The sequence below is a fragment of the Haliotis rufescens genome, unplaced genomic scaffold, assembly GCF_023055435.1.
Source record: "Haliotis rufescens isolate VD_foot unplaced genomic scaffold, xgHalRufe1.0.p SCAF_18, whole genome shotgun sequence".
NCBI lineage: Eukaryota > Metazoa > Mollusca > Gastropoda > Lepetellida > Haliotidae > Haliotis > Haliotis rufescens.
Genome location: NW_025963868.1, coordinates 20,663,030 through 20,735,118, shown reverse-complemented (window position 1 = coordinate 20,735,118; position 72,089 = coordinate 20,663,030). Strand labels below are relative to the sequence as shown.

The following is a 72,089-nucleotide window of genomic DNA, read 5'->3' as shown; positions in this document are numbered from 1 at the left end:
ATTCATTTCAATTTGCTGTACAATGAATTCTCACACAACCCAAGGTGTTCATTTGAGGAAACTTTCCGTTTCGGGGCTCCGTGACTTCTTCAAAGTCGTAATGTGACAACGACGTCCACATCAAGGCCCAAGCTTACGCAGCTTGCAAGCAAACTTATCGCCTGGAGCAAGCTCTTGTACTTACGACAGGTGACATACTTGGGTTAATGTTTAGCTTCAAGGGTAATTTGATTATATTGCATTGCTGTGCATGATGAAAAATATGATTAATATCTTCCTGTAAATAAATATTTTCCCTCAACACAACACGTTGTTAGTTGTTTAAACGTTTCATATATTTTGAAAACCGATATTGCGACGATATTGTATAATTCTTACATACAAAGAGGTACTTTTTGGTAGTGTTTAAAAAGACGTCACATTGCAAAATACACTTGAAATGTAATACAAAACAATATCTTGTGTCTGTAATCTAAACAAACTACGATGCAGGGTCGGACCCAGGACTTTAAAAAAAAAAGGGGGGGGGGGGGGACCATTTCTACCTTCGGGCGGGGGACTCCATTATTTACAGACCGCTGTCATATACCTGGAATATTGCTGAATGCGACGTTAAACAACACACACACAAACAGACAAACAAACAAACAAATACAGTTGGGCAGCACAATAATAGGCATAAGTCCGGATAAGCACACACATGAAGGCACGTCTCTGTTTAGGTGCTATAATAAACCCGACGTTACCCCCGTTTTACCTCAACTCACTCCCGCATACAAATGAAATCACGACAGTACTCACTTCGGCTTCCCGAGATATGCACTTCCAAAATGTACATCACGTGCTGGGAACAGTTGTGTTGTCCTGACAGGCCGCAACAGCATTATTTTATGAGAGCTTCAAATAGTTTCAATTATTTGACAGGCACTTCGTTCAAGTTGACGGATGATAAAGTGGACACAACGTTAAGGACTACTCGGTATCGATTTCGGACACAATTCATGGATAACAACTTCTTATTTTACTATAATAGCATAGGATCGTAAAAGTCTGTCAACGTGCGCTGCACGATTAGCAACCCATTTCTACATCTCCTGCAAGCTTCACAATTAGCAACCCATTTCTACATCTCCTGCAAGCTGCACAATTCAACACAACACATTTTTAATCTTTATACCTCCAATCTCTTGCTTAATGACTTACCGACCTGTGAAGATCCGTGTTCAGTTAGGTCTTCAGCAACCTATACCCGTTGTAGAAGGCGACTATGCTTGAGGTACGAGGTGACTAACGGGATCATGTGGTCAGGCTCGCTGACTCGGTTGATGCATGTCATCCTAACCTTATTTGTTAGATCGATGCTCATGATGTCAATCACTGGATTATCTGGTTCAAACTAGATTATTTACAGACCGCCGAGTATTGTAGAAATCATTCTAGACTTGAGTTGGACTCCCTTTTCAATGTATTCTCTTGGGCCGGGGAGACAGCCTACAGTAGGCACATCCAAGAGCAACACGGTGCTCATATCGTCAGTATCACGAGGGGTGCATTATAAGTTGTGGCAGTATCACGAGGGGTGCATTATAAGTTGTGGCAGTATCACCAGGGGTGCATTATAAGTTGTGGCAGTATCATGAGGTGTGAATTACAAATTGTGGCAGTATCACGAGGGGTGCATTATACGTTGTGGCAGTATCACGAGGGGTGCATTATAAGTTGTGGCAGTATCACGAGGGGTGCATTATAAGTTGTGGCAGTATCACGAGGGGTGCCAGTATCACGAGGGGTGCATTATAAGTTGTGGCAGTATCACGAGGGGTGCATTATAAGTTGTGGCAGTATCACGAGGGGTGCATTATAAGTTGTGGCAGTATCACGAGGGGTGCATTATAAGTTGTGGCAGTGTCATGAGGTGTGAATTACAAATTGTGGCAGTATCACGAGGGGTGCATTATAAGTTGTGGCAGTATCACGAGGGGTGCATTATAAGTTGTGGCAGTATCATGAGGTGTGAATTACAAATTGTGGCAGTATCACGAGGGGTGCATTATAAGTTGTGGCAGTATCACGAGGGGTGCATATTCAGTTGTGGCAGTATCACGAGGGGTGCATTACAAATTGTGGCAGTATCACGAGGGGTGCATTATAAGTGGTGGCAGTTTCACGAGGTGTGCATTATAAGTCGTGGCAGTATCACGAGGGGTGCATTATAAGTTGTGGCAGTATCACGAGGGGTGCATTAGAAGTTGTGGCAGTATCACGAGGGGTGCATTACATCAGTCATTGACATCATGAGTATCGATACACGCAATTGGGATACGATCACATGAATCAACCAAGTCAGCGAGCCTGACCACCCGATCCCGTTTGTCGCCTCTTAGTAGAGTCTTACGACAAGCATAGTCGCCTGTTATGGCAAGCATGGGTTACTGAAGATATACTAGTATTCTGTGCAAAGACCCTGAAACCTCGGTAATACTATCGCCTAAGGGGCGATGGGATAGCCTAGTGGTTAAAGCGTTCGCTCCTCAAGGCGACGTCACTTCTGAAGCTTGGGTGATGCATGGGTCCAAGGTATTGGTCATAATAGAATGGAGATATGAATAATACCCAGTATAATCGAGAATGATGTCGGCAACCTCCACTCACTTACATCATCCTGTTATCCTGTCTTGCCTCTTGAATGTCTTAGAACTAGTTTAAGGGTGGTGGTCTTAAAGCGTTCGCTTGTCGCGCCGATTTCCCACATGGGTACAATGTGTGAAGCCCATTTCTGGTGTCCCCCGCCGTGATATTGCTGGAATATTGCTGGAAATGTGGCGTAATACCATACTCACTCACTCACTCACCCACTCGCACCCACTTAGTCATGTCCTTGACCTTTGATTAATCTTGGCCAAATCATTCACCTGTCCTTGACCTTTGATAATATTGGCCAATAACTTTCAGTCTCCTTGACCATTGATTATTTTGGTTTAAACCTTTTATGTGTCCTTGACCTTTGATTAATCTTGGCCAAAACCTTTCATGTGGTCCTGACCTTTGATTAATCTTGGTAAAACCATTTCATGTGTCCTTGACCTTTGATGGATCTTGGCCAAAACCCTTCAATCCCCTTGACCTTTGATTAACCTTGGCCAAAACCTTTCATGTGGTCCTGATCTTTCATTAATCTTGACCAAAACATTTCATATGTCCTTGACCTTTGTTTAATCTTGGCCAAAGCCTTTCACGTTTCCTTGACCTTTCATTAATCTTGGCCAAAACCTTTCATGTGTCCTTGACCTTTGTTTAATCTTGACCAAAACCTTTCACGTTTCCTTGACCTTTTATTAATCTTGGCCAAAACCTTTCATATGCCCTTGACCTTTGTTTAATCTTGGCCAAAACATTTCACGTTTCCTTGACCTTTTATTAATCTTGGCCAAAAACTTTCACGTTTCCTTGACCTTTCATTAATCTTGGCCAAAACCTTTCATGTGTCCTTGACCTTTGATGGATCTTGGCCAAAACCTTTCATATGTCCTTGACCTTTGTTTAATCTTGGCCAAAACCTTTCATATGTCCTTGACCTTTCATTAATCTTGGACAAAACTTTTCACGTTTCCTTGACCTTTTAATAATCTTGGACAAAACCTTTCATGTGTCCTTGACCTTTGTTTAATCTTGGCCAAAGCCTTTCACGTTTCCTTGACCTTTCATTAATCTTGGCCAAAACCTTTCATGTGTCCTTGATCTTTGTTTAATCTTGGCCAAAACCTTTCACGTTTCCTTGACCTTTCATTAATCTTGGCCAAAACCTTTCATTTGTCCTTGAAGTTTGTTTAATCTTGGCCAAAGCCTTTCACGTTTCCTTGACCTTTCATTAATCTTGGCCAAAACCTTTCATGTGTCCTTGACCTTTGTGTAATCTTGACCAAAACCTTTCACGTTTCCTTGACCTTTTATTAATCTTGGCCAAAACCTTTCATATGTCCTTGACCTTTGTTTAATCTTGGCCAAAACCTTTCACGTTTCCTTCACCTTTTATTAATCGTGGCCAAAAGATTTCCATAGCTGGGATATCAAACTTTGGTTTATGCATTAACCAGTAAGCTACTCTGTCTCAAGATTATTATTATCAGTCGGACACCTCCCATCTGCTGAATGTCAACCACTATGCTCCCACCTTTATTGTGTGTTGTAAGGGTGCTAAATATATACATGCATATTACATTGTTGAAATTTGCTCATCTCTTTGTCAGTTGACATCAATGCTGATAGTAACTTTTGTTAACATTTGTCAGTGTTGACATTAAATATCCTTGACTAGAATTGAAGGTAGGGTAAGGCAGTGTCCACTGCCATAGCACCATCTGTAGGCCACCTGAACCAAAGGTTAAAGTGAGCTTTGTCTGTCCATAGTGGATTCTTTGGTCGGTTTGTTGCTTCACACCTTACTTGGCAATATTCCAGCTATATGACGGCAGTCTTTAAATAATCATGTCTGGACCAGATAATTAAGTGATCACTATCATCAGTATCGATCCAGCTATTTGGATGACATGCATCAACCATGTCGGCAAGCCTGATCAACCAATCCTGTAAGCCGCCTGTTACGACAAGCAAAGTCGTCTTTTTTTTAGTTGTCTTGAGTCTGGGATAATTAATCCAGTGACTGACAAACCAAGAAAAACAATCAGGCGAATCAGGGATTCCAACCAATGAACAACAGATCCTTGCATGATAAAGGGGCAGAACTCTGCATGGTGAGTTGTGTCACATGAAACCACTGGGCCCTGGGCCCATAGAAGAGAAAATACAAAAAAAACCTAAATGATCCATTTATGACAAATCATCAACATGACATCATAAGTATAATTGTATAAAAACCTTTACTTACATAATAGATACATTTGTTTCCAAACTCAAGTGCATAATCTGCTTATTTCGGGGTTATTTATCATGAACAATATACATATGACACATATACACAATAACAACAGTGACTGTAACAAGAAACATCATAAACCCACAACTGACGTCCCAGTTTACAATCTCGCAAAATAAAAAACACCAAATGTGAATAAGGCTGCACTATCTTTTACTTGCTTTATGGATTTCCAAGTGGAAAATAGCCACTGTTACATACCAGGTGATACATTTACATCAAAAAATAGATTTTATAGTTTTTTCAACCCCAAGTAGGCAGGTATAAAACAAAGCTTATTTACCTTTCGGCACACATATCTTGATGCAAAACTTAATAGTAGGTCCTTGAGTAGGTTATGAAACATATGTTTGGTGCAATATGCTATCAGCTTATCTGCAGCATAAAAAAGTCAATTTCAGAAGAAATGGTAATCAATTTATACAAAATTTGTAGTCGGTGGATCCGTGAAGCAAGTGAAAAAAATGTGTGGCCTTACTACATTCTCCTTGAAGTTACTGTGAATGGCTTTATGCTGCTTTTAGCAATATTCCAGTTGATCACAGAGGTGAAAAGCTGAAACAGGCTTCACACATTGTACATATGTAGGGAATCAAACCCAGGGAAATGCTTTGTCCACTAGGCTTCCCCCATTTGCGAAATGAAAACATGTCAACTCACTTAATAAACAATATAAAAACTTATTTAAATAACACTGATATGTTGTCACAAACAGTACATGTGTCATGTCTGGTAACAAAGCTTAAAAAGTATTTCATCTGCCAAGCATACTATGTCAGGGATTGTCAGAAAAATTAACAGTGAATCTCTACTGTCCTTAATGTATAATCATGACTTTTAGTGAGCAAACATGATTTGACGCAATTTTTTAAACATCAGAAATGGAATTCTGACTTTCAATTTCCTTCAAAATATATAAACAATGTTGTTCAACCTAAAACTCTAAAAGTTATTCTTATACCAGAATGGTGAATTGTGTCTTTAAACAGACAAAACACCCACAGTATTAAGCATGTAGATTGGAGGTCATAATCTGCTTTTATATATTTGAATCTATTGGCTGACTGTGAACTTTTGAGACAGCCCCTTACAAGATTACAGGGAGACAATGTGTCAAATGAGGACAATGATACTTGGCTACAATGGGTTATTTACAAGATCTACATTCACTATACAGGGACTGGAAGGATACATCACATGATCACATATCTTTGTAAAACATTGTCAAATAAAACACCTGAGTCGGGGAATAAAGTGAAATTATTTGTTATTATCAATATTAACAATACTCTAATGTAGCACATTTTCCTGAGGCATGGGAGTTAACTGACCATACACCATCCTTGCCAAGCTAGGCTCGAATTATGGAGTTATAACTTGGCTGGACTAACAAGTCTTTATATGCATAGTACATTCAAAATCATGCCACGAAATCTATGTCCCGTTCCTAAACAACATGGCGACTGCCATGAAGATTTCAGTAAACTGCAGGATTTGCTAAGCATGTGTACCGTCAATTGAGAGTTGAAAAAATTGCCAAATCTTTTCATGTTTTTAATCAAGGTACTAAAAGTGGTTTCATGCCCTTCACAAGATAAGACCCATTTTATCACCAAAAAGATCTTGCTTAACAATCAAATCGTCTTGACTGGGTGTTGCCATTTTGTTTGAAACAAATGCAAGTGATATGAGAGGTGGAATCTGATTGGCCAATAGGAGGAACATAGAAAGGACATAATTTGTAATAACCACTAGTGGATCTACAATAGAACCATGAAATTCCAGCCTAGTTCAGCAAGGGTGGAAACTGGATTTCCAGTCAGTTAACACCCAAACCTCAGGAAGATGAATGTAGCATGGTAGCATCAAACACAGGAAACATCAAAACCTTGTGAGTGATCACCTCCGAGTTGAATCAGGGGATAGTTCCTCCTCCATTATAGAGGATATTATATATTGTCACAAGTACCCTGGACCCATCCAGCATGGTGGTGGTCCTCTGCAGCCAGTTTCTGTGGCATAAATTGTGTTTCAGGTACCCTGCATCGAGCATATATGGATATATAAGTGGGTAGGTTTTTCTTAAATGTTCTTTAACACAGATGGTTAGTTTAGAACTAGCTGCAATGACAGCAACAAAATTGTGCATAGGAAACATTGGTTTCCCAACACCTATCAGTTATGATAAAAACATTTTGGTCCCAAGTGAAACAATGGGTAGGTCAAGTTACCTGAAACAAATATTTTGGGGCCACATGGCCAGACAGCCTTGAAATAATTTTTTCTAAATTGTTTAGTTCCATCTTAAAGCAAAACATATTTAACAAAATAGATGATGCAAAAATAACGTGTGGTTGAAAATGTTCAATTGAAAAGCAAATAGCAATTCCTTTGTTATCTTAATATATGCAAAGAAAATAATTGTAAACGACTGATTCGGGCAATCCTTGATCACCCAGTTACACATGGAGTATTACACAGACGTTAGAGAAAGCAAGAGCACCAGAGGTACAGAAGGTCACCTTTAGTAAATGACATGAAACTTGGCAAAGATGTGCCTCACCACCTAAATGGAACAGTTTATGATTCTGTGTTACCGGTAGATACTTGAGGATTACACATCCTGACAGAGGGTGGTCGAAATGACTGTGAAAATATAACTGATGTTTCTTTACGTCTTGTTCAGATGTAAAAATTCAAGAATTTTTCATTCACATTTTCTTTGCATCAATCAAACATATATTCATAATTTAAACAATAATACATTTTGAGTGAGTATAGTCTTACGCCATTTTTATCCATGTTCCACAAATATCATGCTTGGGGGAAGACACCAGAAATGGGCTTCACATATGTTTTTTTGTTTTATCATGATTTGAGTCTGGTTTAACATCACATTTAACAGTATACCATGCTGTGTCTGATGTGGAGTGAGTGAGTAAGTTGGTTTTATCCCTGCTTTGAACAACTTGTACTTGTGTATCAACTTGATTTGGGAGGAAAGCCCAAAGTGATGCAGATCTTAAATGTTTACTACTTTGATGATACCCATGAGCACAGGTATGGTGCTGACAAACAGAAAAACATAACGGGCTAACCAGGACTATCACAGGTTCCTAGTACACCAAAGGGAGGCAACTCTGTACGGCTTATTCCAGCACCTTAGATGGCTGGGTTGCCTTATGCCATGTTGCATGATGCTGAATCTCATTTCAAACCTACCTATCTGTCCATGATGTTTTCCGCAAAAAGTGGAATAAGCCCACTCGGTGCAGAAATGTACCCATCTTGCAGAAAATCCATTCTTGTGCAGAATTCTGCATTTTTTCTCCAGCAAAATACCTTAAATACACTCCAGAATGTAGTCAAAATGCGGGTCAAAAGCTGGTTTTAAAGTGTAAGGGTTGTATAGGTGTACTGAAATAAAGTCATTCGTATAGCCAGTTCCAAATTTCACTAACTTAAAAATGTGACACAATGCCTACAATATTTGACATGGGTAGTCAAAAGTTCATTCAGTAACACAGCTTGTGAGTGGTGAAACTACAAAATACAACCAATCAAAACACATTAGTTATACCCAAAGTAACAGTGACAACAGTCACTCAATTTGAAAGTGGAAAACTTGATCTGGCAACAGATGTTTTATGTGTATTACGGATATTAATTTTATTATATTTTTTATGTTCAACATTTTGTTCGTTCGTTTGTTGTTTAACGCCGCACTCAGCAATATTCCAGCTATATGACAGCGGTCTGTAAATAATCGAGCCTGGACCAGACAATCCAGTGACTGAAATCATGAGCATCGATCCACGCAATTGGGATACAATGACATGCATCAACCAAGTCAGCAAGCCTGACCACCCAATCCTGTTTGTCGCCTCTTACTACAAGCATAGTTGCTAAAAACCTATTCTACAGAAACTTTTATTAATTTTAATCACCTAAGAAGTGTGCATGAAAAACTTTTTTGTTAAAATTACAGTAACCAGGGGGGCTTTGGACATTTCAGAATCTTCAGCCTGACTATAAGTTTGCTAGCCATGGTCCAGTGGGTTATTTCGCATACTGTGTGCTAACAAACAACATACTGGATGAATACAAATGTTTATATTTGGTCGTCATGCTATTTTAGTTGGAACACATAGCCAGAAACGCTAATATGACTATGACTCTGAGTGTTCAGAAAATGAGAGTTCAGAGTATGAGAAAAACATTTCTGTACCAGCAATGTTAACATCTGGACCTCTCTAATTATGGAACACAGGCCTCATAGTTACTGGAAGACTGACCTTGATTGTATAAAAATAATGTAGTAGAAAACACAAGACGTCATCCTGAACACTGAATAGGATTGAATACACAACACTGTTTTATCATTCATAGAAAGTGGATTTGCTGTGTAGTAGTGGCGCGTGTCTATGTTTAGCCAAGCTTTGTTTGTTTGTTGTTTACTTCTGCACTCAGCAATATGCCAGCTTAATGACAGCGGTCGGTAAACAACAATGACTGGACAAGACAATCAAGTGGTCGACATCATGAGCATCGATCCACGCAATTTGGATACGATGACAAGTATCAACCAAGTCAGCGAGCCTGACCACACGATCCCGTTAGTCACCTTTTACAAGCATTGTCGTCTTTAACGGCAAACATGGGTTGCTGAAGACCTATTATAACCCAGATCTTCACGGGTATCATTCATAAAAAAAGTTGATTTGCTGTGTAGTAGTGACAAGTGTCAAGCAATGAAATGAGGCCATAAAAAACTCTTGGAAGACTAATGTTCCCTACTCCTTAAATTTTGCTCGAAACCTACTGTTACCATGGTTACCTGATGTTAAGATGAATAGAGTAGATACTATGGCAAATATTACATTTGACATTTTGCCAATGCAATCTGTGGGCTCACTGGTCTAATCATTGATCATGGCTTCCTTCTGGTTGAAACAGGCCACTGTTTGATTTGTTAGCTGAAACAAACGACTACACAGCAAATTGGCTGATAATTGCAAAACTGGGTAAGAAATTAATTTTTATTTCCATTAGGTACAAAGTTGCCGTCTGCCTAATGGTAAAAGTTGCAGCCCTTAAGGAAATATCACAAGTCCTGCCTGAATTTTATTAGTCACAGACCAGCGGACTAATGTTAATTTCGAACCCTGCAGGAATGTAGTAAGTATAGATGTTAATATATAACTTGACCAACTAGGTGAACGAAATAAGCAGTGCCATCTACACTATGATTCTATAATCATACGTGTTAGTGAACTTTTCAAACAAGCTCTCTATAACGTGTACCTAACACATGCTCAAGACAACAACACCAATATAAAAGTAAAAACAAACTGTAATTCAACATAAAACAGCAACACTGACCGAACGTTTGGCAAACATGGTTATTTGATCCATAAATCCTGAATTAAAAAAATGAAACATAATGATCAAGGTCGAATGAAGTGACCTGGGCACACAGATGCTGTGAACAGTAGGTCAGTTATTACAGATTGATGTGATGTTTGACAAACTTTGAAACATAATCAGGAAGAATCTGAGATTTGTATCCATGATCATAGGATTCTGGCACAGCTAAGGGAGGCAACTCTTCACAGAGAATTACGACCAGGCCACTGAAACAAGATGATGTGAATAATGATTCAAAAATCAAGCCGGTCTGAATGATGAGGGGGAAAATGAACTGTCTATTTGGTTTACGATTAATGAATGCATGGAAACTGGGGTGAATTTGTGATAGAAAGTGTTTTAAAGTCCAACCCTGATATTGTGTAGTACAAATTTTTTGTGTACAAATAACTTTTCTGCATCACCTATTGACTGAAAAAATAGTTTGTCAAGTTCTCTTATCCTTGATAATTGATAACAAGGAATCTGTTTCCACTCCATCTTGCTACAGAAATGCAGTTTCATACATTTCCCCCTTCATCCTAAATACCCAAACATCCCCATCTGTATCAACTTGCGAGTGCCAGGAGAGTCAACATCTATATTACGTGGCCTAGATACTACATTTGTCCAGTCCTTTAGCTACCAACCATTTAATATTCTGAGGTGGGGGAGGGGGTGCCCCGTCAACATCTTTCAAAGAGACATTTGGTAAATAGGTAAATGGTTTGTTAACTCTGGACATACCAACTTCTGCATCATTCCTTATTTGTTTACTGATGGAGCTAATGAGTGATGAGTGAGTATAATTTTACGCTGATTTTAGCAATATTCCAGCAATGTCAAGGTGGTGGACACCGGACTTGGGCTTCACATATTGTACCCATGCGGGCAATGGAACCCAGACCTTCAGCGTGAAGAACCAACACTTTAACCTGTAGGCTACCTCACCGCCCGATGGAGCTTGTGAAGACTGCCATATTAGCACTGGGCTGCAACAAGGAGTGAGTCTTGCTCTGTATCATCAGCCAGTGGATGTTGGAAAGTGAATGTGGATGATGGTTCTACTTCATCATATTCATCATACTCAAAAGACTGTGAAAATACAAAACGAAAAACCAAAGAAAATTGGTCTTCTCTGACAAGGATGCATCTGGGATTTCAACTAAGTGCCTCAAGCAGGGAAACTGGGAGACAATTGTTTTATATTAAAAATTGAAATATTTATGGAACAAAAAGTTCTTATTTTAGAGGTATTTTAACATTGTATTTTTTCATTAACTTAATGCAAAACCATTAAAGTCTCTTCATTTTGATTGCTTATGGTACCAGTAAATATATTAGTCACTTCTACAAAGCTATAACATCAATCATAACTTAGTGAGTGCGTGAGTGAGTTTGGTTTAGCGCCACTTTTAACAGTATTCCAGTCATATCACTGCGTGTCAGCTTAATGTGGGAGGAAAGCCCGAAGTGATGCAGGTCTCAGACATTTACCACTTCAGTGAAACCCACGAGCACGGGTATGGTGCTGACAAACCTAGAAACATAATCGGGGCGAACAAGGATTCGAACCCACAATCATAGGTTTCTGGCATACCCAAGGGACGCAACTCTGCACAGCGAATTGCGGCGCCTTAGACGACTGGGCGACCAGTGCCCCCCAATCATAACTTAAATAAAATGAATTCGGAAATTCTCAACTCCAATTTGGGAATTTGGATTGATATTTGCTGCAGACTTTGGTCAAATATCAGCCTCTGGGCAGGTGAAATAAATCCCTGTCAAGAAAAACGTAATTTATATTATAAATGTGTATGACATAACAATACGTGTTTCACAATGATGTCTACACTCTCGTACAACACACACTATTTCCAGTGATTTCACATCAGCAAATTAACAGTTGAGCATGGAAAGTGCTGAGTGTACATCAATTAGAGCTGAGTTATATCCTTTGCATTATTTCAAGTTATTACAAACACGGCGTAGACATAAAAGGTTAAACATATAAAACTGAAAAGAAGTTAAAGAACACACAATCTTGACTCGAGTAAGTCTGTAGCCATATGACGAGATCAGGTGTTCTTTAACTTCATTTGAGAAGTAGATATGATATTATTCCATTAAAATAAAGTCTGCTAAATAGATCAATAGTGTTTGTTTCTATAATAAAACAAATCAATGTAACATGGTGCTGGAAAAATCAGGGGCTAATTTGAGTAAGTTGGATATTACAGTGATTGAGCCCTCCCTGTATGTCCCAGTACTCATGGTACTGTTGTAGCCAAGTGTCATGGACATTTACCACTATGCTGAAACCACACAATCATGCTGACAAACATGGGATATTAATTCAGACATATGGGCCAGCAGATCCTGGTAGCAAAGGGACACAACTCCACACAGCAAATGGCAGGGCTCTACAACACTGTGCGTCTCCAAGCCACTCTTTCCCAGCCTCCCTAATTGTGATGAACTTTGGCAGTAAACAACAAGCTGACTTACTGCAACAATTTTAGGTAAAGATCATTGCAGCATTGAGGCAATCAGGAATATCTGGGATAAATGGCAACTTAAAATAAGTAATTTTATTAATAAAAAGTAGTAATTAATATTAGCACACCAGACTTCAATTGTTTTGATAAAAACAAAGCATTTTTATATTAAAAAAATACGATCACCCAAACTGCCCAACACTGTTTCCATGACAAGCTAAACATATTTGGTTGATAATTAATAGGTTATGTTGGTTTTGTTGACAAAATTCATAATAAATCATATAATTCACTTATATAATACTGACAGAATGAATTGAAAATTTAGGAATAGCAACAAAATAAAATTCATTGACATCTCTGCTACTGTTATTGTAATCATGAAATGAAGCAGTCACACCTCTTCCCAAGCTGGTTGTCTCCCCTTCATCTCACAAAGATCATCCAGCTCCTCACAGCGATAGCCAATTCGCGGAGCCCTCTATCATGTCTATACTGTCGCTGCCACCAGTAAAAGCTCCCTACTGTGTTACGTGGCCACAACCATGCTTGGAGTTGACCTCACAACTGACTGACCGTTATGTTTACAAACAAGTGATGACAGTCGTGACGCCGAATACTCTTACCACAACTACATTATTTTCTTTGTATCTCAATTTGAATTTCTTTTTAATTTCAACCATCATGCAGTTGGTGTAGGTAGAATGTAAGGGGGGAGTGGGGACATTTTCCCTTTGTCTTCAATCTCGAACAATTCTTATCAAACAAACAAAAGGTGAATTCATCTGTAAAATCTGGTCAGTCGGAAACCTTTTCAAATTCAAAATGATGGCATTCCCAAAGACATTACAACATATATATGTGACTACATTTGGGTTTGGCAAATTTCACGATTCTTGTAAAGGCCACGCCCACACTGGTGGCAGCGATGTTACCGAGTGTGTAACAAAGGTGTCACGGGCTGGGGAGGAGCTTGAAAGATTATGATCAAAGGGAGACAACCCTGTTTCTAAGCGGCTAGTCAGAGTCAGTACTTCCAGACATTCCAACAGGGGTCAAAGGTAATCACTGTGACCTTGATGACGAAATGTAGCACACTACACTTGACGTCCATGAAACTTAATGACATCACAGCCTGATACATGATGTGACGCCCTCTGTTCATATGAGATTTCCTTTATGACTGAGTGTTGATAATGAGTCATGGAAAAGACTGAACTTGGGTTTTTGATCGGAAATATATATGCAATTTTACATGTAGGCCTACAGTTGAATTAGTTTTAATGATTGATACAGACACACCACTCTGTCTCCCTTGGGATTCTCAGTGAATGTTATGTGCATCCATCCAAACAATTTCTGGAGAAAATATTTGGTTTATGGTAAAACCCTGTTGACACATGTAGGATATAAAAAGGGAAAAATGGGAATCGCTCAAATTCTCATGCCAACATTCTCTTGTGGTCCCATTAAGTGACGTAAGGACTGGTCATTTATTACAGAGGGGTGGTCAGAGATTTGTGCACTGAAACTAATGCCCCTCCCCTGATGCTTGTCATATTTTAGGATGCCCCTCCCCTGATGCTTGTCATATTTTTGGATGCCCCTCCCCTGATGCTTGTCATATTTTAGGATGCCCCTCCCCTGATGCTTGTCATATTTTAGGATGCCCCTCCCCTGATGCTTGTCATATTTTTGGATGCCCCTCCCCTGATGCTTGTCATATTTTAGGATGCCCCTCCCCTGATGCTTGTCATATTTTAGGATGCCCCTCCCCTGATGCTTGTCATATTTTAGGATGCCCCTCCCCTGATGCTTGTCATATTTTTGGATGCCCCTCCCCTGATGCTTGTCATATTTTTGGATGCCCCTCCCCTGATGCTTGTCATATTTTTGGATGCCCCTCCCCATGTCCTTGGTCTTGTTTTTCACGACCCTCCCAGAAACGACAAAATGCAAAAGCACAAGACTGTACAAAACTATTGGTCACCCTCAAGATTTCCTCTGACCCCATCCCCAGTAATGAATAACCGATCCCTAACAAGATTTGAAAATATACTCAACAACAAAAGTTTCTGTAATTATGTTAATTCATACATAACTGATAACGTATAATCACTCTGATCATACCGATTAATCTTCCACCAGGTACACAGCATTTGTTTGACAGTTGCTCGACACAACACTCAACAATATTCCAGCTCTATGACAGCTGCCTGTAAACAATTGGACCAGACAATCCAGTGATTGATATTGCAAGCAACGATCAACGTCATTGGGGTACGATGACACGCAATCAACCAAGTGAGCGAGCCTGACCACAAGATCCCTTTGGTCGCCTCCTGCGTTCCCATGTGTGTGTACACAACAATATTAACACTTCAAGACAGAGCAGTGTAGCCTGAGGCTGTGTAGAGGGGTAAAATATTGAAGCACACATCCCATTCACGTCCTTAACAGTGGCACATGTCTAATTGTCTAATTGACTCAGTATCTTTCCCACATATGGAGGTAAGAACATAAAAACCAGTGGACATACAGATTTACACAAACAATGCACACCATAATAATTCCATAAACACAAAAACATAAGGGACTCAATAACACAAACACGAGATAACAATACAAAATCAGAAACATCATGCAGCAAACTGATGCAACACAAACCTTGTCCATTCTATCAGTAGCCACTCAGAAGGGCCGTAGTCTGTTAGTGTTTCTTTCTTTCTCTGTTTGTTGTTGAACGTCGCACTAGGCAATATTCCAGCCATATGACAGTGGTCTGTAAATAATCACATCTGGACCAGATATCTCGTGATTGACATCAGGAGCATTGATCTACGCAACTGGGATACTATGGCAGGCATCAACCAAGTCAGTGAGTCTGACCACACGATCCCATTAGTCGCCTCTTACGGCAAGCATACGTTATTGAAGACCTATTCTAACCCGGATTTTAGTCAGTTAGTGGGAAACAATAATAGGAAAAAATTGCTCAGTTAGCCAATAAAATGCCAATCAAATGCCAACCAAATACCACAGAATCCATATACTTATAATGACCATGGCCACACTATTTATAAAAGCTTGTGTAAAGAACACACAAATCACTTTTAACAATATTCCAGCAATACCATGTAGATTGCTGCACACATTGTACCTATTTGGGGCAATGAAACTCGGCCTTCAGCATGACAAATGAAAAAGCTATCCAATGCCCTGGAAACACTTGATGTCTTTGAAGAAAGAGTTTACTATTGTTGATTTTAATATCACAGTATGAGCATAACAGCCTTTAAAATTCCCACTAGCCCATGACTACTCCACTGTGCGGAGGACAAGTAAGAAGCCAGTGCTGGTTGTCCTCACTGACCAGTTCCCAATGCTTTAATTTGGCTACAAATTGAAACTGAACAGAACTGACAGCAAATGTAAAGAAACGCTAGAAAGCATTTGTGTCATGTTCAAGCAGGACTAGTTACAGACTCTGAGGACTAGTGAAATAAGGTTAACACTAGTCCTCTTGACTACTCTAAAAAAGACATATTTCTGAGGCCATAAGAACCTGATGACAGTAACTTTTATTGTTGAGTATACATGTGCTGCAGCCCACATGGGCACCAGTGTGTCTAAGGGTGCAGATAAAATAGGGTCAAATTCACTGACAACAGCTCACAGATCATGTAAAAAAACTTGCTGTAGCCAGCTCTATATGCAATGACTGACAACCGATTCCTTGTACGGTGACACATCAAAGTGATAAATACTAAAAACATATCCGTCCTGGCATCCTTCACATTCACACAGCCAACCTTGACCTTGACCTCTGACATGTCACACATTGTAATGCATGGGCACTTCTGGGGTCACAGGGTCATAGTGCAGAGGGCACAGCCACACCAGAGGGTGACCTGAAACATTAACAAAACGCCCTTGTAATCATGGTAATGTTAAAACAATGGGAAAATTGGAGAATTTCTACTAGCCCACAGGCATTTTTACTAGCCCCTGGCTAGCAGGTTAGTCTTAATTTCTAACCCCGAATAGTGTGATAACACTTAATCATACCTCCATGTCAGAATGATGAGATCGGATTGGTCAATGTGATCTTGATAATATACTATCCTGCCTTGAATACCCACGGAAAACTATCAATACCTCAATACCTAATGTGAATGAAAACAGGTGAGTAAAAACTCAATGGCCCAAAAAGTTACCCTGCTATGCTTCTTCTGAATACTTCCCAAGACTTTGAACGAAAAATTAGAAACTTGTTAAACATGTTAAAGTGATCCTCTGAATGTCATTCAAAGAGTTACCTCCCTTACACAGACAAATTCTTGAAGAAAAAGGACATTTAAAAAAGGGATTTGAAACAAGTCGTAGATTTTGTAATGGAAATGAGGACAAACAACTGCAAAACAAAGCGATAGTTCTCATAATTACAAATAATTTTCATAAGTCAGGAATCAGTTATTGTTAATTTTACTATGATATTTAAAACATGATAAACAAAATGTTCACAGTGAACGTGCAGCTGTTCAAGACAAACTCTAAAACTCAGTCATAGTGATTATTTTCGTAGCAAATACTGATTGAAATACTGATACAAGGCCTACCTCTACCAAACTCTGTATAGCATTGTAGCAGTCCCAGCGTATTCAGGACAAGCATATAGTGGTCCCTACCTCTACCAAACTCTGTATAGCATGGTAGCAGTCCCAGCATATTCAGGACGAGTGTATAGTGCTGCCTACCTCTACCAAACACTGTATAGCAATGAGCAGTCCCAGCGTATTCAGGACAAGCATATAGTGCTGCCTACCTCTACCAAACACTGTATAGCATTGTAGCAGTTCCAGCGTATTCAGGACGAGTGTATAGTGCTGCCTACCTCTACCAAACACTGTATAGCATGGTAGCAGTCCCAGTGTATTCAGGACAAGCATATAGTGCTGCCTACCTCTACCAAACACTGTATAGCATAGTAGCAGTCCCAGCGTATTCAGGACGAGTGTATAGTGCTGCCTACCTCTACCAAACACTGTATAGCATAGTAGCAGTCCCAGCGTATTCAGGACGAGTGTATAGTGCTGCCTACCTCTACCAAACACTGTATAGCATAGTAGCAGTCCCAGCATATTCAGGACGAGTGTATAGTGCTGCCTACCTCTACCAAACACTGTATAGCAATGAGCAGTCCCAGCGTATTCAGGACAAGCATATAGTGCTGCCTACCTCTACCAAACACTGTATAGCATTGTAGCAGTTCCAGCGTATTCAGGACGAGTGTATAGTGCTGCCTACCTCTACCAAACACTGTATAGCATGGTAGCAGTCCCAGTGTATTCAGGACAAGCATATAGTGCTGCCTACCTCTACCAAACACTGTATAGCATAGTAGCAGTCCCAGCGTATTCAGGACGAGTGTATAGTGCTGCCTACCTCTACCAAACACTGTATAGCATAGTAGCAGTCCCAGCGTATTCAGGACGAGTGTATAGTGCTGCCTACCTCTACCAAACACTGTATAGCATAGTAGCAGTCCCAGCGTATTCAGGACGAGTGTATAGTGCTGCCTACCTCTACCAAACACTTCTTGGAACAAAGCCATCGTTGATTTCTTCTGACGACGTGGCCCCTCTCGCTTCACATGCTCTACAGCAGTTTCGTCATTCAAAATTGACGATATCTTCAAGGAAACGAACACACATTATCTAAACCAGTGATCTGTATATAATTGCAAGGTAATAAAAGAGAACAACAACATATCTAAAACAAATACCCCAAAATACACATTCTAAAGCTGTTCCACTAGTTTAAAGAATCATGTAAAACAACACATCACTACTAGTTACTGTTCATGAAGAGAAGAAATAGATTTCTAAAAAAAATACCCACACTTACAGTTCTTCTGTACCGAAAATAAACCACAGATACCAGATACAAGTTATTGTATATAACATTGGTTATATAAGGGTAACTATATAACAAAAGTCCTCTAGACCTGTTATTCCAACAAAACAGGTTAAGGGACAAAATATACATCAAACAAAATGAAACATGTATCAGGGAAATTAAAACTTATTTACTTTAAAATAGTAAAAAGGAAAATATACGGGAGAATCTTTTATCATATTTATACGCAGAGCTTTTGCATATGTGAACAGACCAGTTCCAAAGTAGCCTGCAGAAATCTGCAAGAAAGACATGCAGGGCTGTGCGTGGACTATTCGTCCATGATGAAAAACCGACCAAGAAGAAGAAGACTGGCAAACTAAATTGGGAAAAAGAGCTCCCTTGGTGTTTAAAACATGTATCCACAATGTGGCGATTTGAAAGAGAATGAGTTGGTTGGGGAGATCCTGTGTTCAGCGCATGTAGGTCGACTGGCATGAAAAGCTTGCATGACCCAGATGGTTGGGAGGCAACCATGGTGATGCTGGACGTGCTCGGGTGAATTGTTTTTTAAAAGCCGGAAACATTTGCATCCTTGATGTTGTGATCACAGATTATGCCTGTGTTGAGCAATATTCCAGCTGTATATCGGCGAACTGTAAATAATCAAGTCTGAACCAGACAATCCAGTGATTGATATCATGAGCCTCACTCAACGCAATTGGGATATGATGACATGCATGAACTTAGTCAGAGAGCCTGACCACCTGATCCAAATAGTCACCTCTTACGACAAGCATAGTCGCCTTTCACTGCAAGCATGGGTTGCTGAAGACCAATTCTACCCCGAATCTTCGCGGTTCTCACAGATCATGCACATCTGCAGGTCCAGCTGTCAGGTTGTGACTTTTCTCACACATCGGAGTATGTCTATGAATAATTACTTGACAAATGTTTCAGTTTAATTGTGGGCAACAGCAAGGGGTGTTCAGCGATAGGGTAAGTGAGTTGGTTTAATGCCATCTAAAACAGAATTTCTGCCATAACACAGGGGTCAGCTGAAGAGATGCACAGTAAGCTGAATTCACTAGAGACTTGGAGGACTTACCTGATCACATCCTATTGCTATAACAAACAGGCCAAATAGTATGGACTCTATCACCAGAATTATGGAATGCAATCTGAAACAAAACACACAACTATATCATGTATATATATACATATGTATATATCATCAATTATCATCCACATCATTGACCACTTTGGATGTAACATGTTTACAGTTGGGTAAAAGTTCAACTCTCTGTTGAAGGAAAGCCCTGATTGTGTTTAGATTCTTTGGTGAAAAGTCAACAGTTTTACATCCACCAGTGCAGTATGTAACAGAGAATGGCAAATATGAACCATGAAAACCCAACACGACTTTCAACACCAGCAAATAACTTCAGTTGATAAACGTTCTTGAAAAGCTGAGCAAAACATAAACACAGGAATGTGGGACAAAAGGGAAGCCACTAAACTCAGGAAATCAACATTTTCAGAGGAGGGGGGGGAGGAGAGATGTCTTAAAACTTAAGGACATCGACCATGTCCCAAAATGAATTGAAATGCCACAAGGACAAGAGAGATAACTCACAATTTGATATGGCGGATACTTTCAACAGGGGTGGGATCCACTATCCAGGCCACTATCACCATGGTAACAGCATAAACACTTGACATCCCTGGAGTAAAACGAAAAACACAAACTTGTAATTCTTTTAAATAAAATGCTGGTTTGTTCAACTTCACAGAAAACCTAATTTACTGTCTGAAAAATTGTGAGTGAGTGAGTATGGTTTTACATGGCTTTTCCAGCAATATCACGGTACGGGACACCAGAATTGGGCTTCACACATTGTACCCATGTCAGGAATCGAAGTCTGAATAATAAGTTCCGGAATACCAGTAACTGTTTCACAGTCATCAAACGCAGATATATGCATGCATTACCTCAGGCTAAACTGAAGGGCGCAATAGGGAGGGAACACTGTTTGTTTGTTTGTTTGTTTGTTTGTTTGTTTGTTTGTGTGTGTGTGTGTGTGTGTGTGTTTAACGAAGCACTCAGCAATATTCCAGCTATATGACGGCAGTCTGTAAATAATCGAGACTGGGTCAGACGATATTCCAACTACACGATGACTGTTTGTATCTTAAAATAATTATAGTCTGGACCAAAAAAATAATGGGATGTCCTCAGATCTTTGTTTAGCGATAGCGAGAACTAAGATCTGATTTTAATGAGATTGGATCTTGTCAATTTGGTATCACAAATGTAATTCAATAAGACTTTAAGTTTACTTACCTACATAAAATAAAAACTGAATAAAAAACTTTTGGTTAAATTCTCCAACACAGTTGTTGATCCTGCAAGACAGAAGGACAAAATTACAACCTGCAGCATGACTGCTTACCATTGTGACAAGGGAATCAGTTGGTGTTAGCGACTCTTTCAACAGTATTTGAGTCATAATATCATAGATAGTAGGGCTGGGACAGTCATAATATCATAGATAGTAGGGCTGGGATGGGTAACTCGGGTACTCAGGTCAGGTGGGTACTGTGAAGGACCCTGGTACCCACAGGACTACCCAGACCCGTGCTTAGTCATGTGATATATTATTTATGGCAATAACACTAAAATTCCATGGTTACACTAAGGTACAAGTTGCCAATGTTCGCATTTCTTTCTGACTATGCCCGCATTCCTTCTGACTTTTCTATGCTTGAGTTGGTTGGTTGGTTTGTTGTTTAACACCGCACTCAGGAATATTCCAGCTATATAATGGCAGGCTGTAAATAATCGAGTCTGGACCAGACAATCAAGGGATTAATATCATGAGCATTGATCCACGCGATTGGGATCAATGACATGCATCAACCAAGTCAGAGAGTCTGACCACCCGATCCCGTTAGTCGCTTTTTATGACAAGCATAGTCGCCTTTTACAGCAAGCATGGGTTGCTGAAGACCTATTCTACCCCGGATCTCCACAGGTCTTTTATGCTTGAGTAAAAACAAAACTTCAGTCAACTTCAGTGTATGCACGATTAAACCATTTTATATATCTTTATCTAAATACTTTTTACCAGGGCTCAAGTAAAACAATAATATATTCCCCATTGAGCATTTTGTACCCAACTTGAGCCCTACCGTGGGTACCCGCGTAGGGTCAGGTAATAGGGGGTCAAGTAGCAACATAGTAAATTTAGACTCGTCCAAGCCAAAATAGATAGTCAGCTTGATGTGTCAAGAAAGCCCAGGTGATGGGCTGTTTAGACTGGGATGTCACTGTTTATAACGATATTCATGTATCGGTAAATTATCAAAGTCGATACTGTATCGATGCAAATGTATGAAACATTGATACTAATTCACTTCCACAGTAATATTGGTGGGCCATGAGAAGGCAGAAATATTAATTTAAAACATCAGCCTAATCTATATTTTGAATTAAATCTCAATAGGTAATTTATATAAACTGACAAAAGTCAGGGATCATGAATATTTTGGGGATATTTTTATTAAATTGTGTGCTCAGTCTTCACTGCAAAAAAATAGCCCCACAAATATTCATGATCACTGACCTTTTTGGGTCTGTATATATATATACAAATACAGAATAATTAATCTTATTATTAATCAAGATTTCAATATATCGTGATACTTCTCAGTCGATTAATATTGATACTAAAATGTTCCACCCTGGTTTCGCCCCTGGTGGTGAGTTGGGTTCAGCGCATTATGATCAGTCTTCCAGTTATACCATGGAGTACCAACTTCATGTGGAAGGAAAGTCCAAAGTGATGCAGGTCTTACACATTTACCACTTTGGTGAAACCCACAGCACCTAGAAACACAATCGGGGTGAACTGAGATCGGAACCCACAGTCATAGGATTCTGACGTGCCCAAGGGACGCAACTCAGCACGGCGAATTGCAGCACCTTAGACGACTGGGCCACTCTGGTAGATGTATCATGCTTATTGATTTGAAATTGATTTATACACAAAGTATAAAATGGTTTGTGTGATATCTGATATGCCATATATCATGATATATGTGAAGCTATTTCATAACATTTATGGAAATTTTGACTCCCAAACTATTATCCGTGAGTCAGTCGTCAATACACTACTTTCCACCATGTCTCGTGAATCCATACGGCCGCTTTGCCATGTGGTAGTCATGGTAGTGGCAGGCATTAATCTAGCATTCCAAACTATGTGCCCCTGTCAGACCTGTAGGGGAAATATCATATTTGTTAAAATTGGGATTTTGAAGAGTTCTTATTTTCTTAATTTCTGGTGTATTTTAACATTATACATTAACATTGCCTTCTTTGTTATAATATGAAATTAAAACATTAAAGACTTTTCCTGTCCAATGACCTTGTTATCAGTCAGATACAACATGATACACGTCAACCGTGCCGAGTCATCTACATTAGTCATAACAACAATCATCATGGACTGGGAAATTCCCATTTGGAAAATGTATTGACACTTGCTGAAGACTTTGGGCAGATCGAGATAAATCCCTGGGAGTGATTTGGGTGAACTTTTGTCCGCTAATGAAATGGACCTGTTCATAAATCACGCATAACGAGGCAATGAATTTGAGAACCCCTTAAAATAGCTGCCTGACATTGACTCAATGTGCAGAGCAGATGGTACGACTCTTTGAGTTAGGAATGATGCATCTTCCCGAGGCAAGAGAGTTAACTGACTTTAAAAGTCCAGTTTCCACCCTTGCCGAACTAGGCTGGAATTACTGGGCTCGACCGTAGCGCCACCAGTGGCTATTACGAGTTATGTCCCTTCTCTGCCTCTCCTATGGACCAATCAGATTCCACCTCTCGTATCACTAGCATTTGCTTCAAACAAAATGGTGGCGCCCAGTCAAGACGATCTAATCGATAATCAAGATCTGTATTGTGATAAAACGAGTCTTACATCGTGAAGTGCATCAAAACACGTGAGCACCTTGATTAAAAACATGAACAGTTTTGGAAAATAAATGTTGATGAGTTGGCGGTGCACATGCTTTGCAAATATGCAATCAACCAAAAACCGAAAACATTTTACAACCCGGATTTCGATATTGTTGCGTGATTGGACTATGCATAGACTCGTTAGTCCAGCCAAAACGTAACTCCATAATACCAGCCTAGGTCGTTCAGGGTGAAAACTGGACTTTTAAAGTCAGTTAACTCACTTGCCTCGGGAAGATGGGAATGATGAGGTCAAACTCTGATCACTCATTGGCTGGAGCTGAGCACGTTTCACCGATGTTCGTACCAGGCTGTGGCTTGATTTGTTGGATAAAAATAGCAGCTACTCTTCAACCTGACATATGTAATCGTGAGTATTAGCAGTGTCCGTCACAACTGCCTGCCGGGGCTGGAAACCTTTCTGTCTGGCTGCCTGATAGTTTCCCCACCTGCCCGACTGTCTGGCATATAATTGTAAGACTACTTACTGATTCAGTTTTATTATAACTCCTCGTAGATTCTCAAGTAAATTGTTTGCATTATTTCAACTGGTTCACGACGCGTAAATCTCTTAGTTTTTGCTAGGAGTTTTCTCTATGTATAATGCCTGAATACAGGCAGTTAACTTGGAAGATGGGCAGGCAACATTAAGGGTCATCTGCCTGACTGTCTTGTTGAGTTTTACCATTACCGTATATCAAATACTGGGTGATGGGAGAATGTAGTGTATACAACCTACTGAAGTACTGACAACACAGTGAATCAACGTCTGGGACTAAAAATAAGTTTGTTATATTGGTCAGTTCGTTATGGCGTGTTCGTTATAAACGTATTTTACTGCAGCTACAAAAATATCTGCCACTATTTCTTTACCACGGACAGTGATGGTCCATTCTTCGGATGCACCTACGACAGACGCGGCAGTGGTGAGCTCGTGGCGGCCGGTACGTCTCGCACTTCATACAAACAGTCCATCCATCGCCCTGCAACACAAACACAGGTACATGGGTCATCATCATCATCATCATCATCATCATCACATTCCATTAGTTCACAAAGAATCTGTCTGAAGTTTCAGCTATTTGTCAGTAGTCATTTTTACCAGCATGCAAGCAGGTGAAGTTGACCTCACAAGGTCATCAGCCATTCATTTGGCCATTTCAAGAATCTGTTTGATTTTTATTAGCCCTAATGCAAGAGGTCCATTTATGCAATTGGAATACAATGACATGTATCAACTAAGTCATGGAGTCATGACCACCCAATCCCATTAGTCGCCTCATACGACAAGTATAGTTGCCTCTTACAGCAAGAATGGGTGGCTGAAGAGCTATTCTAACCCAGATCTTCACGTGTCACCAATACGTAACATACTACCTATGTTAAACTTTAAGGGGGCAAAATATCTACTGCAAAAGCAATCCCATAGTTAAAAACACTAATGTGATACTAATGCAACAGTTCTACCACTCCTGCAAAAGCATTTGGATAGTATCTACAATGTAGATTTCCAGACCTGTATACCCTTAACTTCTCTGTATTATTTCACTGAGAGTCTGTCTGTAGTTTGAGCTATTTGCCAGTAGTCATTTTTACCAGCCTGCAAGCAGGTGAAGTTGACCTCACCATGTTACAATAAACTAACGTCAGTACCCTCTTTGAGGCAGTATGACACAACCAGATCTCATGGTATCAGTCCTTATATTGTTGTGTTGATTTAGCATACAGTTTTAACAGCTTAGCCATAGTTGACATCAACTGATCAAGGTCATCAACCTTTCATTCGGCCATTCCAAACATCTGCTGGATACATATTACCCCTAATGCAAAATTTTATTTCCATTACATGAATTTGGTCCACCGATGGTAAATTAGACGATCGATACCAATACGAAAAGTTATTTAGATATATGTAGTTGTGTGTGCATTTGTGCAAAGATGTCTACTGTATATGTTCCAAATTAGAAGTTATATTAATGCATCATTTAAGAACTTGATTTATATATTCTTAAAATCCATACTGTTGTCACTGGATATGTAGTCTGAAGGAACTACAGAGACACCGTAGGAGGAAACAGGTCTGTTATTTTGATCGAATTGGTCAGTGATATAAAAGTCACTTCAACAAAGCCATAACATTTATAACGTCTTTTGGTATGACACGACCAGGGATCTAACCCCGGACATACCGCTCTCTGGGCAGATGCTCTACCACTAGACCACGAAGGCGGCCCACTCAGTTGAGAATCCAGGATAAATCCCTGCCCTGTTATTACAAAATGTATCTACCGAGCACTTGGTCTGCTTCCCTGAGTGCATGTCGGAGAAGTCGATACTGGTGGTGGGGAGTGGCACCACCCCGGGGTCAGACATGACCGCCCGCATGTGAGATATTGTCAGCAGGAACAGAATCGTGTTGAACACCACCACATGGACAGCACCCCAGAAACTGCAAGCAAAACATGCATAGATAAGGAACAGTGTACATACATGTGTACAGGTATATCCACCCAAAAACATTTTGTCCAATCTGTATTAAAATCGAGAAAAAAGTATATAATCAGTAGAGGCAGCCATAGAAAATCATCTTTTACAAGACGTTCTAAGAGTTTGTAGCTGGTCCTGCATTATCAAGACAAAATGTTTACTATGCGAAAATCAACACAACTAAATAATAATACAATGCCAAATGAAAGTTCTGTGGAAATGGGTCATTTTCCTAACCCAGAGACAGAGTGAAAATGATGTACATTCTAAATACTGTTGGGCAATGGGGACTCCATCTTCCCATGCTTCCTGGGGCAAGGGAGATAACTGACTATACATGTCCAAACTGGGAGGCACTGTTTTGACCAATGATCACCACTCACCCCTTTCTGTAACCTGCAAGAAGACTTGACCCCCCCCCCCCCCCCCCCTCGAGGAATGTTATGTGCGAAAATATGACAAACCAATCAGAATGCGCGTATGACTTCAAGTTCTTCGTCAAAGAATCCCTCAAAAATAATTTTTGATTTTACATATGTCATGCATCTAAAAATATACCCAAGGCACAGTTAAATGTGTTCAATCATACTGTATGTCCAGATGTGCTTTAAATTGCATCTGAAATATATATAATATATGGGGGAAATACATGTGAACCATAACATGACGAGTTGACAATTACTTTAGGTATGCCTGTTTGAGCTAAGACGGAACCCGGTCGAAAAACGGCCATGAGAGGGGCACGAGTCGCTATTCGGCTTGTCCTGAATAACACGAGTTGGTCATGAATGTGTTTTGACAGGACTAACGAATCTATACATAGTCCAAAAATGAAACAGACATTCGGTTTATAAACAATATTGCAGCTGCTGTGAAAATTTCGGTTGACTGCAGGATTTGCAAATCATGTGTACCGTCAACTGGGCATCAACAGATATTTTTAAAAATCTTTTCATGCTTGTAATCAAGGTGCTCACTAGATTTGATGCACTACACAAGATAAGACCCATTTTATTACAAGAAAGATCTTATTGACTGGGGGTTTCCATTTTTGTTTGAAACAAATGTGATATGGAGTGCATTGAGGTGGAATCTGATTGGCCAATAGGAGGAACAGAGAAAGGACATAATTTGTAATAACCACTAGTGGATCTACAATAGAACCATGAAATTCCAGCCTAGTTCAGCAAGGGTGGAAACTGGATTTCCAGTCAGTTAACACCCAAACCTCAGGAAGATGAATGTAGCATGGTAGCATCAAACACAGGAAACATCAAAACCTTGTTAGTGATCACCTCCGAGTTGAATCAGGGGATAGTTCCTCCTCCATTATAGAGGATATTATATATTGTCATAAGTACCCTGGACCCTTCCAGCATGGCGGTCCTCTGCAGCCACATTTCTGGGGCATGACACTTAAACCAGTTGTTCTAAATAATTAGTCTCCTGAGCCAGGATTTGCAAAGCATGTCAGAGCTCCAGATAATTTTTTTAGCAATTGAGTTTTTACTCCAGGGTTTCTATTTTAATTGGGTTATTACATTTTTCATTGGGTAACCAATATTTTTTCACTCATCTATTCATCACTCTATTGGATTTTTCCCCAAATCAGTGAACTTTTTAAGATTTAAAAAAATGAAATAATGTTTTAGATGATCATCATGATCAGTTCTAAATATATAGGCTTGACTCGGAAAGTAAAGTAGCTCATCAATTGTGTTTGGAAATGAGCCCCTTTGTACGCATGCTGAAAGAGCTTCATTGGGTATTTACGTGATGTGTTTTTATACATTTGAGTTTTTCATTTAATGCATGCATTTCTGTATGCAAGTAAATTGAAAGTAATAGGGTTTTGAATATTTTAAGGGTCTTTTACGCAAATACGCTGCTTATCTGTAGCTCTGTTTGTGTACCGTCAACTGGGCGTTGACAGATATTGTCCAAATCTGTTCATTTTAATCAAGGTGCTGAAGTGGTTTGATGCACTTCGGGGGATAAGACTCTTTTTATTACAACCTGGATCATGATAACCGATCAGATTGTTTTGACTGAGCTTTTATCGTCAGTTAACTCCCTTTCCTTGAGAAGATGTGGTGGCACAATCTGTCTCCATTGATTCTACAAGTATCATTCATTGAACAAGTTGAATAATTTAACAAATGAGGTTTTTTTTCATTTAAATATGTTAAAAATTTATTTTCTGTATAAGCAATACAATATTCATGTTGCCACACATCTAACACCGCATTTTGTTTAAAATTTGGGACATAGTAAATCTGGATGCATCTGATAATAATTGATCAAGGAAACATCAATGTTACAATTAAAAAACAAATCCAAATAATCCATAATTCTTGTTGGACTAGCATGGGTTGCTGAAGACCTATTCTACCCTGGAGCTTCACGGCTCTGCAATCTTTAGCCATATTTTCTGTCCAGCACCCACAGCTAATAAGTCATATCATAACAATTAAATTAACATTAAATCAACTGAAAATGATGCTAAGAGCCAAGTTTGGGCACGTAGACGTAAAAACTGTGAATGGGGTATTATTGTTTATTTGAATGGTTTGAATAATTCAAAACTAACATTACCGGCAACAGGATAAAGACAAACAGCTGGGATGTCATAGTTTGAAAAGTGTTGAACTGGTTACTCGTCTTTTCTAAACCGTTTCATATCCTATTTCCCTGTTTTCATGATATCAAAATATTATTAACATCTACAATTAGTACCACAATAACCAATATTCCTCACGGAATTTCAATGCAAAAGTTCCTATTTCGTATGAACGTAAGGTGAAAGTTAAAACTATTTGTACCTGTCATTAGAATGAATATTAATGTTGACAGTTTTCTAAATGTACCTGAAAGGAGAGACTATCTGTATGATGTGGGCTTTTTTCACTATTGGAAAAGTATTGTGACAGTTGTCACAGTTTAACAACAAATTCATATGTAGCCAGCAGGGCTTGCTCCTTTTAAAAATAACTGGCCCTTTTCCAAACTAACTGGCATACAGCTAAACATGCTAAATGGTGGAGGCTGCGAAGTGGCTGAAACTGTGATCACATAGCCACCTAGCGCTGCTCTGAAAATGTTGGAACTCCTAACACCTAAAACGCCTTTTCCCGCACTCTGAGATTAAATATTGGCTTCCAGTTCCATTTGCCTTTTTATGATGATTTATGAGCAAACATAAGACAGCTACTCTGTAAATTGAAAAGAACAATTAAGAACGAAGCGTGGTTCATTTCATGATAAAACATTGTTCTATTGTGACGTCATCTCTGGAGATTTGCTAGCAACTTGATGTCATATATTCGACGACATTATTTTTGAGAAGGAAGTGTCTAGTCAGTTGTTCCCCATACATGTAGCTGGACTACATAGATAAACACAGTGGCTGAACGATTGCAACCCAAAGATAACTACTAACAAAGAAGATATGTAATGACAATCGGTACAGATAATCGATGTGAGGATTGTGAGAATACGCTGGAATACGAGGCTGTACATAATATTGATATTTCACATAAGAAATTAGCAATGTAAATAAAGATGGTGTACACAACATTACAAATAGCAGAGGGTTGTCATTCTCCTGAGATGATCGACATAAATCTTTCCTTGTTTTAACCATCCACCGACCTCATCCCCCCTAAATATTTTCTCTTCAAAACTACATGATTCACAAGCAGTGTCCAATTAAATGAAGAAGGGGTGACATTTTTCAACAGTTAAATCTACTCCTGATATCAAATGGCAAACAATTGCGATGGTTTGATAAACTGTTGCACTCCAACTATCTGTAAATGATTACTGATAATATTAAAACAGTATTATGAATATATCAGTTTGCACATTTTTTAACTGTTTAGGAATTCTAACCAAACTGTAGCTGGTTATTCATGCAATCGTGACTGACCTACAAAATAGAGCTTTAGATTTTAGTAGCACAATAACAGCTGTGACAGGTTATATTCTAAAATCCTCAAAATAGCATAGGTGATATCATGTTTCATAATAACATTGATATCGGAAGTGGTTTCAAATACTTGTAAATGGTAGGATAATCATAATTTCAGAAACAATTTGTGTCTTTTTCGCTCATTATATGTCACATTATGTAAACATTCACAGCAATTACAGATCATGTGTGTGTGTAAATAGCTATGACTAGAGGCAAAGCATACACTGTGATCGTTGACTAGGAAGTGTGGAACTGTAAACACGATCAATGAAATCGGGTCGACCGTCGCATAGAACCGTTTTCCTTATCAGAGTAAAGACGAGTAAACTTGAAAACAACCCGTCCACAGGACGTAAACTACATTTCATTACGATATAGACATACAAACCACTAATTAGAAGCATGACAGATACCTTCACTGAGTGACGGACGATTGTTGACTCAACCGACAGGACACCTATCTTGACTCAACCCATTATAATGGTTCATTATGTGCCATAAATATTATCATTTGCAAAACTCACGTCTCAGACATCGAAGGGATGACCAAATGTCGGACGACGACATAATCGGCGTAAAGAACTGCGATGTAAGTAATTATTATGCAGGTGATACCGCACGGATCAGGCCGAAACACAACCATGTTGGATTGAACTCGGCACTCGACGCAAATGCTGGATTCTCATTGGTCGATAATTCATGAATTATGTCGCGCAAGAATCAGAGTCACCTCCCTTGATTTGATGACAGGCATTTTACTGCAGCATCAAAGTTAATAAAGACGGACTTATACACTCGCTGAGGAAAAGTGTTTTATAAATCAATATTTTGGACTAATACTGATTCTATGTTTAATTCTAGTTAATTAATTTATTTGTATATTTGTAAATTTACTTATTTATTTATATTTTTATTTTACTAAAGCTAATCAGCCATGACAGATGAACTATTGTCATTTATATATGTAAGAATCGGGTAGTCCTCAACATTTTTTTAGTGGTATATATAGCACAAATATGGATATCGTATTTTAACGAATACGGCTTCCATTTGTTCTGTGTACCTGGGTCGGCGAGGGACACCATAAATGGGCTTCACACATTGTACCCATGTCGGGAATCGAAACCGTGCCATCGGCGTGACGAGCGAACGCTTTAACCACAAGGCTACCCGACCGCCCCGAATACCTTTGAAGTTTCGGTCCTACCAAATATGACGAATTGAGAAGTCCTACCTAGTTATTAATGTCTAACGTTGTGTACTTTGGACCATTCAAGACCCGTGCAAAGTACTTGACGGATAAAAAGCAAATATCACGAGGTACTATTAAAATTATGTAGTATATTTATAAGAATTAAGTATTTAATTGACGTATATCGTTGCCCAGAATGCTTTCGAATCGCGAATATTTTGTTCTAAAATCTGCTGATTCATTCATCATACATCCATCACATCTCTATCATCACCCATCCACCATCCATTACATTACATTACATTACATGACATTACATTACATTACACATAGTGATGCACTGTGAAGGCTAGCCTGGGTGATACGGATGGAATATCGCTAAAGGCGGTGTTGATGGTCACTCAATAATTAAGTAAGCCACGGGTGTACATGATGATAATGTACTACGCAAAACAAGTCACAGACCGAGTGAGTGAGTGAGTGAGTTGGGTTTCACGCCGCTTTTAACAGTATTCCAGTTATATCGTGGCGTGTCAGCTTAATGTGGGAGGAAAGCCCGAAGTGTAGCAGGTCTCAGACGTTTACCACATCGGTGAAACCCACGTGCACGGGTATAGTGCTGACAAACCTAGAAACATAATCGGGGCGAACCGGGATTCGAACCCATTATCAAAAATGTATGGCTTGCCCAAGAGATGCAACTCTGCACAGCGAATTGCGGTGGCTTCGACAACTGGGCAACCGCGCCCCAGCAAGTTTTTTTAACTTCTTTTGAATAGTATAACATTATATGTTTCCAGAACATATTACAGATGATGTGGGTAAAATTGATCTAACAAACGACCCGTGAAGGCGGATGTGACAGTTAACATCCGTGGACGTGCACACTGAGTGACAGGTTTGATTGACAGGGAATAGTTTATTGCACGTGCACATGTGTTCGGGCTTGTGCACGGGTCGAGATGTAAGCATGTATCACATGATTCAATATAGATTGAATATGGATGCGGCTCAAACAAATAAAATGCGAATGGAATAATATTAAATCTCGGAGATGTGAACGTCTGTTATCGATCGTGACTGTAACATCTTGTGTCGTTAGCTGAACCTCCAGTGACGCCATTTTTGTTTCTTGAAAAGGTTTCGTTTGTTTGTTTAAAACCCAACTCAGAAATATTCCAGAGTGCGGACAACACTCACTGGTTTTAATACATGTTCAAGACTAGGTCTTTTGGATTCACGAACTTTAAGGGTCAGATTCGTTTGACTGTTCGTGGTTTTTGGACTACACTCTGTAATTAGTAAGACATACTAGAGCTAGCCTGATTGTTATGATGGCATTTATTACTCGATAACTCCCATGGTTCTAATTGCTTTTGCAACAAAGTTATAAAAGTACTGTCGGAACTGCTAGAAAAATGATTTTCTGGCTTCATTTAATAAATACTAGTCCTAGGGCTTTGAAAATAACATATATCAAATGAACGCATATTGTCCTAATGTAGCCTATCTTAACTGACACTGTGATTACCCTGTGATGATAAACATAGATAAAAATATTCGTGTGTTGTCATGCATGTATGAAACGGCCTATAACCTGAGGTAATTATCTAACACCTGTCCCGAGGTGATGACCTCACACAGCCCCGTGCATTCTCCCAGGTGCACATGTCACCCGAGTTGGGGGTGGTCTCAAAATGTTGCTGTTGTACTTAATTGACATGTGCGTTGATGGGGTAGTAATTTAGGATATGTGCTGGATTATATTTGCTTGGATAAATGATTGAATGGTTAAAAGTTATGAAACGGGATGTCAAGGCCGTAGTTAACTTTTTTTTGACAGGGGTGGCAGATATTTGTACAAGTATCAACCAACGTGATTCAAATAAAACTGTTTTCTCTAAAAAAATCCACTTTTTTTTAGAGAAAACAGTTTTATTTGAATCAAGTTGGGGACAAGTGATACTTGTACAAATATCTGCCACAATACACCCAGTCACCCTGTATCAAATATCCTTTACGGCTAGGTTTTGTTTTTGAGAGCCCCCCTATTCCTTTTTAGTTTTATTCATCATACCGTAGACTCGATAGAATGAATGGAAAACCCCATAGTTTGGGCAGTTCGGTAAAATCACCCTATCTAAACTAATAAATGGTTTCCTCTATCTCCCTTCAGTGTAAAGTACTTGTATGCATTTCCCAGTACAGACTCCATGTCGTGTACCGTGGCTATGGCCGTGCAAGTGCTATGTAACATGCATCATGGGAGCAGTGTTGATAAAACAAACGCAGCGTCATTTTGTTATTTTAGAAGATGCACATCTAGAATTTTCTCCATGTGATTTGTTTGGGTGTTGATTAGATGTTTTCGGAAGACTACATTATTGTCATTATAACGGTGCCATGTGCGCATAGTTCTATGGTCCGTTTTAGACTGACATCATTGGACTTAGAATAAATCCGAACTTACTGTTTTCGTTCGAATTTTTCTCCTGCTAAACTGTCGATAGGACTCCTTGTGAACGAACTACAGTCGATCGGTAGTTATTCTATATTTTAATAGCAACAGTCTGTGAAAAATATTTTAAAGGTCAAAAAGGATTTATCTGGCATTTACGACAGTACTTTAGGACCTCCTGTTGCGATAATCTAACTTCCGGTTTCCAGAAACTTGTATTCTTCCCGCTTTAAAACCTTCAATCTGAAAGTACTGTTATAGTGCGCAAACTTGCTTAATAACTAGTACAAGTATCAACAACGTCGTAAAGTAAAGTCATGTCGTCAATATGTGTAGATTCATTGCTAGCAGTAATGCTGGACTTTGTTAATAGTCAGTCAGCTTTGTTCTTGATAGGAAATGAAATACCCGTAACTTGATGTTAATAGTTGAATGCACAATGCTCGTATGCGAGCTCTGCATAAAGTAGCTTAATAACACTTGTATTAGAAGAACTACGGTAATGCGCGAAACTGCATTACCGTAATATATCTACAAATACGTCTGTCATTAATGTTGCATTATTTCAGCTGACATTGGTATTGTGAATCATATGTTTTGTCTTTGTTATTGTGCCGTTATTTAAAAGTTCCATCCTGATCTATTTGTGTATAATGTAATGGTGATTATTTGATATGTTATAAGATTGAAGCGAAATGCTTATTGATTTATATTCTGAGTAGTTATGTCATAAGAAACCACGACGTTATGACAATTATTTGTAATGATATAATTTATGATTATTAGATATGATTATGTGATTAATTGAATTGAAATGTTTATTACACACTGCACCTGAATAAATCTTGGAACGCTAGCAGCTCTGATGTCATCATTTATTCTCAATTCTTCCATTCTATTTTAAGGAAAAATTACCGTGAGACAGCACGTTCTCAGTACCATAGTTCCAGCTCAGTTAATAAAGTTATTTTTAAGTTTAGATTATGAATTCCCGCGGTTTTCGCTCAATTTCTAACACAGTTTTGAGTACTCCCGGTTATAATTGTGTTACTAGGCTGCAGCCTACTTTGTAACTTTGTACCCAGCTGGCACCACAATGTACACTCAATGTCATGTTTCATTCACATTGGTGTCTGGTTGGATTTAAGAGTTGAAATTAATGATGTTGAATTTGGGTTTTGTATTGGTTGAGTATTACCTGCATTGTACAGGTCTAGAGCACTATGTACTAAGATTATATGGCCTCCCAAACTCTACTCCTTGTCCGAGTTGCACCTTCCTAGATACCAGAGGGCGAAGACAGATTGTTTGTTTGTTGTTTCAAACCGCACTCAGCAATAATCCAGCTATATGACGGTGGTCTGTAAATAATCCAATCCTTTGATTGGCATCATGAGAATCGATCCACGCGATCGATGACGGGATCGATGACATGCATCAACCAAGTCGACCAACCGATCCCGTTAGTCGCCTTTACCGACAAGCAGAGTCGCCTTTTTCGGCAAGCACGTGTGGTCAGGCTGGCTGACTTGGCTGATGCATGTCATCATATCCCAATTGCCTAGATCGATGCTTATCATGTCAATCACTGGATTGTCTGGTCCAGACTTGATTATGTACAGACCGCCGTCATACAGCTGGAATATTGCTGAGTGCGGCCTTAAACAACAAAGAAACAAAATATATCAAACGACTTTTAGAGAATTATGGTATCAACTTGTGACACCGACCTCTTAACAGTCTTTATGAGCAAAACGTGTGTCCACGGGAGCGTAGTCAATTTCATCGTCATGACCTGCACGTGCATAACATACGTACACCCTCTCTGCCGGGAACAAACCAAACATATTTCCCCAAATTCAGTGCCCCGCCAACTTGTTTCAAATGCGTTTTGTCATTTGGTTCAGTTTATCCTGGATTACCAGTGAAATCAGATAGTTTTACATATTGTTTGGTATAATTATACAGATATTCTACTATAACTGCAACAGCCTATCTGTACACATCAAAGTGACCGTATCGCTAGCTCTCCGTAGGGCTTCGATGACCGCACGTGGAGACGTACAAGCACGGGCGCGTTGCAAGCCACGAATTGCTTTGAGAAAGCAAAGTTATCGCTCACCCTAAGAGTCTCCAACAGCTCGAAGCGCTTCCGCACTCTTCCAAAATAGCGGCGCGACTTGCGCTTGGTTGCCTTGCCCAAATGAAGAGCGTAAGAGAAGAGGCTCGATTAATTTATGACTATTGATGACTACTTTGAAGATGTGGAGCAGTCTTGGGATGCTGGGATGTTAGCTGCCTTTGCCCATTTCGCAGTTGATCCAATCAAGAATTTCTTGTCCCGTTGTCAAACTCAAATTTCAGTCAGCCACCAGAGAACGAAGCGCCCCACATTCGTCGCTACTCTCATGTTTCCGTAGCCTACACCAATGTTCGGCATGGGACGAGCTGGTATAACCGATGGAAACAGAGGATAAATACACAAATGAAAATAGTTTTTTTACGTTTTATGATATTATCCGAAGGAAACATAACCATTTCATGAAATATGTTGATCTAAATGTAGATTTTTCAAATAGAAAAACATAATTATAAGGTCTTGAAAAACATAAGTATGCTTCGGTCTGTTAAAAAAAAGAAATTGCCTGCCACAAAAATACATGGCTGCAAGGGGTTTTTTTTTACAAAAAAGAATTCAGAATCATAGTTTTAAATATCTGGTTTTGCAGTTGTGCCCGTTAGATGTGGTGACTCAATTTACCTTTAGAAGCGTTCGTAACATATCTTATATCTACATGTACACAATAGCTGATAAAAAGTGACTTGCTTCACAATTTGTGTATTTGTTTGTGTTATAAAGGTGAATTGTTTATTAACCCCCGACGTTTGTACCATAGACTGTTATGGTGTCTTCCGAGCAACAGGATCCAGTTTCTATCAAGTTTACTATATCAGTATGCAGGAACTCTACACTCTCACTTTTATCTTAACGTGAACGAAATACACTCCTACGTTCAGAAAGTTGGACTTTTAATACGTTGTTTACATAGAATGACATACATTTCGTTTATATATGTAGTATCTATATATATTTATCTCAATTGTGACATTGCAACAGTCTTTTTGTATCTTAAAACCGATTATTTCGAAATGATGTTTATGTCAACTAAGATGAAGATTCCAACCTGCATCTGACAACTCCGCAGTCAGGTTCTGTTCCATTCAATTCTCTATGACGTCAGGCCGCACTGCATATCAGTGCTTGTATGTCATGTGACACAGGTGTTTGGACATAGGCACAGTTTGTGGTATTATATGTTTGTTTGTTGTTTTTTTCTTTATAACGCCACACACGGCGGTCTGTAAATAATCGAGTCTGGACCAGACAATTCCTTGATTGGCATCATGAGAATCGATCCACGCAATTGGGATCGATGACATGCATCAACCAAGTCAGCGAGCCTGACCACCCGATCCCATTAGTCGCCTTTTACGGCAAGCATGGGTTGCTGAAGACCTATTCCTCCCCGGATCTTCACGGGTCGTTTAAAATGGAGATGCAGGGAGGATAACCACGAGGGGGGCAGCCCACCATGGGTTATTCTCCCTGTAGTGTTCTATTGTACGATAAACAACGGCCACGAGTCGTGTATTTCTTAAATAAAGCACACCTTTGTTATAATAGACGGTGTCATCATCGGTTCAGATTCAAACCCACATATTTAGAAATCGAATCTGTGATATCAATAATTGTTTTATGACATCATACAATCGAATTGAATTTGTGATGGAATAAAGTAGGGAATACATTGTCAGAACGGCGCCCCAAGGGGAAAAGTGATATGATATGAACAATGACGAGTAATAACATTCGGGCTTTCCATGAGAGGATACGGCTGTCTCACTCGTCTCGCACCGCAAGTCCTTATGCAGAGTTACGTCCCTTTGGCTTGCCAGGCGAAGGGCGGATCCAGCATTTTTAAAAGGGAGAGGTCCAAAATATCAAAATCTCTTCTCAGATAATTTGTTGCCTACATTTGGTTTTCAAAAGGGGGAGGGGTTATTGCACTTGTGTAGCGACGTGCATGGATCTGTGTGTGTGTGGCTGCTTGTACTCGTCCGTACTAATGCTGATTATATAGTGCTAGCCCACTGATATACCATGCCTCAGTTTAACATGAATACCCCACTGAGACACATGTGTAAAGTGATGGGTAAGGATGCTCTTGACTATTCCACAGTTTGCCGCTGGTCTATGCAGTTTAAAAAGGGGTAGGGAGTCCATTGACGATGACCCAAGGTCAGACAGGCCTTCAGATGCCACCCACCTGGAAACCATTGCTGCTGTAGAAAAAAGAATTTTGTCTGAACGACGAGTGAAAGTACCTGAACTTTCTAGGAAATTCCAAATATCAGTTGGAATTGTTGGAACCATTATTCATGAGCATCTTGGTATGTCCAAGGTATCTGCAAGATGGGTACCCAGAAACCTCAGAACTCAAGATCGCCATTAGAGAACTGAAAGTTGTCGAGACCTCATGGATCTCTATACTGCTGATGTAGCCGGATTTCTTTCTCGTCTAGTGACAGGTGATGAAACATGGTTCCACCACTGGGGCCCAGATATACCGGGTGTGTTTCCATCCTAACCGGCAAAGCAAAAGAAATCCATGATCGCATGTGTAAAGTGATGGGTAAGGACAGTTAAATCATCCACCCTACAGCCAAGACTTAGCCCCAAGTGACTATTTCCTGTTCCGGCAAATCAGTCCCGTGGAAGACGTGGAAGACGCTTCCAGGATGACGAGGACATAAAGGCTGCCACAGAGTTAGAGGGCCAATCTGCGGATTTCTATAAAAGTGGTATTAAAAGCTTGTTCCGGCAAATCAGTCCCGTGGAAGACGTGGAAGACGCTTCCAGGATGACGAGGACATAAGTGGTATTAAAAGCTTGTTCCGGCAAATCAGTCCCGTGGAAGACGTGGAAGACGCTTCCAGGAGTTAGAGGGCCAATCTGCGGATTTCTATAAAAGTGGTATTAAAAGCTTGAAGACCAAATGGAATAAGCGTATTGAGGTGAATTGAGATTATATTGAAAAATAAAAGTGCAAAAGATATACTGTGACTTGGTCTTACATTGAAGTTGCAAAACTTACTGAACGCCCCTCGTACAATAAGTTTTCACCGCTAGCTTTCAACGTAACCCTAACATGCTTCGTTCGTTCGTTCGTTCATTCGGAGATTTAACGTGCGCTTTCCGCGTGTAATAAATTACACTTTAGCGTATCTCGCACACGGGGAAGCACTTATACTATTGGGGGAAAAAAGCGTGATGAATAAATAAAGAAGTGCGACCCCAAAAAATGTAAATTAGGTAAACCTAAAATGATAATCTAGGGGGGTGGGTTTTGGCTGGGAGGGAGGGGGTGATAAGAGAATAATAATAATATGGAAAAAGTTGGGCTTTGGGGGGGGGGGGGGGGGGGGGGTCAGGCGTGGGAAGGCACGGCGTCGGCTGGCGAGCAAGGGTGGTGGTGGAAGCTGGAGCTTACTGTTTCTCCCCAGCCAGGAGCCTCCTGGCTAGGTCAAGCTCCCCTGGAGGGAGAGCTTGGAACAGTGCGGTGGTGAGGCGGGCGGCGGCGTTGGTGATGAAGAGGGGGCTGACTTGAAGATCGCAGTCGACTAGGAAATCCGAGAGATCCTGGTAGCTGTGGATTTCATGTTCAAATCTCTCTTCTCCCCAGTACTGCACCAGCACCATGGGTGGGCGTGGGCGGTTGCTGGGGTATACCTTGCCGCTCTCATGCTGGTAGCAGGGGTTAGGGTGGACCTTGTGCTGCTCTAGGATGAGGCTGGCCTTCTGGGCAAGGTCGACACGGACGTTTTCCTCAACAACTGGTTCCGGAACCGGGTCGGTTTGGACTTGGCTGGTGTTGAGGGAGGGGCCTGGTGTTACGGCGGTCTGTGTTTCCGTGGTCTTGCTTGTAGGTGGTGATGGGAGGGGGGGGGGGGGGGGGGGGGGGGGGGGAGCGTCAGGGGTGAAGATACTTTTCCTCTTTCTCTTCTTTCTTCCGTGTCCTGTCCCTACAGGCGTGCGAAAGGGCTCATCCCCTCTGGATTCGAGGGGAGTGAGTTCCAATGCTGCCGTTGGGGGCGGAGGGGTGGTGGGTAGGCTCTCCTGGATCTCCATGGCGGCGACTGGTGGAGCCTTCTTCACTTTGGGCGGCCTGGCCTTCTGTACCGGGCGTGGTCCAGCAGGGATAGGGGTCGGGGTGGTTTTCTCCTTAGGCTTGGTCTTGGCCGGAGCTTTGACCAGAGGCCTTTTCCTTTGACCTAAGTCAAAGGAGATGGAGAGTGTGGAGGAGTTGGACTTGTAGGAAGTCCTGAGGGAGTAGTCCCCAACCCTGAAAGCCAGCAAGGGCTCCAGGATGGCAACTAGCTCCCTCGGTAGCGACAGAGCGATGTCTCTCATAGTTGAGCGTGGTAGCGAGCTTGGAAGGACACGCTTTGCATCCCTCCTTGGTAAGGAACTTTATTACAGCGCGTGTTCATGTTTGAGAGAATCCATGATTGTGACCACCCTTAGTTGAATGAAGCCATCACATCTAACTTATTGTTGTGTCTGGAACTTGTTATGACTAGTGTCAACCTGATGTTATGACTAGTGTCACACCTGCCACAAGTTGACATTGTTTGTGTAAATACAAATGCCCAAGTTGATTAACTTATTGAACACCCCTCGTTTCATTCATACCTTTGTTGTTGTGGTTTGATTACTTAAGAATTGAACGACGAGTGGGAGTTGTTTATTGTACAACAAAACACTGCAGGGAGAATAAACCATGAGGGACGCAGCAGTGTCTTCTTGTACAATAAACAACGACCATGAGTCGTTTATTTCTTATATGAGATATCAACATTATTTACGGCCTCTTTGAGGATGATGATAAAATGTATAAGTTTAAAAAATATATATGTACCCGTATTTTAATAATAATGACTCCCTCAATAGAATCCGACTTTGGCAACGTCGGACAAGCATATGGGTATTTCCCGCATATTCTCACAATCCTCACGTCGATTACCTGTACCTCTTCTCCCAATACCAATTGCCACATCTCTCTCACATTTGGATGGGATCGTTCGGCCATTGCTTTTATCTACGTTGCCCAGCTACATCTATGAGGAACAACTCACTAGACACTTCCCTCTAGAAACTAACGTCGTCCAATTTACGATGTCATCAAGTTGCGAGCGCATGTTCGAATCTCGAGAAATGACGTCGTGATAGAACAATGTTTTATTGTAAAATAAACCACGCTTCGTTCTTCATTGTTCTTTGAGATTTATCGCGTAGCTATCTTATTTAAGACAATTAATCTTTTTTAGCACATCTATAAGATTGAATTTGTAAAGTGTGATTACCAGAATTTTCTGTTAAATGTGTTATCAGATTGAATTTGTAAAGTGTGATTACCAGAATTTTCTGTTAAATGTGTTATCAGATTGAATTTGTAAAGTGTGATTACCAGATTTTTCTGTTAAGTGTGTTTCTAAGATTGAATTTGTAAAGTGTGATTACCAGATTTTTCTGTTAAGTGTGTTAATAAGATTGAATTTGTAAAGTGTGATTACCAGATTTTTCTGTTAAGTGTCTTTATAAGATTGAATTTGTAAAGTGTGATTACCAGATTTTTCTGTTAAGTGTGTTTATAAGATTGAATTTGTAAAGTGTGATTACCAGATTTTTCTGTTAAGTGTGTTTATAAGATTGAATTTGTAAAGTGTGATTACCAGATTTTTCTGTTAAGTGTCTTTATAAGATTGAATTTGTAAAGTGTGATTACCAGATTTTTCTGTTAAGTGTCTTTATAAGATTGAATTTGTAAAGTGTGATTACCAGATTTTTCTGTTAAGTGTGTTTCTACGATTGAATTTGTAAAGTGTGATTACCAGATTTTTCTGTTAAGTGTGTTTCTACGATTGAATTTGTAAAGTGTGATTACCAGATTTTTCTGTTAAGTGTGTTTATAAGATTGAATTTGTAAAGTGTGATTACCAGAATTTTCTGTTAAATGTGTTATCAGATTGAATTTGTAAAGTGTGATTACCAGAATTTTCTGTTAAATGTGTTATCAGATTGAATTTGTAAAGTGTGATTACCAGAATTTTCTGTTAAGTGTGTTATCAGATTGAATTTGTAAAGTGTGATTACCAGAATTTTCTGTTAAATGTGTTATCAGATTGAATTTGTAAAGTGTGATTACCAGAATTTTCTGTTAAATGTGTTATCAGATTGAATTTGTAAAGTGTGATTACCAGAATTTTCTGTTAAATGTGTTATCAGATTGAATTTGTAAAGTGTGATTACCAGAATTTTCTGTTAAATGTGTTATCAGATTGAATTTGTAAAGTGTGATTACCAGAATTTTCTGTTAAATGTGTTATCAGATTGAATTTGTAAAGTGTGATTACCAGAATTTTCTGTTAAGTGTGTTATCAGATTGAATTTGTAAAGTGTGATTACCAGAATTTTCTGTTAAATGTGTTATCAGATTGAATTTGTAAAGTGTGATTACCAGAATTTTCTGTTAAGTGTGTTTATAAGATTGAATTTGTTTATCAGATTGATTGTGCCAGGTGGTATCTGTCAAATGTGGTTGTCGAATTGGTTCTACAATAGTAAAACTAAATTCGATTTTGATTTTATCGGTGGTGCTGTTTTCCTCAACATACGGAAGATCAATAATAACCATTGGACCACGTTTGCGTGTTTATTTCGTATTGATAGTGAAGAACAGAAAATTTTTTTTTTAGAAGTTCAGTACACAAGTATAGACTATCTTCAATGTAGAAGGACGCAAAACGTTACTTTTTACCACTTCGTTATCATAATTATAAATGCCAAATAACAGATTCAATTCCTGACTATTTAAATAGTCCACACCCCCATTCCTCTCGGCCGCTGTCCGTGTTGACTCTACAGGAACATGGCTCTCCATTGGTGATCTGGGACTGTACTCCAGCCTGACACCGGCCATCCTTGTAGCACACTGAAGGAGAGAATGTCAGCCTCATTAACAACACATACAACATTATTGTAACTGAGGGCGAGACTAGCATTGTCATTAGGAACATATACACCATTGCTGTAGTTTACTGTACAACATCAGACCGCCTCCGTGGTCTAGTGGTACAGCGTCCACCCTGAGAGTGGAAGGTACGGGGTTCGATCCCCGGCCGCGTCATACCAAAAGACGGTACAAGATGGTACTTGTTGTTACCCTGTCTGGCGCTCAGCATTAAGGGGCTAAAAAAGGACCGGTCGGCTCGGTATACTGTGTCTGAGTGGGGTATTCATGTTAAACTGCGGCATGGTATCTCAGTGTTCTAGTACTATAAATCGGCATCAGTCCGGACTAGTACAAGCAGACACACACACACACACACATGTGCTTGCACGTCGCTATATAAGTTTAATAATCTTGGACGAGACGCTAAACCCCATTTCACCACACTTCACCTGTACAACATCATAGCCACCGAGGGTCATTAACACCATATACACCTTAGCTGCAGCTTATAGTACAACCTCATAGTCACTGCAGGCGAGTATATCAGCCATATTAACAACATAAAGTACATTGCAGCAACTCACTGTACAACAATATACACACTGTAGGCGAGAATATCAGACGAGAAAATCAGCCTCATTAAGAACACAATACAACATTGCTGTAGCCTACAGTACAACGTTTTTGTCACCGAGGGGGAGAATATCATTTATCAACTTCATCACTGCAACATTACTCTATAACATCTCATTTCCAGGTGTGAAGAGATTTTTTGAAAAACGAAACTTGTTTACTGGATGTCGTGATCAAATGTATTGTGGGATCCCTAAAAGAAATAGGAATTTGTCTGTTACATAAAAACAACCCGGCCAAAATACCACAACACGTTTTGAGTTCTATCATTGTAAAAATGTTACGAGATAAATAAGAACCTGATCAGAGTTACCTTGACCTCAAAGTGCATAATCCGCCCAGGGAACACATGTAGCACTCGAAATGGAATGTGTTTAATTATAATTCCATTGCAAAATCGTATAATCATTTACATTAACGTCGTCTGGGTGGTGTTTAAGAACTGTAATTATCTCTGTGGTTTGTCATCTCTGATTTTCGAAAACAACTGTTGTTACCCAGGCAGGCGCTCTGAATAAATTACAGTAGAACACGGATATAACGAACTACAAGGGACCAGAGAAATCAGTTCGTTATATCCGTTGTTCGTTATACACGTTTTCGCTCGGAAACGTCCGCCATCTTGGATAATGTATTAAGCATTAAGAACAGGGTTGTGTCCCGACTAAATATGTTCTTATTAGCTGATTTTCCAACTTGGCCTTCATTTTATGAAGGACTGTTAAAGAATCCACTTTAACTACAAAGCATTGATATTTGTAGGAAGTGAGTGTGGGGTGGCTGGCAGACGGGGAAAGGATGACGCACGCCGCATCCTGGTATAACCGCCATATAGCGAGGAGAGTATGTAATGTTCTCCAAACTACAAGGTCAACTTGGTTTTCAAATTGTTCAAAATTCTTAAAAAACGTTATTATCTCCTGTGAACGTAAACCATTACGATGACGTCACGCCATTGTTGTTGTAGTTGAACGTGTTTTGTGTGCAAGTAAAACTGACGCAAGGATCATTATGCAAAGCTTCAGCGAAATTATTTATCAACCATAACATGGTCGATGAAATAACTGATTTTCATGATTTCTCCATGAGAGAAATTAGGTGTAAGAGGTAAAATGTGATCATGAAGTAATGAAAATCACGTAAACTATACAAAAACTATATCAACCTTATACTTGTTATCATCATTTGAAGCACTGAAGGTACAATTGTGGAATTTGTTAAATGAACCTATTTGTAACAAATGTTAAATATTTGGGATAACACTTTCCTAGTAAAGTACAGATTCTCGTACTTTTTTGGGTTGAGTCCCGTCCGGGATTCGAACCCACACTGCCAGAGAGAGGCAGCCAATCGCCAGTATACAAAGTCAGCGATCAAACCCACTCAGCCACCGAGACTTCCACAACATTGAAAGTCCGACGACTGGTAGTCTAGATCACCACGTACTCTGTGTACCCCTCTAACAAGTGTAAATTGTGTTCGAATCCCGGACGGAACTCAACCCTCCAAAAGTACGAGAATCTGTACTTTACTGAGAAAGTGTTATCCAAAATATATAACATTTGTTACAAATAGATCAGACATCAGAAACAAGAAATGGTTATTCGATTATGATGTATTTCATACGGGTATCATAGTTTTGGACCTTAATTTTGCAGTGTTTCGGCGACTGTTTTCAGTCTAATGACGTTTTGACAGAAACGTTTGTAATTATTTGGTCAATTTTATTTGGTCAATTTTCGATCTATTGTAAGTCGTCCAAGCACTGTTGGGGTTGAGCCATGCAGATGTATTGTTTCTTGGCTTAAGTGACTGTTGAATGACATATGACATGAATGAAAAACATCTTGCTTAAGTTGGTAATAAACTATGGTCCATTAGAGTAGTGGCCCTGGCAGGATATGTTAGTGAGTGAGTGAGTGAGTATGGTTTTACGCCGCTTTTAGCAATATTCCAGCAATATCACGGCGGGGGACACCAGAAATGGGCTTCACACATTGTACCCATGTCGTGAATCGAACCCGGGTCTTCGGCGTGACGAGCGAACGCTTTAACCACTAGGCTACCCGACCGCCCCGGCAGGATATGTGGTGTACCCCACCGCAATCTAGTCTTCTCGCAGAGGTGCACCTTCCATATCTGTGATGCACCGCACAGCTAGCAATTCTTCTCGCAGAGGTGCACCTTCCATATCTGTGATGCACCGCACAGCTAGCAATTCTTCTCGCAGAGGTGCACCTTCCATATCTGTGATGCACCGCACCGCAATCTAATCTTCTCGCAGAGGTGCACCTTCCACATCTGTGATGCACCGCACAGCTAGCAATTCTTCTCGCAGAGGTGCACCTTCCATATCTGTGATGCACCGCACAGCTAGCAATTCTTCTCGCAGAGGTGCACCTTCCACATCTGTGATGCACCGCACAGCTAGCAATTCTTCTCGCAGAGGTGCACCTTCCACATCTGTGATGCACCGCACAGCTAGCAATTCTTCTCGCAGAGGTGCACCTTCCACATCTGTGATGCACCGCACAGCTAGCAATTCTTCTCGCAGAGGTGCACCTTCCACATCTGTGATGCACCGCACAGCTAGCAATTCTTCTCGCAGAGGTGCACCTTCCATATCTGTGATGCACCGCACAGCTAGCAATTCTTCTCGCAGAGGTGCACCTTCCACATCTGTGATGCACCGCACAGCTAGCAATTCTTCTCGCAGAGGTGCACCTTCCACATCTGTGATGCACCGCACAGCTAGCAATTCTTCTCGCAGAGGCGCACCTTCCATATCTGTGATGCACCGCACAGCTAGCAATTCTTCTCGCAGAGGTGCACCTTCCACATCTGTGATGCACCGCACAGCTAGCAATTCTTCTCGCAGAGGTGCACCTTCCATATCTGTGATGCACCGCACAGCTAGCAATTCTTCTCGCAGAGGTGCACCTTCCACATCTGTGATGCACCGCACAGCTAGCAATTCTTCTCGCAGAGGTGCACCTTCCACATCTGTGATGCACCGCACAGCTAGCAATTCTTCTCGCAGAGGTGCACCTTCCATATCTGTGATGCACCGCACAGCTAGCAATTCTTCTCGCAGAGGTGCACCTTCCATATCTGTGATGCACCGCACAGCTAGCAATTCTTCTCGCAGAGGTGCACCTTCCATATCTGTGATGCACCGCACAGCTAGCAATTCTTCTCGCAGAGGTGCACCTTCCATATCTGTGATGCACCGCACAGCTAGCAATTCTTCTCGCAGAGGTGCACCTTCCATATCTGTGATGCACCGCACAGCTAGCAATTCTTCTCGCAGAGGTGCACCTTCCATATCTGTGATGCACCGCACAGCTAGCAATTCTTCTCGCAGAGGTGCACCTTCCATATCTGTGATGCACCGCACAGCTAGCAATTCTTCTCGCAGAGGTGCACCTTCCATATCTGTGATGCACCGCACAGCTAGCAATTCTTCTCGCAGAGGTGCACCTTCCATATCTGTGATGCACCGCACAGCTAGCAATTCTTCTCGCAGAGGTGCACCTTCCATATCTGTGATGCACCGCACAGCTAGCAATTCTTCTCGCAGAGGTGCATCTGCCAGGTATGTGATGCACCGCACAGCAAGCAATTCTTCTCGCAGAGGTGCATCTGCCAGGTATGTGATGCACCGCACAGCTAGCAATTCTTCTCGCAGAGGTGCATCTGCCAGGTATGTGATGCACCGCACAGCAAGCAATTGTTCTCGTAGAGGTTCATCTGCCAGGTATGTGGTGCACTGCACAGCACAGCAATGTATTCTTCTCGGAGAGGTGCATCTGCCAGGTATGTGGTGCACAGCACAGCAATGTATTCTTCTCGGAGAGGCGCATCTGCCAGGCATGTGGTGCACTGCAAAGCGATGTATTCTTTTCGGAGAGGCGCATCTGCCAGGAATCTGTCGCACAACAAAGCAATGTATTCTTCTCGCATTGGTGCATCTGCCAGGTATGTGGTGCACTAAACAGTATTGTATTCTCCTCGGAGAGGTTGGTCTGGCAGATATGTGGTGCACCCCAAAGCTATCCATTATTCTCGGAGACACAGACACCTCAACTGTCACGGCAGTTATAGCGTGATGCGGGTTATTCAACACAGACACCCAAACTGTCACGGCAGTTATAGCGTGCTGGGGTTTATTCAACACAGACACCCCAACTGTCACGGCAGTTATAGCGTAATGGGGGTTATTCAACACAGACACCTCAACTGTCACGGCAGTTATAGCGTGCTGTGGGTTATTCAACACAGACACCTCAACTGTCACGGAAGTTATAGCGTGCTGGGGATTATTCAACACTTAGACCTCAACTGTCACGGCAGTTATAGCGTGCTGGGAGTTTTCAGAACAGACACCTCAACTGTCACGGCAGTTATAGCATGCTGGGAGTTTTCAGAACAGACACCTCAACTGTCACGGCAGTTATAGCATGCTGTGGGTTATTCAACACAGACACCTCAACTGTCACGGCAGTTTTAGCGTGCTTGGGGTTATTCAACACAGACACCTCAACTGTCACGGCAGTTATAGCGTGCTAGGGGTATTCAACACAGACACCTCAAATGTCACGGCAGTTATAGCGTGCTGCGGGTTATTCATTACGGTCTTATATATTACGCTGTCCCGGTAGCCATGGTGTTCATGAGCTTAAAACGTCACGTCACGTCAGATGTTTTAGTCCAAGTTCATTCGGGTGCACTCGGCCTTTCCCGTTACCTTCTTGCTACGCAGTACATTCGGGTGCACGAGTCATTCCGCTACCTACATGCGTCTCGGATTTATTCGGCTTTTTCGGCTACCTACATGAGGCTCGGTACATTCGGGTGCACTCGACATATTCCGCTACCATTATGTGACTGAACATTCGGGTGCACTCGACTTATTCCGCTACCATTATGTGACTGAACATTCGGGTGCACTCGACATATTCCGCTACATACAGGCATCGGTACTCACAGGTTTGTGGTGGCAGGACGGAACCTCGCATACACATGTACTTCTTGCAGGTGTGGACGTTCAGGTGGGGCGCTCTGAAGCTGCGTATACACACGCCCTCCGGAGTCGTGCAGTCTACAACGACAGCATCGTATTCCACTCTTATATACTTACAAGGCATAAACAGAAAAAATGAGTAAAAGTTGTTAAATAATTGTTATATGATCTAGAAAGAGAAAACTGCTACAATTTATATGTTCATACATGTATTTGGTTTTTCCTACATACGATATAACCACCTGCTGTTGGCAACATTCTGATAAAACCTGACACCAGTGATGATAAACTTATGTAATAAATGCCATATTTTAATATTAGGCATATATATAGAAACAGAATTATGTTGGGCACATTATATTTCGTGTAAAGAAACAGGCAACGACAGCCAGGGCATTTCTATTCAATCTTACAACGTTAGGTGTCTTTAGTACGGAGAAGAGCCAGGTAAACAACCTTTGTTCAACACCTACTACATAAAAGGTACGACTTTACAAATTATAGGGAAGGTAAAACCTGGAGGCAGTTTAATACAAGGCAGTCATCTTTCATTGCTAATATTTCAACATCGACGACAACAGGTAAACGTTATTTCTTCTGTATTACCGTTGTTGCTCATGCCAGACCCCGGCTTAAACTGGCAGCTGCCGCCGCCGACTTCGGTGCAAACAGCAGTACCACAGTCGTTGTCGATGGTGTCGCCAACGTCAAAGGTGTCTCCGTTTTCACGTTTACATTCACATGCTTCTGTTTGTCAGTAGACGATATGAAAATAAAGATAGCGTGGAAAAATTACATAGCAATAAAACTGATTGAAAAACCTTTCAAAATTAGCGCAGTGAAAGGGTGTTTATCTCAGCTTCACTGCTTCAGCTGTGATGGACTATTTTCAAACCACACTACAAGCGTTCCGAAATGGCCTTTACAGTGACGTAAAATGGAAGAATTGGCACTCGGATATCTTGATGTAAACACGCACCCTGTCCCCAATCACCAATGAAGGTTATAATTTATAATATGGACAACCCTACCCTGAATAGGACGTGGTTGATGTTTCTATATAAAACAACAGTAAATGTTATTTTCCGTTTGTATTGTTTAGTTATTGGCAAGCCCATGACACAATATGCAATTTATGTCTGGTAACATCAGTCGGGAGACACACCATGAGGTCTGCCGATAAACCTGTCACGCGCACACATAAACTTTCACGCCATCTTGGTTGTTGCCAAGGAAACGCTGACGCAACTCTTACAAACCAAGACATTAACCATTTAACTCATCTATTGAGTATTCTGTTAATATAACCTGCAACTGCAAATATAATGATCAACACTCACTGACTATATTCGTTTGAGCCTAAATTTACCATTTTGTCCGATGACAAGCGTTGCCATGATAACCACCACGACAGCGAAAAACGTAGGTGCGCCCATTCTGGAAATAGTAAAAATAGTATTACATGCCGAAATTAAATATGATTGCACATTTAATATTCGGTGATTTCTTCTATCTCATGATACATTATTATGATTAAACATAAGTTTCAGATACACATCGGTTGTAAAAGACAGCTTTCACAATCTCATTCAACTCAGATCTAAGTTTTCGCTGCCACTAAACAAAGATCTTAGGACATCCCGTTACGGTTCACGTCAGAACGACCTTTCGTGAACTTTGACCGACGACTGAAACGACTAAAAGAAGTCGACATCAACCAATTAGAAAGCAGCTTTCTCGAGCTTTGAGGCGCTCGTTTCAAAGTAGCGACTTCCATTTCAGACTACGCTTGAAAAATATGTTGACACAGTTCTCTATTAAAATTTTGAAAACTGAACAAACGAACATTCCGGAATATCTAATATAATTTTGATTGCGATTGTATGGCAGTGCTCCCCACGTACTGTGCAACGCCTCCTCTGTCCAAATGTGTATCCCACGGAAGCGAGAGACAGACGATAATTTTGACAGCATCAGTCGTAAGGGTCATTCTGACGTGACCCGTAATGGGATGTCCTCAGATCTTTGTTTAGCGACAGCGATTTTAACGAGATTGCAGCTTTCCAGATTAAAACCTGAGTGAGTTAAGTGAGTGAGTAAGTGAGTTATGTTTTAACGCCTCTTCGAACAGTAGTCCAGTTATATCACGGCGTGTCAGCTAACTGGGGAAGGAAAGGCCGAAGTGGTGCAGGCCTCAGAAAGTTTATCACTTTCGTGAAACCCACGAGCATGGGTATGGTGCTGAAAAATAGAAAAACAACCGGGATTCATAGTTTTTTGACGTGCCCAAGGAACGTAACTCTGCGCATCAGTTGAAAGTGAATCATATGGTCACAATGGCTGACGTGGTAAGCGATAGCTTTGAAACAAACTCATTGACCCGACTAATGTCTGAATGTGTTCCAATGGGTAGAGGGGCACTGGTGGCCCAGTCGTCTAAGGCGCCGCGATTCGCTGTGCAGAGTTGCGTCCCTTGGACACACCAGAAACCTATGATTCAGGGTTCGAATCTCGGTTAGCCCCGATTATGTTTCTAGGTTTGTCAGCACCAATCCCGTGCTCGTAGGTTTCACCGAAGTGTTAAAACTTCTGAGACCTGCATCACTTCGGGCTTTCCTCCCACATTAAGCTGACACGCTGTGATATAACTGGAATACTGTTAAAAACTCACTCACTCCAATGGATAGTAGATAGTTGTGTAGGTAATGGGAGATCTGAATCTAAAGAAAATTGATATATAGTTGTGTGGATGATGTAGGACGGATAGTAGATTGTTGTGAGAGCGGTGGAGGACTCTCCGATCCAAATGATAGTTGATAGTTGTAGGGGGTTATTTGATCTGAAGAGTGAGTGAGTGAGTATGGTTCTACGCCGCTTTTGGCAATATTCCAGCAATATCACGGCGGGGGACACCAGAAATGGGCTTCACACATTGTACCCATGTCGTGAATCGAACCCGGGTCTTCGGCGTGACGAGCGAACGCTTTAACCACTAGGCTACCCGACCGCCCTTTTGATCTGAAGAAGATGATCAGATACGAATGATTAGTGGATATTTTGTGTGGTGGTGTGTGATGAAATATTAAATACACACATTGCCACATTCATGAAACATGATAGATATGTCCATGTCCTGTCATTCAAAACTGATAAACACATAAGATACGTCGTTTAAAGTGTTTAATGCCAAGACGCAAAATACTGGGCAAAAATAATAAAGTTCAACACTCGAAGCGCTGACAACAGCTGGTGAAACGTGGCCGTTTTAAAGTTTCGTTCTCCTTCCGTTTCGCAAATAGAAGTTTACATCTGCCACGTCTAAATACTCTTTAATCTGTTTTCATGTTGTTTCAAATCACACACACCCCAGCCACAGATTACTGGAATGAGTGATGGTTACACAATCACATTGAACGACAATGTTTCAGTTTTATTTTCATAGTAAAACATTTCCGTACACGTTCTCTTGTCCTCGAGTTTAATGTGCACCTCTTATACACAATATATAGCCCTGGCATTAGTCAGTAATTTAGTTTTATCAAGATTAGTTTCTATATTGTTATAAGGCAGTGTATTTTATTGTTTAACAGTGATAGTAGCTGTGTTGCATTGTTTCTGTTGGGATTCGGTAGACGCTCATTGCAGTGTGTTTGGACAGTGATTAGTCGTCAGGTAGGTGTTAGTATGGTGCGCAAACCACCGGAAACTTCTTTAATGTTCTAGTGCCGATGGACTGGTGAGGGAACTGTGTGGAACTTTTCAGTGGCTGGGTAGGTTGTATATAAGGGGACAATAGAGTGTTTACGTATTTCTCACGCATTTCATCGCTTCGGAATCTTCTTTCAAGTGAGGATAGCTCATCATCCCTAGGCAGGGGCCTAGCCCATCTCGGAATCTTGACCACTGACGCCGCTCGGTAAGTACGATAATTACCACAGACTTTTTCTATCACCACTGTTTTTGGTATTTGATACCGACCACTGCCATAATATTCTTATACTGTCAGTGAATATTGTACTACTACTCTGTTGTTTACTGCCATTGTAATTGCTGCGCGGTAATTTGTATTGATTTACAAACATGGTGATTTTTTGTAATACATTTGTTTTGTTATTTTGTTTCCTTAAACGGGCCAAGGATGTGGGACATAATCTCAATGTCAATGTTGATTTTGTTGATGGTTCTCTACTGCTGGACGGTAAAAAAGAATTGAGTGTCGACCAAGCGAAGTGCCATATCAAATCGGCCCAGGCTCAGTTTTTCAAGGAAAGGCAACCTGAACGACCACTGCATCGAGTTTATGTGCATTGTGTTGAGAATTAACAGCAACCCTGCAGAGTCCTTCACTTGGATGAAGTCGTCTGGCCTGAAAAGTGAAACAGCAGGATTTCTGTTGGCTTCTCAGGACCAGTCGCTTACCATTAGAAACCGTCAATGTGTGATTTTGCATCAAAATGTAAATATGAAATTTAAATCATGCAATGCATTTAAAGAGACTGTCCAACACATTGTCAGTGGATGCCCAGCTTTTGCACAAATACAATATCTTAGGCGACAAGATGGAGTGGCTTGACCATTTTATTACCGTTTGCACCATGCTTGTGGTGTTGACACAGAGGTGCATCCATGGTACGACCCAGAATAAGTAGAGGCCGTCATGGAAAATGATAAATACAAAATTCTTTGGAATAACCCCGAAAACAGATTCAGATCCAGGCCAACAAACCCGATCTTGTCCTTTTTAATAAATCCAATGAAATCATTTATATTATTGAATTTTCTGTCTCTTTTGACACCAATGTGATTGACAAGATTCAGGAAAAAACACGGCAAATATGCGCACCTCGGCTTGGTACATTTGTCGGACATTGGGAGAGTTTGCTGCCAGGAATACAGCACTTCTGTGTAATGCAGGGGGATGCAGTGTTGGGGAGTCTTCACATTCTCCGAACAGTTCTGGGTGGGCTACGTGTTGAGGGGGCAAGTGCCCTGAGCTGATGATGAGTCTAACCAGCCTGACTGTGCCAGGATCACCCAAACCCTCTTTGCTGCATTTTTTAAAAATCTAATAATAATTATAATAATAATAATTTCTCAGCTCCCTGGGGAATATACAACTCAAGATTCCCTGTGAGGTGCTAGAAGGCTAACATTCACATTAATATCTCATTCTACCGAGTACCCATTTACTTCCGGATGAACAGAAGTCTATTTCGAACAAAGTCGCCTGCCCAAGGAGACACCACATGTACTACACGTGCTTTAGTGTGGGACAGGACCAAAGACTCTCTGGAGTCACCCTGCCAAACGGGGTCACCCATCCACCTACCCTCCGCGACCGACGTTTCTTCACATAAACCATCGAATAACCATTTCTTGCTTGTTTCATTTCCAGCCTTCATCAAACATTTGTGTATACTTTCTTTTGCCTGGCAGTTAATCATGACAAATTCTATCACAGCTTCAAACTCTATTATATGACTAACACAATGATACCAACAGCGCAGTAGACATATCAAAATCGACTATCAGATTACCTACCTCGTCAGAAGCTTAGATGCGAGTCCCCGTGGATCCAGTGTATGTGGCAAGACGTTTGTACCTCACTATATATGACATAGCTGGTATACGAACAACTCACAGCTGCATTTGTTAAACATGGCAACAGATGGACACTGGCCTCGTCAACATGCAGCGACGAGGCAGCCTAGAAGTCAGGCAACTAGCTCGTCATGGGGCTGGAGTCTAATAAACCTTCAATCATACCTGTACAGATATACTACTTCTACTATTTGCTAAGGATCGCCACTTTAAGAGAAAATACGTCGAATTGTGTGCATCTGTTGAAATAGCCAAAGACACTATTGCGTGAAGACATATTTAATGAATAGATGTGTTGTCATGTGCAACACAATGCCAACAAGCGACAAGTGAACAATAATCAGTCAGATCACACGTCAATATGAGAGTAACTCACCAAAACGGAAACGGAAAAAAAAATCACGAAAACAAATTCTCTGCAGCGCACATCTGTCATCGTGCCCCGCTGTCGGACATGGAGATCGGTTCTTCCAGCTCTACTGGAACCACCCCAAATCATGATTGAGCCCCTCCATAACGGTCACGTTCGGCTACGTTGAAATCCTGAAGTTTTTCTCCTTGTCTACACCGAACTTAGGCACGACGATCGTAGAAGTCGAGACATTTCTCGATTCATCAGTGATTCATCGCGCTCAGTCTGTCCAATTGACGTGATCTTCAGCCCAATCAAAACGTGCCTGTCTGTGATGTCGGGTCAATGGGTAATGAAAATGAAGTGCAACGATTCTGTCACGATACACCCAAACACAGGTATTCATAACTCTGCCCGTCGATCATGAAATTGAGGCTCTATTGGGGTTACCGAATCATTGGGTACCGGGGTATTTCAATCTGTATTTGATGGAGGATTTTTTTATATTATCAAAACTTTATCCTCAGAAAACTTTGAATGATATACATATAACACGTGCTATAACAAAATGACATCAGAATGTGAATCCTCTGCCTGCTGTGCGCCGGCATAGCCTTGACATCTTCAAAAAAAATAAATTAAAAAAACAAACTATGTCCGTCAATTAATTATCTTTCTTCATTTAAAATGCCATCTGTCTACTGGTAGCCTCATAAACATTTCTGTAAAATTGACTTTTGAAACGTGCGTATGAATTATACCTTTCGACATATTTCGCTTTAGTACACGCATAACATATCGCAATTCCGTACGTTTATTATAAACAAACAGTGATAACCCTGATAAGTCCTTTGAAAGAGTCAAAGTCAAAGTCAAAGGAAGTTTATTGAACACAAGGCCTCCGGTCCAGATACATGAGAGAGTTACTCATGTAGATACAATCATAAATGTTACACATTGGGATATACACGTTGTTTGATTAATTCATTTCTTTTGGCTAATGCATGCTTAATATATAGAAAAAGATTTAATTTATTAGAACCAGATTCCTAAATATGAATAGTGATCTACAATATTGACTATGACCTTCTTTCTTTCGACGCTATTGGAGCACATTTTCTAAAGATCACAATTTTAGGTGTTTTTCCAAATTTACTGATAATTTCCATTATGTATGTACTTAAAATATTTAATTGCCTTTGTAGACGAACAACAGTATCTGACACTAAAATGGCATCGTCTGCGAAAAGTAGCATTAATATTTCTATCAAATCTGGAAAAATTTGGATACCATGTTTACCACTGGCAGCTATTTTGTAATATAATTCATAAATGAGAAATGATAATAAGATCGGACAACGAACATATGATCTCACATTGGAATACACTGATTTTAGAAAAGTAAACATTTTCCCACGTAAACCAGCTTTTTGTAGAAATGTCCATAGCTTAAAGCGATTAGCAGAATCAAAAGCCTTTTTGAAATCTACAAATGTTACATTCAATTTATGCTTACGCCGTGACAAGGTTTTTTGAAAAAGTGCATATATATGATCTGAGGTAGAATAACTTTTTTCTGAAGCCAGCTTGAAATTCAGGAATCTTATCACGCATGTTCGCCCATTTGGAAATTCTATTGTTTAATACTGTGGTAAATATTTTTCCTAAAATGCGCATTAATGACATACCTCTATAGTTATCTGGGTCACTCCAGTCTCTTTTTTATGCAGGGGGATTATTATAGAACATGACCAATTGCTGGGAACACTCACTTTCAAATAACTCATTGAAACATTTGCAAAGAAAAAGCATAACATCAAATTTAGAACACTTCATTATTTCGATAACTACATCATCAGGTTTTCCCTTGTTAAGGTGATTCATTACATCTATTATTTCGTTTTCAACAATGGGTGAATCAAGCATAACTTCATCAACATCTGCGTTGCATTCACTAAAATAATTGTGCATATCATCAATTGCCGTAGTGCTTATTGCATCATTTGAAAAAACTTCTTAAAAATGACTAAGCCACTGCGAATTCGTTATGTTATCTGTAGCAGAAAATCTATTCTTGAGAGATCTAGTTGTTTACAGAACGCAGAAGGGTTGTTAAAAGACTTTTTCAGTTTGTCTTGTCTATGTCTATGCATATCAGATTTGTATTTCCGACAGCATTTTTTATATTCATTCCTACTTTCGTCATATTTCTTTCTTTGCGGGCGTTACGTCTTGCAATTCTACATCCAGTATTAAAAGTTTTATTTTTATCCATGTTCAGTTTTAATTCTTTTCTCATACAAGATGCCGAAGTTTCATAATTTCAACAAAGTCATCAATACCCCCTTAATATCATTATCAAGTTTATCTTGAAGCAACTGTTTAAAATATGTTATACTTTTTTGTAGCTTGCTCAGAAAATTGTTCGAAAGTCATTCCATATTAGTTTCTTCTTAGTGACACCCTCATGTTTTAATTTGTTATGTTTGATTCATATGAGGGAACTAACAAGTCAATTCCAAAGGTAAATGATCAGATTCTAAGACGATCTCCAATATTCAACATGTTAAAACAATGAAAGAAATCGGGAGAACATATAAAATAATCATTAACGCTCGCACCTTGGTTTCCACAATAGGTAAATTCTCCAAGGGTATCCCATACACTCTCCCATTGACAATGAACAATCTAGCAGCATCTGATTTTCCATCCGGTCTTCTATGAAAAGATCGGCTTTCTCGTGTCGTGTCTGCAGTGCTAAACGGTGTTGATGTTGTTTCAATGGTGGTTTTTTTTGGTCACCAATCAACCATCTTTGAAATACCCAAAAGTGTTGGTTCCCTTAAGTGCCTGAAGCTGTTGACGTTGACGTGACGTTCAGAGTCCACCTTCTTTGAATGTGTGTTTCGCTTTCTAGGAACGAACTTTGTCATCAGACGAATGTAGCTTACCAATCATTGGGCAAGGTCGATTTGCATTTACACGTTTAACGCCAAGTCTTATTATGTCCAATGGTTGCCACGTTTTGAATTTAGCATGTTCATTAAGGACAGATAACACAGTATCTCTACATGCCATTGACTTTTCATCGGCTGCAGCTTCCCGTATTCCGTGGATGAGGATATTATTACGCCTGCTATAGGACTCAAGTCTATCTAATTCGTTATCGATTTTTGACATCTGATCTAACACAGTATCCACCTTGCCTGAAAGTGCATCAATGTCTTCATACATTATATCATGGTTCTGTTTCATGGTGTTTAGATCACAATGTAATTCTGTAAAGGATTCCTCCAGTTTTGCACATTTAGAACTGATGGTGTGGATGTCGTTCTTTAGTTCTGAAATTTGTGTGCTTAAATCTGCTTTGGCCTTACGTATCTCAGATTTCATGCTCCCTATTTATGCCAGTATTTTCTCCAGTACTTCTTGAAGAGCTACTGGGCCTGGCTTTGCCTCTACATCGTTAGAGCATAGTAGGAGCTGTGTTATGACTCCCACGGGAAGCGCGTCACCCCCAAGGAAACACTTTTCACGTGCAAGTGTGGCAAGATTCGGAGTCACAACTCGGGTTGGTGACGTCACATGAGAAGCAAAAGAATGTAGTTTCTTTCGGCCTAAAGTGATCAAATATCAGATTCCAAAGTACATATTGACTACTGATCAGTAATGCGGACAACGAAAGGTGTGCAGTCAGCAGCAAACGGCAAAACGGCATCTCTGAGTTATCATGATGTGTTGTGTATTGCGTGAACCTGTCAACGTGGCTGACCTGTCGGGTCCCGAGTGGATGACAAAAAGTTCCGGTTCTAGCTCTGTATGTTGCTATATCCTACATGTTTTGTTCATAACGTATCCATAGTGTGTTCACACATTACCAAATGCCCGTTTGAGGTTGCCAGGGACGTGACTCTGTCCTTCATGCATTTCATTATTTGACGTTGAATGTGAAGGTCCCGAATTATATATAAACACACAAACTACTTTTGACCAAAATAACAGACAGACAGACAGACAGACAGACAGACAGACATACATACAGGTGTATCAGTATTAAATATACAAAAGAGTCCAGATATTCGTGATTGTCAAAACTCCTCTATCCACAGAAGATCTTTCGCCGTTCAAGGGCTCTTTAGGTGTAATGAAAACTCTAACTTACATTGTAGTCATAGGCGACGCATAACAGTAGTATTTGTGGCGTCATAATACCTGTGATGTAACAGTGACAATAGAGGGAGAAGTAAAACGTAGTCCTAGGCGACAGCCAACGTCATGCTTTTGACGTCATAAAGCACATGACGGTATAGCTAGTTATAATAGTTGGAGGCATAAAAATACACTGAACCGCAAAAGAAACGTCACCATGGATAAATATATGAGAAACCTTATTTGTCCAAACACTGTAAACATACTTTCAGACATAATAAAAAGATGAAACTTAGCAAAACTGATCATCAAGGCTGAAATTAAAGTGACAAATGTTCTTAAAGTGAAACACAACCCTAGTCTCTGAGAAAATGGCATCACAAGTCAGTATCTCGTGTGTCCGCCATGTGCATTGATGACTGCCGTGCAACGTCGATACATGGAATGGATGAGGCGGTTGATGAAGGCCATAGGCACTTGAGCCCACACTCTGAGGAACGCCTGACGCAGTTCAGCTGCAGTTGTCGGCCTTGATCGGACGTCATTCAGCCGTCTTTGAATCCCGTCCCACAGGGTCTGAATGGGATTTAAATCGGGACTGAGGACAGGCCACTGCATGGTTCTGATGCAATTCTGCTGGAGGAAGTCTCCTGTTGCTCTCGCAGTGTGGGCACGGGCGCTATCATGCTGAAACTATGAAAGCTATCATGCGGCGACGTGCCAAATGAGGTATGGCGTGTGGTCTCAAGACTTGATCAATGTACCGAGCTGTTGTGACACCATTGCCTCTTCCTGGACTGATGTTCTGGAAGACCACAGGGCTGACCCTCTGTGCAAGACCAATTCCACCCCATACTATGATGCTCGGACCTCCCCACGAGTCTCTCTCAACACAAGCATCCGAATAACGTTCCCCACGGCGTCGCTCGACTTTCTCTCTGCCATCTGCTGTTGAAATACAATAACGGCTCTCGTCTGAGAAGAGGACTCTTCTCCACTGCTGGTGGCGCCAATGCTGGTGCTGTGTGGTGTAAGAATGGGTCCTCGGTGTGGCCTGTGACGGTGGAGGTGTCTGCTCGTCAATCGTCGACGCACAGTGTCCGCACTAATGTGTCGCTGGTGTGTCCCCATGCTCTGTCGAACAGTTTCCGCAGCAGTAACAAAGCGATCTTGAAGATGCTGTCGCACAATCTGACTATCCTGACGTCGGGTGATGACCCTTGTCTTCCACTACGTGGTCGGTCATCTGTAGTGTTGGTGGTCTGGTACCGTTGCTGGAGCCTGTGTATGGTCCTTACGTGGACTTGAAATGCATTGGCTACTTGCCGGGCGGTTTGTCTAGCTTGCAATCGTCCCAGGGCTTGGTGTCGCTGATTTCTTGTCAATCTTGGCATGTGGTAGCAGTTCAATAACGAATGAATGTTATCCGATCTCGGTGGACTTTTATAGGGCAAGAAATGGGGGAACGCATGTGCATTTCAATTTGCACGGAACTCACGTTCATCGGGTTACCATGGCCGTTGCCGTGATGCATTTTGGGCGATCGGTTTTATCGTCATCTGCTTTGTTTTATAATCATCAAATTTCATTTTTCCGGACAAGGTAATTATAAATTTTAGAAACTTTGACAGAAATTACCCAGATATTTAAATGACAACATTTCATGCAATGTTACTTGGGGTGTCAACGTGAACTTGGCATCATGATGCACTCTTTTCTCATTAATCTTTTTTCAGCAGACAATCACGAGTAAATTACCCTTTTATTTCACTGTTAACATATTATAATCCTTTTACGTTCCATAGATATTTTTATTTGATTATCGTTGTGCAGGGATGGAAAAAATCTGCAATGTCAAAAGCAACAATCAGTAGAAATCCCGTTTGGCACTTCAATACATACCAGTCTTTCTGCTTTCTAATTAGTTATGAACAATATCTCCTCGCTCACTACACACAAACAGTCGTGTTAGAATAATATTAATATAAATATTAATGAGGTACTTATTTACAGTGGTTTATATTTAGTAAAACTCTCTCTGATCATTGACATATCATTTTACATAAAATATCTTCTTTCTGTATTAATTATTACCAATACAACTATTTTGACCAAATTTATGTCGATGTTGTTGATCATAACGGTGGTTTGTATAGAATATATACTGAACCAAATTAAAAACTTCACAATCCTAAAATTTTAACATTTTGACCAGTTATCATTGTGGGCCCTTATTGTGTATTTAAAGAGTAATGGCCACGTATTGTCTTCAGATAACACCCGTTTTTGTGCATGTGAATCGATCAAAATCATGTGCACAGCACTATAGTGGCAAAAGTGTTTTTTTACGTTTACTGGTCACGTGGCCATAATACCGCACGTGTTTTCAGCCATACTTGTTAGCAGTCATTAACAAAAAAAGAAAAACACAAGAAAACAAAAGTCTTTACGGCCATTTGTCATGCCACGCCTTTCAAATGTGCAACGTGAACGTGCCATCGGCATGTTGCAGACGGGAACGTCCGTAGTTGAAGTCGCAAGGACGATGGGTTGTAGTCGACGGACTGTTTATGATTTACAGACGCGTCTACAGCAAACGGGTACCACCGCTGGTCGCCCTCGGCCAGGTCGACCACGTGTGACGTCACATGCAGAGGATCGTCAGATTGTCTTACGTCACCTCCGTAACCTATTTTTGACGGCTACGTCAACCAGAAATGAACTGTTTAGGGGTAGACTGAGTTCGCAAACTGTTCGAAACCGTCTGAGAACTGCTCACCTTCAAGGTGCGGGCCGATTCTGACTCAATTACACAGACGTCAACGTCAATTGTGGGCACAGCGACACTTACGATGGACTCAGAGGAATTAAAGTCAAATCGTCTTCAGTGATGAATCCCGATTTAATCATCGATTTGCTGATGATAGGGCGAGGGTGTGGAGGCGCCGTCATGAACGTTACGCCCAGTGTTGTGTACAGGAAGTTGACAGATTTCGAGGCGGAAGTGTCATGGTGTGGGGTGCTTTCTGTGGCAATGCACGTTCCAGGCTTCTTGTCATCCGTGGCAACCTCGACGCTGCTGCTTACCGCGACCAGGTACTGGCACCAGAACTTCTGCCTTTTATGGCAGCACATGGACCCGGTTTGATCTTCAAACACGACAATGCCAGACCCCACACAGCAATTTTGACAAGGAATTTCCTTCAGAATGCGGGAGTCAACGTCATGGAGTGGCCGTCAAGGTCGCCCGACCTCAGTCCCATCGAACACGTCTGGGATGCTCTTGGCAGAAGTCTGCGCACTCTCCAGAACCAACCACAGAATTTGCAAGATCTTGGCACCATTTTGCAGCAACAATGGCGTCGTCTTCCCAATCATGTGTTCACAAGCATTACAAGGTCCATGCGGAGGCGCTGTGTGGCAGTTGTCAACGCACATGGTGGCCATACACGCTACTGAACTTGTGTGCCATCAGATTCTCGTGCTTGGGACTTATGATTTAAACTGTTGATGATATTACCGAATACCGTAGGTGCTTGGAACAAATTATGGTTACCACCGTTAATTAAAATCCTTCTTTGGGCATTAATGATAAAAAATTACCTTCTCTGATACATGTGTCCGTTGTATATCATATATGGGATTACTTTTAAAAATGTGAAGTTTTTAATTTGACTCATTATATAAATAGTCTCCAGCTTCAAATGAAAATATTCGCAAAAGGCAAAACATACATAATAACCTTGTCATGCAAATGTCGTGCATTTAAACATGAAATGCAACGTACGTGCAAACAATGTTTCAAACATATTTATCTCCACATAAAACATGGCAAAAAGAACCGTTTTATGTTAAATTAAATGTTAAACAATAAAAAAACATAATCCTGGTTATGAATAATTAGCTGCCTGGTTATTAATGATAATGTGTATTTAATGCCTGATTAATTTTGCTGAACACCTTATTAAACACTCCATATTTAATACAAAATGTTCTGTAGCATCATTTATGGGAATATACATTCAATCATTGTGTCATTACAGAGTAATTTATATGGAAATAGATAAGTGATGCAACACAACAGGGTAAAAACAACCAAGAAAAATGAAAAAGGTAATAAAAGGTTAACCAGAGTGAGTGAGTGAATTCAAAGCTGCTTTTAACAGTATTCCAGGTATATCGCGGCGTGACAGCTGAATGTGGGAGGAAAGCCCGAAGTGATGAAGGTCCCCACTTCGGTGAATCCCACTGGCACGGGTATGGTACTGACAAAACTAGAAACTTTCGGGGCGAATCTGGATGATATTATACTTGTCAAAGTTGGTTGCCCTCGTAGGTCGCTCAAACAAAACATTGTCGTCTAAAGGGGCATTCACACGGTACAACTAGTTGTATACAACTTGATGACTGACATTAGTTGCGCGAACTGTAGTTGTATACAACTCGGCATTCACACTGCGGCGAGTTGCATAAAACTCGGGTCTCGCGAGATCTCTGACAAAAACCTTGTGATTCTCTACATTATCGCTAGAATCCTGGTTGCCGAGTTAATGATCAGACGCTTAGTTTTGAAAAATCAACGCTGTGCAAGAATTGCCGTCGCGTGGTACTGGACCAACCTCTGACTTCGCAATTTAACGGACTTGTATATTATTGAATTTGTAACCCCATGGTGGAAAATTAAAGACTGGTTTGAAAAGCGAAAAGTGTTAAATGTTGTCCAAGTTCCTGTTTTTAACGAAAAAGCCTCTGAAATATGTACATATATGCACACATGATCGTGCATACATAAAGTACAGTGCGACGAAATGTTTTATTTGACAGCTTTACGTAAACTGTCAGCGAACAAAATACTGTCTTATATCCGAACAACATCATGACAGATATAGTAGAATTATACGATTATGTATAACGTGACACATTCGATACAAAAAACGTACTTGTTTTATGTGGCGAAAAAATAGGTTCCGCTATGACGTCAAAATACGAGGTGATGTCTACAGGTACAAAGACAAAAAGGGACATAACTCCGCCCTGAAGACATATTTCAGATTTTTTTATAATATAGAAGAATGACCTATTAAAATCCTGAAAGTGCCGTTTGGCCAGTTGAAACCAGATACTTTTAGGTTATATCCCAATTTATAAGAACGGTTGAAATCAGTACCACAAAAAAGTAACAACTAGTATATTACCACTAATATTCGTTCATAGAATAGAAAATTTCGATCAAAAGAGCAAAATGTTGGGCTTTGTCACTACAACAGCTCCACAAACCCACACCCAAAACCCACCCACCAACGCACACACAAACCCCAATAGACCATGACCCACCTCCACCCTGGAATCTCAAATGGTCGGCCCCTATTTTGAAACGCTGTCAATGTTCCGCCAATTAAACGATAAAATCAAAATGTAAAACAAATAGTTGTCCACACATGAGTTATGCAGTAATAAAAATATATAAATATATGACGACTTTCCTTCAGGTATACATTTACTTTGATTTAAGAAATGAAGTGCATGTTTTATTCAACCTATCTATATAAATTTGCCAGAATGAATATTTCACAACTCTCCAAAGGAAATATGTATATGCTGCAGTGTGTTACATTCAGAAGGCAACTTATATAGGAAGAATAACACACCGAATGTCAAATTCTATGTTAAAACAAACAGCTGATTATTAAGAGTTTCATAAATTCTATGGCATGTTAGATTATATTAGTAACAGTACTACATACATGTACCCATTTTGCAGCAGTGCATTATTTTACTTGGTGAAAAGGTATTGAAGAGATATATAAATTATAATTCAAGATTGAAACAGTAAACTACTTCATGAACTGAATGCGTTGTGTACTAGTTCACCCGAACCTCAAAGAAAATAACAAATATGTACAACGATGTTGATGTTGACGTATACTAATATGACATCACTACCGGTAACCTCCCGTCATAACAGCGAGTTCACTGATAGCAGTACGCGGAATGTTTGGAGTAGTTTTTACCGTGATGCTGAGATCACATATATATATATACATAAATGAGTCATGTCAGTTAAGTAATCAGAATCAATCTGAAATCAACAAGTTCTGTTTGTTTTTATGTTTCCATTCTCTCCTTGATACTACGTGGAAAGGCAGACCAATACCGTCGCCAGTGTGCGTGATTTTGCGTCAACCAAGTGGAACGATTTCTGTTGACTTTTCCAAATAAGTATCTATAGACTCTAATTATTAATCCCTCAATTCTTGCAACGATTATCGACCCATGCATATTCGATTAATTTAGGCTAATGTATGAAAACGAATATAGGGTTATTGGAGTCTTTTCGCAATGGTATGAATGGGGTTTGGACAAAGAGCAGACACCAAATGGTTTTGTAATTGAACTTCTCATGTAGCTAAACGTTATTTGTATAAATAATCAAATTTAGAACAGTGAATATTTGTAAAGGCGGACTCACATGGGTCGCTTAAAATGCGAAAATGGCAATATGTTTTACGTTGTACACTATTTTCAGATGTCGTTTGTGATACACATGCTTTGCCTAAAATAGTTGTTAATGACATGACATAATAGATACTTTTCCACAGACTCTAAAACTGTGACGTGTATTTGTGTGTATGATGTATTTTAAGTTTCAGAAACGTCATTATGGACCTCATCTCATCTTGGTCTACACTACAGTGTACAGTCACATAGCCTGTCGTTTCAAATAACACTGTGAACTGTTTATCCCGGAGAATTAGACCGATGCAAATGTCAAAATATATAATTTGTTACAGTATTATTCTACGTACCTACTTTTCTTATATCCTTTATTGGGTGGTGACACTTAGGATACCGAAAAGCAGAAGTTACCGACGTGAATCGGAGTCGCCATTTTTGTTTACAAATTGACGTGTAAATGTCACGTGATTTTCATACGCGTTTTGGATTGGCTGCGTTCATACAACTTGTCGCATGTCAACTCACGTCCAACAAGTTGCATAAGTCAAAAGTTGGACCGATTGCCTGTTCACACGATGCAATGTGTTGCATGCAACAAATTGTATACAACTAGTTGTACCGTGTGAATGTCCCTTAAGGCGCCGCGATTCGCTGTGCAGAGTTGCGTCTCTTGGACACGCCAGAAACCTATGATAGTGGGTTCGAATCCCGGTTCGTCCCGATTATGTTTCTAGCTTTGTCAACACCATACCCGTGTTCGTGGGTTTCGCCGTAGTGGTAAACGTCTGAGACCTGCATCACTTCGGGTTTTCCTCCCACATTAAGCTGACACGCCGTGATATAACTGCAATACTGTTAAAAGCGGTATTAAACCCAACTCACTCACTCACTCACTCACTCACTCACTCACTCACATGACAACATTTCGGCTCGTGGTGCAAATCCTAACGCGGGATGCATAAAGCCCCATGTACCCCTCGTGATCCTGCTACAACATCCAGGCAATGTCAGTTTCAGGTGAATCTGAAGGGGAGGAGCTGGCGAGGAAGGGAAACATTGAGTACAAGCGAATCTAGTCTGTCTAATGTTTTACCATCAATATCTACGAGGACAAAAGAAAACACTGGTTTCCTGAACATGGCCACACAAATGAAAACAAAGGGAAATGTTCGTTACCATAGTGTCTCCGTTTAGCTTGTACATGTTCCATTCATTAGTTGTACATGTTTGACAAAGACCGCCTCTGTGGGTAGCAGCGTCGGCCCGGGGAGCAGGAGGTCGTTGGATCAATTCCCGGCCGCGTCAGATCAAAAGACTGTGAAAGATGGTACTTATTGTTACCTTGTCTGGCAGTCGACTTTGAGAGAGTGAGTAAAAATTGTTTAACGTCGCTTTCAGCAATATTGCAGCGCTATCAAGGCGGGGGACACCAGAAACTTCACTCGGTGTACCCATGTGGGGAATAGAACCAGGGTCTTCGGCGCGACGAAGGCTTTGACCACTAGGTTTCTCCACCGACTTTAAGGGACTAAAACAAGGACTGATCGGCTCGGAGTAAGTATACTGTGTCTGAGTGAGGTATTCATGGTTAGCCTCGGCATGGTATCCCACTGGGCTAACACACACACACTAACACACACACGCACACACACACACACACACACTAAAACACGCACGCACGCACGTACACACACGCGCGCGCACGCACGCACACACACACACGCGCCCGCACGCACGCACACGCACACGCACACACACACACACACACACACACACACACAAAAACACACACATGACAAAAGAGATGACGTTTTTCCCTAGTTTTCATTCAGTTTCCAGTTTCCAGTTGTTTGTCTTTTTTTTCTGTAAGTGTATGTTGCTGTACATTCTTTTCCTGTAAGTGAATGTTGCTGTACATTGATTTTCTGTTTGTTTAAGAATTCACTTCAATTTCTCTTTCGTTTATGGACGTGTAACCAGGTGTGCATATTATGTGAATTCGCATGTGCAAACACCTGCTGTGGCAACATATCAGCAATTATGACAGTGATGGCTTCTCCGATCACGAAGATACAGATCCCTGAATACATGATGAGACATGTTTTATCGTTGCGTCAGAAATATAAAACAAATATGCAAGTGATGTATCTGCAGGTAAATAGATACATGTACACTCTTCAAAAAAAGAAACGCACAGGTAGTATGTTGTTCATTGAACCTGACTTCACAAAAATCCGGTTTATAAATTGGAGATAAGTCATTTGAACATTTTGGTGGCCTGATATTCGACAAACGGTGCGTCAAAACGCAGCCATTGTCGATTTGCAATGTCTTAAACGGAATTGTTTTCACACTTGTTTAACAATGTCATGGAGGAAAACGGTGAAGCAAAAGGACCGATACACACAGCTCAATTCAACTGCAGACCGTCGGAGAACCGGCCGACCAAGAGTTATCACATCTCACAGGATCGCTACATTCGACTGTTCCAGCTACGTCATCGCTATACCATAGCTACGGAGACTGCAGAACGCATCCCTGGTTTGAGGAGGATATCGGACCAGACTGTCAGGAACCATCTTCGCGAGGCTTGAATCCGACCCAGAAGACCAGTTATCGTCTATTTTGCAACGGATCCATCAAGAGCGACGCTTGCGTTGGTGCCATACCTTACAGCCTTGGACTTTGAATAACTGGAGACGAGTGTGGTTTAGCGATGAATCACGATTTCTTCTTCACCATCTACACTACGAGATTTGACTTAGTTGTGGTTCAGGGAAATTTGACAGCAAATCGCTACATTAATCAAATTCTTCTACCTCACCTTCTTCCAATCATTGACCACCAGAGGGAGCTGTTTCAACAGGACAACGCTCCATCGCACAGAGCTTGTGTCACGGTAGACTACCTTGTTAATGCCAACATCAACCACTTGCCCGGGCCGTCGAGATCTCCAGATTTCAACCCAATCGAACACCTCTGGGATGAACTCGATCGACGTGTACGTCAACGTCAGAACACGCCGCAGACACTCCCACAACTGGCCAACGCGTTACAAGCAGAATGGCGCAGAATTCCGCAGGACAGAATTCGTACACTTATCCAGTCAGTGCCGAGGAGATGCAGAGCCGTGATTGCTGCCCGGGGCGGTCACACGAGATACTGAGTTCAACGCTACCTAATGGCCGTATGTGACATGACAATGAACAGTTTTCAATTTCCATTGTACAACGACATGTGACTATCGAGCTCCAAAAACTTCATATTTGTATCTATGATATTAATTAAATATATCAACTTTATTAGGTACAATAAATTTACTAAAAATCAACCTGTGCGTTTCTTTTTTTGAAGAGTGTATATATCATAGTAGAAAATTAATGATGAGGTATATTCTGTCGTTGCGTCAAATATGCAGGTGAGTGTATTTCTGAATACAGTATGATTTAAACAACATCATGGAATACATAATATGACATATTTGATATCTCTGTCAGAACTTTATTAACAAATATGTAAACATGAAACGTCAAGGCCAGAGAACAGTCAGTCTCGGTTATCTACCGAAACCAAATCTATTGGGATAACAGGCAAAACAGGCAGTGATGAAAATGATAAAGATGACCAGTGATGACACAACGGGAAGGGTTGAGGTAAGTGACATGTAATAACGGTTATTGTTTATTGTTTAACGCCGCACTCAGCAATATTTCAGCTATATGACGGCGGTCTGGAAATGATCGAGTCTGGACCAGACAACCCAGTGATTGGCATCATGGGCATCGATCTGCGCAACTGGGATGCGATGATATGCATCAACCAAGTCAGCGAGCCTGACTACCCGATCCCGTTAGTCGCCTCTTACGACAAGCATGGGTTGCTGAAGACCCCGTTTTTTTCCCAGTGCGATGGGTAAGTTTGTCTCCGTGTTTGTCATATTCAGTTCCTCATGAACTGAAACCTTCTTAGTCCGGACCCCGTTAATCCAGAAACCCTGCCTCCCCTAAGTTACTTTTGAGAATATCATGATCCGAGCATGACCATCTACCACAGAAACCCTGCCTCCCCTAAGTTACTGTTGAGAATATCATGATCCGGGCATGACCATCTACCACAGATACGTTAGTCCGGAAACTATAATCCGGACATGGAACAGTACGAGCCGAACTAAGGCGGAATCACTGCAAACTGTCCCGATGATTCATGCAGCCTGCCTATTTATACTCAAAGGCAAAAGCATCATTAAGCTTTTCAAAGCTTATGGAGGTACAGTGGAGCATGCCCTTTTTAGGAAGATTTCAAAGAGCGTCTTACGCCCCATTGAGCCGAGGACACTAACTCATCATTCCAACCATTAGACACCATTGATCGTGTGGACTAACACGCATGACCACCATTCAAAGGATGCCTAAAATATTTATATAATATTGCTTTGATAACCATATTTTAAGAGAATATTCAAGAACTCTAAACTGTGAGAACACTGTGTGAATCGCCTTGGTGTGATGCACGTGAAGCCAGTTCCCTCTGCCTTTGCAATTCACACTGGACCAACTCGTGCACGTCTCAATCATATAAACACTATTTGCCCTCATCGTTGTGTTCATGAAGAGTGAGCAAATCATGATCAAGAAAACAGTGAATTAACGAAACAACACCACATCACCCGTGCGTTTAATGTACAGAACGACATACAGAATACATTCACAAAAAATATACCCGTTTATAACCGGATTAACTACTCATCTTGATGTTGGGAAATATGTCATTGTCAGTTCCGTATGACGCCCTGGGATAAGACTACATTCTTCAGCCTTCTCTGCGGACTTCGCTGGCTTGAATGCGGCTGGCGACACACGTGCGTCATGAAATTGTTCCAATGTAAATGATAACTTTTAAGGAAAAGAGAGAAGGGTTTTCCCAAATGGTTTTTAACTGACAATTCAGTCAGTTAATGGCCGATAAAAGACAAAGGGGACATGGTTTATATTAGTTTAATACATGTAAGTGAGTATAGTTTTACGCCGTGTTTAGCCATATTCGAGCAATATCAAGGCGGGGAACACCAGAATTGGGCTTCACACATCGTACCCATGTGTGGAGTCGAACCCGGGTCTCCGGCGTGAAAGCAAACGCTTTAACCACTAGGCTGCCCCACCGCCTGTGATATGTAAATGTGAATACTTCTATAAAATATATGTTCATTCCCGGTCAGGAAATGGTTTTGACAGGATGAGTAATGCAGTTAATACTTACTTACTCTGTCAAACTGCTTCACTGTTGTGTCGCGTCCGTGGTCTCCTCCTGTTCAGCTGGATGTGAGGCAGATGACGTGGTGGCAGCAAATGCAGCAACTGCAGCCAACAATGCAGGTCTGATCGTGACATGTGACACTGCCATGGCACCTGAAGATGCATGTACTGTGTATCGTGTACACATTGAATAATCATGAAACGTATGCTAATGTCTATACCTTTCAGACACATCCGTCTACGTTGTAGATCACAACATTATCATGACAGTGCAATGAATATAATGAATGTAAAATGACCACATATTGACTTGAGATGAATACAATGAATAAAAAAGTAATCAGAGTTAGTGAGTATGGTTTTACGCCGCTTTTAGCAATATTTTAGCAATATCATGACGGGGGACAACAGAAATTGTTATAAGTGATGATGTGTTTTAAGTAGGGGAATAGCCTCGTAACTCTCCATTCCTTAAATGGGCGGTCGGCTACCTTCGTGGTTAAAGCGTTCGCTCGTCACGCCAAAGACCCGGGTTCGATTCCTGACATGGGTACAATGTGTGATGCCCATTTCTGGTGTTCCCCGCCGTGATATTGCTGGAATATTGCTAAAAGCGGCGTAAAACCTCACTCACTCACCCATTCCATAAAAATAATGGGCCTCGGCTTCATTATTAATACTGAAAGGAGAGTCACTCGGACATTCCCCTCTACAGAATGTGCCCCCAGCACCCCATTGTTCATCGTAAAAGGCGACTTATTTGTGCAACCTGTTTGCCATGGGTGTGTATAGGTGGTGACGAGAGTCTGGTGGTTGAGGGCACGGGGGCCAGAAACAGACGTTCCTTTTGCCCATCACGCCAAACTTCACATGGACGGTTGGTAGAATTGGCCCGATTCTATCAATCGGCTGTCATGTCAAGTACAAACGTGTTTGTTTCCAAATTGGTAAATCAAATTTTGTGGACTTTAAATGTTATAAATATTGTGAATGATTAGTTAATATAATGTCTTATTCCAGAGGCCGGTGGCTTTGGTCCAGTCTGGAAATGTCGATCTCCGAATTAAATGTCTCATTTATTTTGGTAGACATTTGTTGCTATTCGTGGTGTATTGTGTTGGAGTTTAACACCCCTGTAGCCCCGGTGTTGTATTGTGTTGGAGTATAACACACCTTTAGCCCCGGTGGTGTATTGTGTTGGAGTATAACGTCCCTGTATCCCTGGTGTTGCATTGTTTTGGAGTATAACACCTCTATACTCCTGGTGTTGTATTGTGTTGGGGTATATTCTTATTCATCTTTAAATTGGAGATTTAAAAAGGTTTATTTTGGGGAATTAAAACCCTATACCCATCTCAGAAGTAGTTCGAACATCCAGCCTACAACCTTGGAGCGTCCTTATTTATTATTTTCGTGTTTCTCATCACCCGCTGTCTACAAATGTCCCTCCCGCTCAACGGATATATGATATTTTAATCCTGAAATATTTCCCCTTCATCTGTATTTGAATAACGCTTCTTGAAAAAAAGTATCAAGTTTTAGAATTACAACCCTTGTCTACTTTTATTTCTGTCTTGCTATATAGGATACGCTTCCAGTATTGTTCACAAATAAAGCGGGGAGCTTTGTGGATGTTTGAACCCGTGAAGATTCTGAGTTAGAACTGATCTTT

The 72,089-nt window shown here is 40.6% G+C and overlaps 1 protein-coding gene across 1 annotated transcript; it reads right to left on the bottom strand.

Annotated features, from left to right (window-relative positions):
* Positions 1 to 15,669: 15,669 nt before the first annotated feature.
* Positions 15,670 to 30,883, bottom strand: LOC124148003 (palmitoyltransferase ZDHHC3-like). Its single transcript, XM_048398397.1, has 8 exons — positions 30,752 to 30,883; positions 26,057 to 26,216; positions 24,641 to 24,750; positions 21,080 to 21,141; positions 20,372 to 20,459; positions 19,844 to 19,916; positions 18,421 to 18,529; positions 15,670 to 16,748 (listed from the first exon to the last, which is right to left on the bottom strand). Exons 1-8 carry the CDS (start codon positions 30,868 to 30,870, stop codon positions 16,672 to 16,674), a joined length of 798 nt encoding a protein of 265 aa, XP_048254354.1. The 5' UTR covers positions 30,871 to 30,883; the 3' UTR covers positions 15,670 to 16,671.
* Between the last annotated feature and the right edge of the window lie 41,206 nt (positions 30,884 to 72,089).

Coding starts and splice junctions, on each gene's coding strand:
- LOC124148003 (XM_048398397.1), bottom strand. CDS start 30,870: ATGGTTGTGTTTCGGCCTGATCCGTGCGGTATCACCTGCATAATAATT. Junction 20,460..21,079: donor TCAGTTTTTATTTTATGTAG/GTAAGTAAACTT, acceptor GTTTTACTCCAG/GGATGTCAAGTGTTTATGCT. Junction 16,749..18,420: donor CCAAGAAGTGTTTGGTAGAG/GTAGGCAGCACT, acceptor TTAATGTTTCAG/GTCACCCTCTGGTGTGGCTG.